The 72,089-nt window shown below is 39.4% G+C and overlaps 1 pseudogene; it reads right to left on the minus strand.

The window, feature by feature from the left end:
• Window positions 1–6,113: 6,113 nt before the first annotated feature.
• On the minus strand, window positions 6,114–42,269 carry LOC111164802 (nuclear receptor subfamily 2 group C member 2-like; annotated as a pseudogene).
• Between the last annotated feature and the right edge of the window lie 29,820 nt (window positions 42,270–72,089).

Below are 72,089 nucleotides of genomic sequence, written 5' to 3' on the forward strand. Positions count from 1 at the left end.
TGGAAACAACCTAAATGTTCATTGATAGATGAATGGATAAAGAAGATGTGGTACATATATGCAATGGAATACTACTCAGCCATAAAAGGACAAAATAATGCCATTTGCAGCAACATGGATGGACCTAGAGATTACCATACTAAGTGAAGTAAGTCAGAAAGAGAAAGACAAATACCATATGATATCACTTATAAGTGGAATCTAAAATACAACACAAATGAACATATCTATGAAACAGAAACAGACTCACAGACGCAGACTTGTTGCCAAGGGGAAGGGGGTGGTGGAGGAGGGAAGTACTGGGAGTTTGGGATTAGCAGATGCAAACTATTATATACAGAATGGATTAACAACAGGGTCCTACTGTATAGCACAGGGAACTATATTCAGTATCCTGTGATAAACCATAATGGGAAAGAATGTGAAGAAGAATATATATATGTATAACTGTCACTTTGCTGTCAATTAACAACATTGTAAATCAACTATACTTTAATAAAATTAAAAAAAAAACCGTATCATGTATCTCCTAGGAAAAAAAGACATTCTCTTACACAGCCTCAGCACAATGATTAAAATCAGAAAATTTTACATTGATACAATGCTATTACTTCATCTACAATTTATATTCAAATTTTGATTAGTACAATAATGTTTTTTATAGCTATATTTTTTCTCAGGTTCATAATCAATCTAGAATTACTCTGTTAGTTTGTTCCTCAGGATTCAGTTTGATTCTAATCCTTTGCTACTATAATGCCAGGGCAGGATGGCTGAGTTCACTTCACTGAGTTCACAAAGTGGCAAAAGACAAAGTTAACTTTTTTTTTTCCTTTTAAAATATAGCTTTATCTGTGTTATTCTGTCCACTTGCTATCAAGGCCTTCACACATTACAGAGGGCACAAATAAATTTTCTTTAACTTCTATTGCAGCCCACATTTCCTCCTGTAATGACTGTTTTGGGTTGCAGACATGACTCTTCAGCCAGTGCTGAAATAGACGGGTCTCACTTATTTGCTTCTCTAATAGCCCATCTAAAAAACAGATGCCAAAAGCATGATCCATAAAAGGAAATATTGATAAAGTGTACCTCATTGAAATAAAAAACTTTTGCCCTGTGAAAGATCCTGTTAAAAGGATAAAAAGACAAGCTACTGCCTGGGAGAAAAATGTTTGCAAACCACTCATGATAGGGTGAATAATGGCTGCTTAAAACTATCAAGTCCTGACCCCTGAAACTTGTAAATGTTATTTTATTTGGAAAAGGGGTCTTTGTAGATGTAATTAAGCTAAGGATTTTGAGATAAGATTATTTGAGGTTATCCAAGTGGGCCCTAAATGCTATCACAAGTGTCCTTGTAAGGAAGAGGCAGAGGGAAATTGGACAATTACACAGAGAAGAGAAGTCAGTGCGATGGAGGCAGAGACTGGAGTGATGCAGCCACCAGGCAAACAGACAGAGGAGAAGGTGATGTGAAGACAGAGAAGAGAGAGGGCAGTGGCCACAAGCCCAGGAATGCTGACAGCCACTGAAAGAGGCAAAGGACGGCTTTTCTTCCAGAGGAAGTGCAACCCTGCTGATACCTTTATTTTGAACTTCTAGTCTCTAGGATGGTGAGAGAATAAATTTCCATTGTTTGAAGACACACAGTTTGTGGTAATTTGTTCCAGCAGCGCTGGGAAAGTAATACAACACCTATCCAAAAAGGACTAGTATTTTAAACAAATAAAGAACATCACAAACTCAACAGTAAAATACAATCCAATTAGAAAATGATCAAAAAGCAGGCACAGACATTTCACTGATGAGGATAAACAGATGGCAGAGAAGCACAGGAAAAAACGTTTAACAGGACTAGCCATCAAGGAAATGCAAATTAAAACCACAATGAGATTTCACTACACACCTATCAGAATGACTAACACAATAAATACTAACACCAAATTCTGATGAGCATGTGGAAAAACTGGGTCACTCGTACATTGCTGGTGGGAATGTAAAATGATACAGCTACTCTGGAAAACAGGCAGTTTCTTAAAAAACTGTATACCAGATTACCATATAATCCAGCTACTGCCCTATTGGGCATTCCCCCACCACCACCCTGTCCCGCTCCACAGAGAAATAAAAACTTATTTTGATGCAAAAACTTGTACATGAATGTTCCTAGAAGCTTTATTTCTAACAGCCCCAAACAGGAACCATCCCAGATGTCTTTCATGAGGTGAATGGTTAAACAAATTATGGTGCATCCAAACCAAAGGTAACAAATGGAAAGAAACGAACTATTGATACATGCAACAATTTGGAGGAATCTCCAAGAAATTTTGTTGAGCAAAAAAAGTCAATCCCAAAAGGTTACACTGTGTGTGATTTCATTTATGTAACATTTTCTAAATAACAAACTATTAGAAATAGAGGGCAGATTAATAATTGCCACTGAATAGAAATAAGGATAGGAAGGGGTGGGGAAAGGTGGGTATGGTTATAAAAGCACAGCATGAAGGGCCCTCATGATTTGCCTTTGTTCTAACATTTAAAAAATAAATAATAACTTTATTGAGTTATAATTTACATACCACACAATTCACCCACTTGAAGTGTATACAAATCAATGGTTTTCAGTATAGTCACAAATATTTGCAACCATCCTCACACTCAGTTTTAGAGCATTTTCATCACTCTAAAAAGAACCCCCATAACTACTAGAAGTCATTCCCTACTTCTCTCCAACTCCCCCACCACAGCCCTAGGCAAACACTAATCGATTTTCTGTCTCTATAGATTTGCCAATTTTGTATATTTCATATAAACGAAATCATGAAATATGTGATTTTTTGTGACTAGCTTCTTCCACATAGTACAGTAATTTCAAGGCTCATCTATGATGTAGCATATGTATGCATAACTTATTTCTTTTTATTGCCAAATAATAATGTCATTGTATGGATATGCCACATTTTATTTATCCATTCATATGTTGGTAGACATATAGGTTCTTTCTGATTTTTGGCCATTATGAATAATTCTGCTATAAACATTTTTTTGTGTGTGAGCATATGTTTTCATTTCTCTTGGATATATCCCTAAGAGTAGAATTGCTAAGTCATATGGTAACTCCATGTGTAACCATTTGAGAACTGTCAGGATGCTTTTCAAAGCAGCTGCATGATTTTACATTCCTATTAGCAGAATGTGAGGGTTCAAATGTCTCTACATTTTCACCAACACTTACTATCCTTCTTTTTGATTCTAGCCATCCTATGGGTGTAAAGTGGTGTCTCACTATAGTTTTGATATGCATTTCTCTGATGTGCTAATGATACTGAGCAATTTTTCATGTTTTTGGGCCATTTGTATCTCTTCCTTGGAAAAATGTCTATTGAGATAATTTGCCCATTTTAAAAAATTGGTTTTTTTCTATTATTTAGTTATAAGAGTTCTTTAAGGTCTTTATATATTTTAGACAAAAAATTCTTATCATTGTTGGTGGGAATGTAAATTGATACAGCCACTACGGAGAACAGTATGGAGGTTCCTTAAAAAACTAAAAATAGAACTACTATACGACCCAGCAATCCCACTACTGGACATATATCCTGAGAAAACCATAATTCAAAAAGAGTCATGTACCACAATGTTCATTGCAGCACTATTTACGATAGCCAGGGCATGGAAGCAACCTAAGTGTCCATCGACAGATGAATGGATAAAGAAGATGTGGCACATATATACAATGGAATATTATTCAGCCATAAAAAGAAACGAAACTGAGTTATTTGTAGTGAGGTGGACGGACCTAGAGTCTGTCATACAGAATGAAGTTAAGTCAGAAAGAGAAAAACAAATACCGTACGCTAACACATATATGTGGAATCTAAAAAAAAAAAAGTTTGAAGAACATAGAGACAGAACAGGAATAAAGACACAGACGTAGAGAATCGACTTGAGGACAAAGAGAGGGGGAAGTGTAAGCTGGGACAAAGTGAGAGAGTGGCATGGACATATATACACTATCAAATGTAAAATAGCTAGTGGGAAGCAGCCGCATAGCACAGGGAGATCAACTCGGTGCTTTGTGACCACCTAGAGGGGTGGGGTAGGCAGGGTGGGTGGGAGATGCAAAAGGGAGGGGATATGGGGATACATGTATACGTATAGCTGACTCACTATGTTATACAGCAGAAACTAACACACCATTGCAAAGCAATTTTACTCCAATAAAGATGTTAAAAAAAAAACTATAAAAAATAAAATAAAATAACTCTTATCAGATATATGAGTTGTAAAAATTTTCTCCCATTCAGTAAGTTGTCTTTTCACTTTCTTAACACTGTACACTGAAGCACAGTAAGACTTTTATAAAGTCTTATTTATTTATTGCTATTGCTTGCACTTTTGGTGTCATATCTAAGAAACCATTGCCTAGTCCCAGGTCACAAAGATTTACACCTTTGTTTTCTTCTAAGAGTTCTATAGTTTTAGCTTTTATGATTTATCTTGAATGTGGTGGTGGATATGTAAACCTACACAGGTAATAATATAGAACTTCATACATACACACACTCAACAGATGAGTAGTACAAGAAAAATGAGGAAATCTTATTAAGATTGATGGATTGTATCAATGTCAATATCCTGGATGTGATATTATACTACAGTTTTGCAAAATGTTATCATTGGGATAAACTGGCCAAAGTGTACAAGGTATCTCCGTATAATTTCTTACGACTACATGTGAATCTAAAATTATCTCAATAAAATTTCAATTAAAAATAATCATAGGGCTTCCCGCCTGCCGATGCAGGGGATACAGGTTCGTGCCCCGGTCCAGGAAGATCCCACATGCTGCGGAGCGGCTGGGCCCGTGTGCCATGGCCACTGAGCCTGTGCGTCCGGAGCCTGTGCTCCGCAACGGGAGGGGCCACAACAGTGAGAGGCCCACGTACCGCAAAAACAAAAAACAAACAAACAAAAAATCATAGAAGTTGCTACTTTTTCATTTCTTGCCTAGTTAATGGTAGTCAACTTTTAATTTTCTTTTCTTTTTGCATCTAAAAGAAGGGCAACATAATAGCAATTATTGCCAGGTGAATTAACAGCATTTATGTGGGTATAGTTAATTCTTGTCTTTAAAAATAAGCAGTAGGCATGTAAGAGTTTTAGTGTAATTTTACATACATTCCTTATTTCAATATGTAGTGTTGATTTTGATTTCCACCAAATGCTTAATCATAAGGGCATAGGTAAGTGAAGAGTAGGAATAATTTTAGGGGGGCAATACTTTTAAAAATGTGTCTATCTACACGTTGGAATATAGTCTACTTAACACATAATAAGTAAATAAAAAGCACAGGTTATCTAACCACTTCTTGAAATTTTAAAATCAGATCTTGTCTAAACAATTTTATTTTTGCTAAGCTTCAATCTTTTTTCTTTTAAAAGGACAACTGTTGTTAATAGGCAATTAGCTGCTTTCTTGAATATAATGAGAAAACCTTCACAAACCATATTAATGCAAATTACTATAATAAGTACAAGGCAAAAGGGCATAGTAATCCTTTGTGGCTTTATTCTTCTTTGGAAGAGGTCAGGAGAATATTGGCTTGAATTCTGTCATCCTATCTACTTACTTTACTGTGTTCTTAAAAACACTATTCATAAAACTTCTTAGGTGACAAGTTAAGTTGAGCATTCAGTGGAATGTTAATAGCAAATTATTTGCAAGTGTCTAGCTTAAGGTTTTTTAAAATGAATTAGAATTTACCATGGAATATAAGGCTTCTTTGTTTTTCAAGAGTTTTCTCTTAGTTTTCTTTAATACTAGTCTCTGACATTATAAAACATTGTTTTTTGCATTTTGACAATTTCTAAATACAGATTGAGTTAAAAGATTGTTCCAAAATCTGCTGCTTCATCAAAAGGCATTAAAACATTTCTTATGGCAGGAAAAGAGCCTATTAGTCTTTTAGTTGCTTGTGTCTGATATTAACAGGTAAGAAGAAACCAGGTAGGAAATGACTAACATACTGGAAATATTTGCACATACCAAAATACCACGACTTCATTTTCTTTGTATCTGAGTGGTCCTGGGAGGACCCTTGTGCTTCTCAGCAGGTGTGTGGTGTGCTCCATAGATTGGCATCAGTGATCTGGCCATCATACTCTGCCATCTTCTTGAGGATGTAGGGGATTATGCTGTCTATGGAAACACTGCCAATGAGATCAGTAAAAAAAGTTCTTCGGTTATGTTAGAGCTCATCAGCCTGAGGGCCAGCAGGCGGTTGAGAACCTGGACCAATCAGTAGGTGTCTTCTGGGTAGGTTTTCTGAAAATAATCCTGCAACTCCATCTGTGCCTTTCTTGGAATTTTAAAATCTGGCTTGTGCTGGCCAAACCTGGATGATGGGGGGTAAAGAAAACTACAGCTTTAAGGTATGCAGACTCATAGATGTCTTCTATACCCAGCTTTGCCATACTTTTACACACCTCCTGAAGCTTCCAAATGTGCTCCACGACTTGCTTTATCTGCTTGCCAGAAAGTTTATCTTCCTGGATATCTTCTGCAGCCGATTGACTATGGCCACAAGGTAATGGAAAAACTCATGATCTGGGCCAGTCCAGGGGTGAAGAGCTCATTTCAGCAGGCTTGCAACAGGCTGGTTTTGCAGTCCTTCCCAAGTGCCTGAAGGGCTGGGGTTGACCTGGCCCAGTGCATGGAGAGGAAAAGCAGGCAGAACGTAGACTTGCAGAGGTAGTACACGTTGAGATACTCTAGAATTGGGCTCGTCATGTGAGGTGAGTGTTTAAAAGGAGGAGGGCTTGGACCTGAATGATGAGTGTGGACTGGTCTCTACTGATGACATAGATGTTCCCTCCTCCACTGGTGTCTATCCCACCTGCCAGGCTTGGAGGCAAGGAGCTGTGTCGTATTAAGTGCTTTAGCTAAGGTATTACATGCCCGAGTAATCTCACTTGCAGATTGGTCCTCCTACTGTATTTCTGAAGCATCACCACTGTTAAGGGATTCACTTAGGTTGACAAAGGAGGTTACTCCATTTGCCAGTGTGCCCAGAGCTGCTTGTTTCAGCCTCGGAATCCGTGGTCAGGAGAAGGGTACCATCCTCATATATGAAAGGCTGCATCCAGTTCACAAGCATTCCGGATCAAGACCTATTTGTCTTGATCTACTTTGTCTGCCACAAATGTGGGAGTGGCTATCAGAGGATTTCTGGATCCTTCTGGATAAAGATTTTTCTCAGTTGAAGCAACACAATTGCTTGGTTTTTCCCTTTGCACATCAAAGGGCTTCTGTTCACTAAACCCAAACTCCTAATTTATCCCTCCCCCCATCCTTCCCCTTTTGGCAAGTTTGTTTTCTATGTCTGTGGGTCTGGGAACTTTGATCTTGTACATCTGTGGAGGAGTGTTCACGGAGGATGCTTGTGGTTCATTACCTGTACGTGGGCAGACTGCTGAAGTGTGATTTCTTGCACGTGGCTTTCTTCTTCGTCAAATTTCACGTGTAGAACACAGTACTCAGTAATGTTGTCTACACAGTAGATTTGTGACAGAGTTTTTGGGGCACTTGGGCTGTTGGTAGGTACCTTCATTAAGTGGCTCTTAGTGTTTGAGGGCCGTTGCTCTGGGGAGACATGCCACAATGTTATTCAAGAACCTTATTTCAGGGGCTTCCCTGGTGGTGCAGTGGTTGAGAGTCCGCCTGCCGATGCAGGGGATGCGGGTTCGTGCCCTGGTCTGGGAAGATCCCACAGGCCGCGGAACGGCTGGGCCCGTGAGCCATGGCTGCTGAGCCTGCGCATCCGGAGCCTGTGCTCCGCAACGGGAGAGTCCCGCGTATGGCAAAAAAAAAAAAAAAAAAAAAGAACTTTTTTCAGAATTATATAAACCCTCATTATAACCTGTATTACACGCTAATGAAATACAAATACTCAAATAAAACATAATCTATGTTGATATGCATTTTGTGGTCTGTTTGTGTAATTAAAGTGATTGTGTATTAATCCTTCACATGCTATTCTGAAGTCAGTGCACAGTCCCCATCCCTCTGAATTTTGGGACAGCAGGCTTTCCTTTTCATGAGTCAGCTGGTCAAGAAAGGTCAGAAGAGCTGAAGTAAGGAGACAGCGAGGGATTATTCTATGACACTAATGACTCGACTGTATCATTTTTTTAAAATTTATTTTTTAGTTATTAATTTTTGGCTGCATTGGGTCTTTGTTGCTGTGCGCGTGCTTTCTCTAGTTGTGGCAAGCAGGGGCTACTCTTTGTTGCGGTGCAGGGGTTTCTCATTGCGGTGGCTTCTCTTGTTGAGGAGCACGAGCTCTAGGTGAGCAGGCTTCAGTAGTTGTGGCTCGCGGGCTCAGTAGTTGTGGCTTGTGGGCTCTAGAGCGCAGGCTCAGTAGTTGTGGCGCACGGGCTTAGCTGCTCCGCGGCATGTGGGATCTTCCCGGACCAGGGCTTGAACCAGTGTCCCCTGCATTAGCAGGCAGATTCTTAACCACTGCGCCACCAGGGAAGCCATCGAATGTATCAGTTTACCATTCTTTGGGGATCCGAAAGAGGAGGGGGTAGAGGGGAAGGTCTCAGGAAGAACAACTTTTTGCAGTTAAAACTATTACCACTTCCTCCTACATGATATTCCAAATCCTGACTACTCTGAGGATGTCACCCTAGTTTTTGAAACTAACAGGGAAGGGAGAACCAGAAATGTGGAAAAGGATTAGAACATGACTTTAAGTGTCTTATAGGAAAGCATTTCTATTTTATTTCTTGAGAAAATGTAAACATTATCTTAAATAAAATAATTTAAACCTTTCAAACAGTTGGAAATAGATGTTAAATGTATTTGTTAAATTGCTTATGATTCATTAATTCTCAAATATTAAATGTTAACCCATAAAAAGTTTTAAAACTTTTAAAAGTTTTAAATCTAATGTTTTAAGAGAGGGGTTGGTTTTATGATCTGGAAACTTAATTTAATTTTTTATGAATGAAAAGTTCATTGAAGGTTTTCCTCTGGAACAGTTTCATAAAGAAGAGGACAGGACAAATATCTACAAGTATTAATAGTCTTATATTGAAAAAGTTATTAGTATTTTAATAAAATCGATACATTGTTTTGTGCTAATAATAACTAGAATACTTTAAAACTAGTTAAAGTTATTAGTAATTTAATAAAATCAATACATTGTATTGTACTAATAATAACTGGAAACTTTAAAACTAGTTTCTATTTTTTGTGTCATCTTTTCAAAGGATTTTTTGTTCTGTTTGGTTTGTATTAAATTTTTAACCTTTCTTGCTTTGAAACAATTTCAGATTTACAGAAAATTCGCGAAAGTAGTGCAAAGATCTATAGAGCTCTGTATATCCTTCAGCCAGATTTTCAAAATGTTGATATTGTTCGTATTTGCATTCTTTTACTCTCTGTCTCTCTATATGCACACACACACACACATACACACACACAAATACATACACATACATTGACGGTGGGTTTTAGTTTTTCCTGAACTACTTGAAAATAAGTTGCATACATGATGCCCTGTAACCCTTAATATTTAGAGTGTATTTACAATGCAAAAATCAAAACTATGAAATTGACATTCATCTAACATGACCATATAATCCACACATCCCACTCAAAGTTTGCCTATTTTCTCCAAAATTTCCTTTATGAGTTCAAGATCCAACCCTGGATCATGCATTGCATTTAGTTGTCACTCCAACTTGGAACAGTTTCTAAATCTTTGTCTTTCATGACTATAACATTTAAAAAAAATTTTTAATTTTCTATTTTGTTATTATAAAAAGTATTTTTCAGGCTTCCCTGGTGGCACAGTGGTTAAGAATCTGCCTGCCAATGCAGGGGACACGGGTTCCAGCCCTGGTCTGGGAAGATCCCACATGCCACGGAGCAGCTAAGCCTGTGCACCACAACTACTGGGCCTGTGCTCTAGAGCCCGTGAGCCACAACTACTGAGCCTGCATGCTGCAACTAATGAAGTCCACACGTCTAGAGCCCGTGCTCCACAACAAGAGAAGCCACCACAATGAGAAGCCTGAGCACCGCAACAAAGAGTAGTCCCTGCTTAGCAACAAAGACCCAATGGCGGCCTGTGCCTCTGCGCCGACCCACCTCCCGCCTCTCCAGGAGACTCTCCTAGACCAGAAGTACTGTCTCTGGCCTGACGGGTTTTAATGCCACAACTAACCGCGTCTTCTGAGTGTGGATCCCTAAAGTGCCCTCCAAGGAAGGAGCCCCAGGAAGTCAGTCCTTGGGACCGTCTGGGAACAGACTGGAAACAACCGTCCAGCCTCTCCCGTCTCCATTCTCCTTGTGCTCAGCTTGAATTAGAAGCGTCGGTACCAGCCCCCAGTTTCAGATGCTGTTCTCCAATTGGTCAACCATGTGATCCGGTACAGTTTTCCTTTAAAAATGAGTCATGTCCTAATGACATTGAGAGCAGAAACACACAACAGATAAGACGGTTCAGTAAGAGACACTAAAATCAAATTAAGAAAATACCGCTGAAAAGAAGAAAGATGGCGGAAGAGTAAGACGCGGAGATCGCCTTCCTCCCCACGGATACACCAGAAATACATCTACACGTGGAACAACTCCTACAGAACACCTACTGAAGGCTGGCAGAAGACCTCAGACCTCCCAAAAGGCAAGAAACTCCCCACGTGCCTGGGTAGGGCAAAAGAAAAAACAGAGACAAAAGAATGAGGACGGACCCTGCACCAGTGGGAGGGAGCTGTGAAGGAGGAAAAGTATCCACACACTAGGAAGCCCCTCCGCGGGCGGAGACTGCGGGAGGCGGAGGGGGGAGCTTCGGGACCGCGGAGCAGTGCACAGCGACGGGTGCGGAGGGCAAAGCGGGGAGATTCCCGCACAGAGGATCGGTGCCGACCGGCACTCACCAGCCCGAGAGGCTTGTCTGCTCACCCGCCGGGGCGGGCGGGGCTGCGAGCTGAGGTTCGGGTTTCGGTTTTGGACGGAGCCCAGGGAGAGGACTGGGGTTGGCGGCTTGAACATAGCCTGAAGGGGTTAGTGCACCACGACTAGCCGGGAGGGAGTTCGGGGAAAAGCCTGCACCTGCCGAAGAGGCAAGAGACTTTTTCTTCCCTCTTTGTTTCCTGGTGCGCGAGGAGAGGGGTTTAAGAGCGCTGCTTAAAGGAACTCCAGAGACGGGCGCGAGCCGCGGCTAAAAGCGCGAACCCCAGAGATGGGCGCGAGCCGCGGCTAAAAGCGCGGACCCCAGAGACGGGCGGGAGACGCTAAAGCTGCTGCTGCCGCCACCAAGGGGCCTGTGTGCGAGCACAGGTCACTCTCCACACCCCTCTTCCGCGGAGCCTGTGCAGCCTGCCACTGCCAGGTTCCCAGGAACCAGGGACAACTTCCCCGGGAGAACGCACGGCGGGCCTCAGGCTGGTGCAACGTCACGCCGGCCTCTGCCGCAACGTCACGCCGCCTCTGACGCCGCAGGCCCGCCCCGCACACAGTGCCCCTCCTTCCGCCCCCCACCCCCGGCCTGAGTGAGCCTGAGCCCCCGAATCAGCGGCCCCTTTAACCCTTTCCTGTCTGAGCAAAAAACAGACGCCCTCCAGCGACCTACACGCAGAGGCAGGGCCAAATCCAAAGCTGAGCTCCTGTGAGCTGTGAGAACAAAGAAGAGAAAGGGAAATCTCTCCCAGCAGCCTCAGAAGCAGCGGATTAAAGCTCCACAATCAACTTGATATACCCTGCATCTATGGAATACCTGAATAGACAAGGAATGATCCCAAATTGAAGAGGTGGAATTTAGGAGCGAGATCTATGATTTTTTTCCCTTTTCCTCTTTTTGTGAATGTGTACGTGTATGCTTCTGTGTGAGATCTTGTCTGTATACTCTTGCTTCCACCATTTGTCCTAGGGCTCTATCCGTCCACGGTTTTTTAAAAAAATTTTTTTTCTCAATAATTAATTTTAATTGTAATAACTTTATTATACTTTACCTTCGTTCTTTCTTTCTTTCTTTCCTTCCTTCCTTCCCTCCTTTAGACAACGAATCACCCCAAATTGAGGAGGTGGTCTCTGAGAGCAAGATTTATGATTTTTCCCCCTTTACCTCTTTTTGTGAAGCTGTATATGTATGCTTCTGTGTAAGATTTTCTCTGTATAGCTTTACTTCCAACATTTGCCCTAAGGTTCTATCCGGCCCTTTTTTTTTTTTTTTCTAAATATTTTTTAATTCAATAACTATATTATACTTTATTTTATTTTTACTGTATCTTCTTTCTTTCTGTCTTTTTTCCTTCTTTCCCTCCCTCCTTCCTTCCTTCCTTCCTCCCTCCCTCCCTCCCTCCTTTCTTTCCTTCTTTGCTTCTTTCTTCCTTCCCTCCTTTCCTCCTTTCCTTCTTTCTTTCCTCATACTTCTACTAATTCTCTCTACTTTTTCTCCCTTTTATTCTGAGCCGTGTGGATGAAAGGCTCTTGGTGCTACAGCCAGGAGTCAGGGCTCTGCCTCTGAGGTAGGAGAGCCAACTTCAGGACACTGGTCAACAAGAGACCTCCCAGCTTCACATAATATTAAACGGCGGAAATCTCCCAGTGACCTCCATCTTAACACCAGCACCCAGCTTCACTCAACGACCAGCAAGCCACAGTGCTAGACAACCTATGCCAAACAACTAGCAAAACAGGAACACAACCCCACCCATTAGCAGAGAGGCTGCCTAAAATCATAATAAGGCCACAGACACCCCAAAACACACCACCAGACGTGAACCTGCCCACTAAAGAGACAAGATCCAGCCTCATCCACCACAACACAGGCACTAGTCCCCTCCACCAGGAAGCCTACACAACCCACTGAAACAACCTTAGCCACTGGAGACAGACATCAAAAACAACGGGAACTACGAACGTGCAGCCTGCAAAAAGGAGACCCCAAACACAGTAAGATAAGCAAAATGAGAAGACAGAAAAACACACAGCAGATGAAGGAGCAAGATAAAAATGCACCAGACCTAACAAATGAAGAGGAAATAGGCAGTCTACCTGAAAAAGAATTCAGAATAATGATAGTAAGGATGATCCGAAATCTTGGAAGTAGAATGGACAAAATGCAAGAAACAGTTAACAAGGACCTAGAAGAAATAAAGATGAAACAAGCAATGATGAACAACGCAATAAATGAAATTAAAAGTACTCTAGATGGGATCAATAACAGAATAACTGAGGCAGAAGAACGGATAAGTGACCTGGAAGATAAAATAGTGGAAATAACTACTGCAGAGCAGAATAAAGAAAAAAGAATGAAAAGAACTGAGGACAGTCTCAGAGACCTCTGGGACAACATTAAACGCACCAACATTCGAATTATAGGGGTTCCAGAAGAAGAAGAGAAAAAGAAAGGGACTGAGAAAATATTTGAAGAGATTATAGTTGAAAACTTCCCTAATATGGGAAAGGAAATAGTTAATCAAGTCCAGGAAGCACACAGAGTCCCATACAGGATAAATACAAGGAGAAATACGCCAAGACACATATTAATCAAACTGTCAAAAATTAAATACAAAGAAAGCATATTAAAAGCAGCAAGGGAAAAACAACAAATAACACACAAGGGAATCCCCATAAGGTTAACAGCTGATCTCTCAGCAGAAACCCTACAAGCCAGAAGGGAGTGGCAGGACATACTGAAAGTGATGAAGGAGAAAAACCTGCAACCAAGACTACTCTACCCAGCAAGGATCTCATTCAGATTTGATGGAGAAATTAAAACCTTTACAGACAAGCAAAAGCTGAGAGAGTTCAGCACCACCAAACCAGCTTTACAACAAATGCTAAAGGATCTTCTCTAGACAAGGAACACAAGAGAAGGAAAAGACCTATAATAACGAACCCAAAACAATATAGAAAATGGGAATAGGAACATACATATCGATAATTACCTTAAATGTAAATGGACTAAATGCTCCCACCAAAAGACACAGATTGGCTGAATGGATACAAAAACAAGACCCTTATATATGCTGTCTACAAGAGACCCACTTCAGATCTAGAGACACATACAGACTGAAAGTAAGGGGATGGAAAAAGATATTCCATGCAAATGGAAACCAAAAGAAAGCTGGAGTAGCAATTCTCATATCAGACAAAATAGACTTTAAAATAAGGACTATTACAAGAGACAAAGAAGGACACTACATAATGATCAAGGGATCGATCCAAGAAGAAGATATAACAATTGTAAATATTTATGCACCCAACATAGGAGCACCTCAATACATAAGGCAAATACTAACAGCCATAAAAGGGGAGATCGACAGTAACACATTCACAGTAGGGGACTTTAACACCCCACTTTCACCCATGGACAGATCATCCAGAATGAAAATAAATAAGGAAACACAAGCTTTAAATGATACATTAAACAAGATGGACTTAATTGATATCTATAGGACACTCCATCCAAAAACAACAGAATACACATTTTTCTCAAGTGCTCATGGAACATTCTCCAGGATAGATCATATCTTGGGTCACAAATCAAGCCTTGGTAAATTTAAGAAAATTGAAATTGTATCAAGTATCTTTTCTGACCACAACGCCATGAGACTAGATATCAATTACAGGAAAAGATCTGTAAAAAATACAAACACATGGAGGCTAAACAATACACTGCTTAATAATGAAGTGATCACTGAAGAAATCAAAGAGGAAATAAAAAAATACCTAGAAACAAATGACAATGGAGACACAACGACCCAAAACCTATGGGATGCAGCAAAAGCAGTTCTAAGGGGGAAGTTTATAGCAATACAAGCCCACCTTAAGAAGCAGGAAACATCTCGAATAAACAACCTAACCTTGCACCTCAAGCAATTAGAGAAAGAAGAACAAAAAAAAACCCAAAGCTAGCAGAAGGAAAGAAATCATAAAAATCAGATCAGAAATAAATGAAAAGGAAATGAAGGAAACGATAGCAAAGATCAATAAAACTAAAAGCTGGTTCTTTGAGAAGATAAACAAAATAGATAAACCACTAGCCAGACTCATCAAGAAAAAAAGGGAGAAGACTCAAATCAATAGAATTAGAAATGAAAAAGGAGAAGTAACAACTGACACTGCAGAAATAAAAAAAATCATGAGAGATTACTACAAGCAACTCTATGCCAATAAAATGGACAATCTGGAAGAAATGGACAAATTCTTAGAAATGCACAACCTGCCAAGACTGAATCAGGAAGAAATAGAAAATATGAACAGACCAATCACAAGTAATGAAATTGAAACTGTGATTAAAAATCTTCCAACAAACAAAAGCCCAGGACCAGATGGCTTCACAGGTGAATTCTATCAAACGTTTAGAGAAGAGCTAACACCTATCCTTCTCAAACTCTTCCAAAATATAGCAGAGGGAGGAACACTCCCAAATTCCTTCTACGAGGCCACCATCACCTTGATACCAAAACCAGACAAGGATGTCACAAAGAAAGAAAACTACAGGCCAATATCACTGATGAACATAGATGCAAAAATCCTCAACAAAATACTAGCAAACAGAATCCAACAGCACATTAAAAGGATCATACACCATGATCAAGTGGGGTTTATTCCAGGAATGCAAGGATTCTTCAATATACGCAAATCTATCAATGTGATAAACCATATTAACAAATTGAAGGAGAAAAACCATATGATCATCTCAATAGATGCAGAGAAAGCTTTCGACAAAATTCAACACCCATTTATGATAAAAACCCTGCAGAAAGTAGGCATAGAGGGAACTTTCCTCAACATAATAAAGGCCATATATGACAAGCCCACAGCAAACATCATCCTCAATGGTGAAAAACTGAAAGCATTTCCACTAAGATCAGGAACAAGACAAGGTTGCCCACTCTCACCACTCTTATTCAACATAGTTTTGGAAGTTTTAGCCACAGCAATCAGAGAAGAAAAGGAAATAAAAGGAATCCAAATCGGAAAAGAAGAAGTAAAGCTGTCACTGTTTGCAGATGACATGATACTATACATAGAGAATCCTAAAGATGCTACCAGAAAACTACTAGAGCTAATCAATGAATTTGGTAAAGTAGCAGGATACAAAGTTAATGCACAGAAATCTCTGGCATTCCTATGTACTAATGATGAAAAATCTGAAAGTGAAATCAAGAAAACACTCCCATTTACCATTGCAACAAAAAGAATAAAATATCTAGGAATAAACCTACCCAAGGAGATGAAAGACCTGTATGCAGAAAATTATAAGACACTGATGAAAGAAATTAAAGATGATACAAATAGATGGAGAGATATACCATGTTCTTGGATGGGAAGAATCAACATTGTGAAAATGACTCTACTACCCAAAGCAATCTACAGATTCAATGCAATCCCTATCAAACTACCACTGGCATTTTCCACAGAACTAGAACAAAAAATTTCGCAATTTTTATGGAAACACAAAAGACCCCGAATAGCCAAAGCAATCTTGAGAACGAAAAAAGGAGCTGGAGGAATCAGGCTCCCTGACTTCAGACTATACTACAAAGCTACAGTAATCAAGACAGTATGGTACTGGCACAAAAACAGAAAGATAGATCAATGGAACAGGATAGAAAGCCCAGAGATAAACCCACGCACATATGGACACCTTATCTTTGATAAAGGTGGCAGGAATGTACAGTGGAGAAAGGACAGCCTCTTCAATAAATGGTGCTGGGAAAACTGGACAGGTACATGTAAAAGTATGAGATTAGATCACTCCCTAACACCATACACAAAAATAAGCTCAAAATGGATTAAAGACCTAAATGTAAGGCCAGAAACTATCAAACTCTTACAGGAAAACATAGGCAGAACACTCTATGACATAAATCACAGCAAGATCCTTTCTGACCCACCTCCTAGAGTAATGGAAATAAGGACAAAAATAAACAAATGGGACCTAATGAAACTTCAAAGCTTTTGCACAGCAAAGGAAACCATAATCAAGACCAAAAGACAACCCTCAGAATGGGAGAAAATATTTGCAAATGCAGCAAATGACAAAGGGTTAATCTCCAAAATTTACAAGCAGCTCATGCAGCTCAATAACAAAAAAAAAACAACCCAATCCAAAAATAGGCAGAAGACCTAAATAGACATTTCTCCAAAGAAGATATACAGAATGCCAACAAACACATGAAAGAATGCTCAACATCATTAATCATTAGAGAAATGCAAATCAAAACTACAATGAGATATCATCTCACACCAGTCAGAATGGCCATCATCAAAAAATCTAGAAACAATAAATGCTGGAGAGGGTGTGGAGAAAAGGGAACACTCTTGCACTGCTGGTGGGAATGTGAATTGGTTCAGCCACTATGGAGAACAGTATGGAGGTTCCTTAAAAAACTACAAATAGAATTACCATATGACCCAGCAATCCCACTACTGGGCATATACCCTGAGAAAACCAAAATTCAAAAAGAGTCATGTACCAAAATGTTCATTGCAGCTCTATTTACAATAGCCCGGAGATGGAAACAACCTAAGCGCCCATCATCGGATGAATGGATAAAGAAGATGTGGCACATATATACAATGGAATATTACTCAGCCTTAAAAAGAAATGAAATTGAGCTATTTGTAATGAGATGGATAGACCTAGAGTCTGTCATACAGAGTGAAGTAAGTCAGAAAGAAAAAGACAAATACCGTATGCTAACACATATATATGGAATTTAAGGGGAAAAAAAATGTCATGAAGAACCTAGGGGTAAGACAGGAATAAAGACGCAGACCTACTGGAGAATGGACTTGAGGATATGGGGAGGGGGAAGGGTGAGCTTTGACAGGGCGAGAGAGAGTCATGGACATATACACACTAACAAACGTAGTAAGGTAGATAGCTAGGGGGAAGCAGCCGCAAGGCACAGGGATATTAGCTCGGTGCTTTGTGACAGCCTGGAGGGGTGGGATAGGGAGAGTGGGAGGGAGGGAGACGCAAGAGGGAAGACATATGGGAACATATGTATATGTATAACTAATTCACTTTGTTATAAAGCAGAAACTAACACACCATTGTAAAGAAATTATACCCCAATAAAGATGTTTAAAAAAAACAAAACAAAACAAAAAAAAAGAAAATACCGTAAACTATAATGAAATATATATAATCTGCAAAAATACTAAATCACTGTGCTCTACACCTAAAACTAACACAATAGTGTAAATCAACTATACTTCTGTAAAAAAAAGAAAATACGAAAATTTGCTGGATTTGTAGAACTTTACCAACAATTGTATACTCGGTCCTAGTGTCAAAGAGGGCATAGTAAGTGCAGAGACCCTTTCAAAGATTGGGGCTTACTCAGCCCTTTTTTTTGTTTAATAGAGTGACTTGTATATAAGTCCATATAATGTTCTTCTTAAATAAAAAATAACGTGCTCAAAAAAAAAAAAAAAAGACCCAATGGCAGCCAAAATAATAATAATAAATAAATTAATTAATTAAATAAAATTTTAAAAAAGTACTTTTCCCCATATTGTTTGTCCAAAATATATATTTTTTCACATCTTTATTGGAGTATAAATGCGTTACAATGGTGTGTTAGTTTCTGCTGTACAACAAAGTGAATCAGCTATACGTATACATATATCCCCATATCCCCTCACTCTTGTGTCTCCCTCCCACCCTCCCTATCCCACTCCTCTAGGTGGTCACAAAGCACCGAGCTGATCTCCCTGTGCTATGCGGCTGCTTCCCACTAGCTATCTATTTTACATTTGATAGTGTATATATATCAATGCTACTTTCTTACTTCATCCCAGCTTCCCCTTTCCCCCCACCCTCGTGCCCTCAAGTCTGTTCTCTACGTCTGTGTTTTTATTCCTGCCCTGCCACTAGGTTCATCAGTACTGCTTTTTAAAATTTCATACATATGCCTTAGTATATGGTATTTGTTTTTCTCTTTCTGACTTACTTCACTCTGTATGACAGACTCTAGGTCCATCAAACTCACTACAAATGACTCAATTTCGTTCCTTTTTATGGCTGAGTAATATTCCATTGCATATACATGGCACATTTTCTTTATCCAATCATCTGTTGATGGACATTTAGGTTGCTTCCATGTCTTGGCTATTGTAAATAGTGCTGCAATGAACATTGTGGTGCATGGCCCTTTTTGAATTATGGTTTTCTCAGGGTATATGCCCAGTAGTGGGATTGCTGGGTTGTATGGTAGTTCTATTTTCACTTTTTTAAGGAACCTCCATACTGTTCTCCATAGTGGCTGTATCAATTTACATTCCCACCAACAGTGTAAGAGGGTTCCCTTTTCTCCACACCCTCTCCAGCATTTATTGTTTCTAGATTTTTTGATGATGGCCATTCTGACTGGTGTGAGATGATATCTCATTGTAGTTTTGATTTGCATTTCTCTAATGATTAATGATGTTGAGCATTCTTTCATGTGTTTGTTGGCATTCTGTATATCTTCTTTGGAGAAATGTCTATTTAGGTCTTCTGCCCATTTTTGGATTGGGTTGTTTGTTTTTTTGTTATTGAGCTGCATGAGTTGCTTGTAAATTTCAGAGATTAATCCTTTGTCAGTTGCTTCATTTGCAAATATTTTCTCCCATTCTGAGGGTTGTCTTTTGGTCTTGTTTATGGTTTCCTTTGCTGTGCAAAAGCTTTGAAGTTTCATTAGGTCCCATTTGTTTATTTTCGTTTTTATTTCCATTTCTCTAGGAGGTGGGTCAGAAAGGATCTTGCTGTGATTTATGTCATAGAGTGTTCTGCCTATGTTTTCCTCTAAGAGTTTGATAGGGTCTGGCCTTACATTTAGGTCTTTAATCTATTTTGAGTTTATTTTTGTGTATGGTGTTAGGAAGTGTTCTAATTTCATTCTTTTACATGTAGCTGGACCATAACATTTTTGAAGAGTAAATACCAGTTACATTAGAGACTCTTTCTTCATTTGGAGTTGCCTGATGTTTCTTCATAATTTATGCATTTTGGGCAAGAATTGTCTTATCTGTTTAAATTTGTATTTTTGTATATGTTACATAAGATAGATAATTTGTCAGTAGTGTAGAACATGTGTATAATTTATAAACAAATAAAAGGAGCTACATGCTTAAACATTTTTTTACTGATGGTGATACATGGAGATAAAGGCTTGGAGGCTGCTATACTAAGTGTTAAGGAGGATAACCAGACACAGTCTAGGAGCTGGAGCCTAGAAAGAAGAGAATGGGCATTTCAACTGGGGAATTGTGGGAACCCAGGAGCTTTGAGCTGCTGAATTATCCTGGTTCTGAATATGTATGCAATTTAAGCCTTGCATCATTGCATGATCAGATACTTTAATTAAAAAACCTGGTTTAACATTTTGTGATGTAGAAATTCAAAAGTCTGTGTTTTTAATTTATTTAGATACTTGATTTTATTGGCTGTCATGGTTGAAAAAGTTCTTCCAACAATATGTTAATCCAAATGGAAAAAGCATATCTTTGACTATGCTTTCCAAATTGTAATTTTCATTGTTTAAAGCTAATTCAAAATTACTTAAATATTATTGTTAAAAAATAACTAGGAAATTTTTATCTACTGGAGGTTTATAATTTTAAAAGTTTTAACATTTAGGTCTTTTTTTCTTTTTTTAAAAAAATTGAAATGTATTTGCTGTACAATATTATATAAGTGTACAATATAGTGATTCACAATTTTTAAAGGTTATACTCTATTTACAGTTATTATAAAATATTGGCTATATTCTTTGTGTTTTACAATATGTCCTTGTAGCTTATTTTATACCTAATAGTTTGCACCTATTAATCTCCTACCCTTATATTTTCCCTCCCCCTTCCCTCTCCCCACTGATAACCACTGGTTTGGTCTCTATATCTGTGAGTCTGCTTCTTTTCTGTTATATTTACTAGTTTGTTGTATTTTTTAGATTCCACATATGTGTGATATCATACAGTATTTGTCTTTCTCTGTGTGACTTATTTCACTTAGCATAATGCCCTCCAAGTCCATCCATGTTGCTGCAAATGGCAAAAATTCATTCTTTTTTTATGGCTGAGTAGTATTCCACTATATATATATATATATATCACATTATCTTTATCCATTCATCTGTTGATGGACATTTAGGTTGCTTCCATACCTTGTCAACTGTAAATAATGCTGCTCTGAACACTGAGGTGCATGTATCTTTTTGAAAGAGTTTAACATCTAGGTTTAACATGCACTGAAACTATTGAAGCTTTTTCACAAGTTGAAACAATTTTCCAGGTTTCTTAAGTGTGCATGCATTAGAGATTTTTAGGCTACATAAGTTTTGGAAACAACATGTAAAAAAGAAATGGTTCAGATGAACCTAGGGTAGGACAGGAATAAAGACACAGACGTAGAGAATGGACTTGAGGACATGGGGAGGGGAAAGGGTAAGCTGGGACGAAGTGAGAGAGTAGCATTGATATATATACACTACCAAATGTAAAATAGATAACTAGTGGGAAGCAGCTGCATAGCACAGGGAGATCAGCTCGGTGCTTTGTGACCGCCTGGAGGGGTGGGATAGGGAGGGTGGGAGGGAGACACAAGAGGGAGGGGATATGGGGATATATGTATACGAATAGCTGATTCACTTTGTTATACAGCAGAAACTAACACACCATTGTAAAGCAATTATACTCCAATAAAGATGTTAAAAAAAAAGTAGTTATGTTTTCGTCTATTGTTAGACTGAATTTTTTGTGGTATGTCACATCCTTGTGTCTTCTAGTTGTCACTATAGCCAAGGTCAGCACATTTGGATCTCTTGATATCTTTGTAAGAGGCAAATGAAGAACTCGTCTTTCAGTTGGCCAGTTCTTTCAGGCATTTTGCCACAGTCTCTCCTTCAATCCTCTGCATGGTGGCTTTGGTGGACGCCGTGGGGCACTTCCCCCAGCCCTTCATGTCATGTTGGTGGCTGGCAGGTCATCCTCTAGGTACAGCTCTCAGTGGAAGAAAGATGCCTCACCCAAGGTCACGTCCCCTCCCAGAGGCAGCTCTCATTCAATAACTGGTCGGGTCTGGATTAAGGGCTGGGCCAGCCTGTGGCGAGATGGGACCACATTGAGGGGCCATCCCAGCTCCAGAGCTATGCAGGGGATTGGTTGAGGACCTTGTGGGAACTGCATCTCAGTTCAATTTCTCCTTCTGCCTAATCCTGCCTCCTTCACTTCCCCACAGTTGGTCCTAAGGGCATTCTCCAATAAAATTTCTATGTGATATTCTTTCTCAGAATCTGCTTCCCAGGGAACCTGATCTAAGAAAGTTACCCTCTCTACAAGAATGCAAAGGGTCCCCTACCTTTTAAAATGTCTTGTTTTTATAAGTCTAGCCTCACCACGACATCCTGTAGCACTTTGCTGTCTTATGGCTTCACCATCTTTGCTGCCAATAGCTTGCCTGTGAATGATAGATGGAATGCATTTCATGTGGGGTACTTTATCTGTACCTTTGCTTGGGAATTTCTAAAATTCCAATTCAAGTAGTTTCCTGCTCTTTTCCATGTATTGTAATCTTTCTAAAAGAAGTTATTTATAACTGAGGGAAAATATTATTTCGTCCTCTATTGTCGTGTCCCACAAAAAACAGTTCTTCATGTATTTTGTTATTGGAAACAGAATACAGAAAATACCATAAGCTGAAATGTGTTAGAAACATGAGTACTTCATCCAAATATATAGCAAACCTTCAACACTATGTAATTTGTTCCAACATTTGTTTCTTTACTCTTCTGTAATGCTTTCCATGTATCATCCAACAATATTTGGCTGACAAAGATATACATTTTGGGTTTCACCATATGCTTTTTTTGGTATTATTTCAGTCTTTAACTGTGACAGAACAAGTGTTTCCCCAATGAATGTGGCTCTGATTTGTAAAATACCTTTGCTTTAAAATGAGAAACCTCAAAAGAAACTTCTAAATATTTATTACCACATTTCATGACACTTTGTAAAATTCCATATGTAGTGTTGCATGATTTTATAAATCCCTGAAAAATCGTAATGGTTTTTCTTCAGGTTTGAGGTGCATCATTTTAACACAGCCTATTAATGTTTATGGCATCGTGCTACCACTTGCTATGTCTATTTCTGGCAATATGGCAAACCAGATTACCCAGAAAGCTTCCTGCTAGAAAACACTTGCACATGTTAGAGGAAATATAAAAAGATATCATTTTAAAATGTGTAACTGAGCCAGAAAACATGTAAGGACATTTCCAATGGGCTAAAAATGAAGTATAAACTGAACTCCAGAGCCAAACCACACTGTAAGCCTGGGAATGGGATCAGGAGAGGGTAACATGGAATCCTTGTCTCAGTCACATAGAGGTTCATCTGAGGACCTACACAAGCATAGGTGATAATGACTTGGGAATTCTATGAGTTTAAAGGCTGCATTTGAGATCCCCATAGAAAGCTGGGGCATTTTTATTTTTAAATAAATTTATTTATTTATTTTTTGGCTGTGTTGGGTCTTCTTTTCTGTGGGAGGGCTTTCTCTAGTTGCGGCAAGCGGGGGCCACTCTTCATCGCGGTGTGCGGGCCTCTCACTATCGCAGCCTCTCTTGTTGCGGAGCACAGGCTCCAGACGCGCAGGCTCAGTAGTTGTGGCTCACGGGCCTAGTTGCTCCGCGGCATGTGGGATCTTCCCAGACCAGGGCTCGAACCCGTGTCCCCTGCATTGGCAGGCAGATTCTCAACCACTGTGCCACCAGGGAAGCCCAGAAAGCTGGGGCCTTTGAAGATGCACACTAGAAAACTTATCCAGTGGTGCAGAATGGTGTCTGAAGGACATTTGTATGTCTTCATTTAGATTTTAGATAGAAAAAGTCTTTCCTGAAAATTCACAACTATATCCCTATCCTCACCCAGAGTTGGGATTGAAATCTTTCTAGCTGTGTGGTTCTGGAAACTTCAAGTCAATAAATTAACGTTAAAGAGCTCCGAGCCTGTGAAAGAGGTAGGCTTTTGGCAAAGTAAATGTAAAACCTCTCAGGAGGAGTACCCTCCATCCAGATAGCATGAGATACCCACCAAGAGAGTCCCAAAGAGTCCTGAAGAGCTCACAATACAAAATTACAAAGCACATAAGGAAACCCGGTACCACCATTGTGAGTCAGCATGGTCAATAAGCAGCAGTAATGTACTCTCAAGAGCTTCAGGTAAGAGAACTACTGAAGAGTAAGGATTAAATAAGGATGCCTAAAATAGTGAGCTTCAAGGACGGCTCCTAGAGCTTTAGGAAGGATGGAGCTGAGACTTACTGAGATGGGAAAGACTTAAGGAGGAAAGGAGATTTTTTTTGGTAGGGGTGGGGGTAGGAATCAGGAGTTTGGATTTTTACATCATAGTTTTGAGATATCTATTAGCTATTCAAGAAATGAGACTTTTACAGGCAGCTAGATCTATCTATCTATCTATCTATCTATCACTTTACCTATCTATCCATCCATCCATTTACCTATCAGCTATCTCTAACTCTTTCTATATCTATCTATGTATATATATCCAGACTTCCTAGTATGGAAATTTGGCATATAATTGGCATCTGTTGACTCCTCCCATTACATTTTCTTCCAGTTCCCCACAGGTACTGGGCCCTCTTTTGGCCCTTCGAATGCCAGGGACTCTCAATTGTTGTTGCATATAAAACTACCTGGGGGAGATTTAAAAAATCCTGATGCCTGGGTTGCATCCTATTATATTTATCAGCATGTCTGGGGGGTGGAGCCAGGCATCAATACTTTAAAAAAACTTGTTTTTTCTCCAGTTTTATTGAGAAATAATTGACACACATCACTGCATAAGTTTAAGGTGTACAGCATGATGGCTTGATTTACATATGCTGTAAAATGATTATTGCAATACGTTCATCTAACATCCATCATCTCATGTAGATACACTATAAAGAAAAGAAAGAAGAAAAGAAAAAGGGAAAAAAATTCTTGTGGTGAGAATTCCTAGGATTTACTCTCAACAAATATCATGTATATTATACAGCAGTGTTAACCAGAGTCATCATGTGGTACATTGCATCCTAGTACTTATTTATCTTATAACTGGAAATTTGTACATTTTGACCACCTTCCTCCAATACTTCCCCCTCTTCCCTCTGCCTCAGGTAACCACATGTCTGATTTTTTTCTATGAGTTTTTTTTTGTTGTTGTTTGTTTTGTTCTGTTTTTCTTTCTTTCATTTTTAGATTCCACATATAAATGAGATCATACAGTATTTGTCTTTCTCTGACTTATTTCACCTACCATAACGACTTCAAGTTTCATACATGTTGTTACAAATGATAGGATTTCCTCATTTTTTTTTATGGCTGAATAACATTCCATTACATATATACCACAACTTCTTTATCCATTCATCCATTGATGGACATCCATTGATGTCCATCCATTGATGGACATTTAGGTTGCTTCCTAAGTATTTTAGCTATTGTAAATAATGCTGCTGTGAATATGGGGGTGCGTATATCTTTTTGATTTAGTGGTTTCATTTCCTTTGGATATAGTCCCAGAAGTGAAACTGCCAGATCATATGGTTGTCCAATTTTTAATTTTTTGAGGAAACTCCATACTGTTTTCCACAGTGGCTGCACCAATTTACATTCCTACCAACAGTGTACAAGGGTTCCCTTTTCTCCACATCCACACCAGCATTTGTTATTTCTTGTCTTTTTGATGATATCTCATTGTGGTTTTAATTTGCATTTCCCAAATGACTAGTGATGTTAAGCGTCTTTTTATGTACCTGTTGGCCTTTTATATACCTTTGGAAAAATGTCTGTTTAGGTTCTTTGCCCATTTTTAATTTTTTTTTTTTAAACTATTGAGTTGTATGAGTTCTTTATATATTTTGGATATTAACCCCTTATCAGATATATCTTTTCCTTCTTTTTCTAATTGTGAAACCAGTACACAAAGAAACATAATTGGAGGAAGGTGGTCAAAAGGTACAGACTTCCAGTTATAAGATAAATAAGCACTAGGATGTCATGTACAGCATGATGACTATGGTTAACACTGCTATATAATATACAGTTAACCCTTGAACAATGCAGGGGTTAGGGGCGCCTACCCCCCCACACACAGTGGAAAATCTAAATGTAACTTTTGACTCCTTAAAAACTTAATTACAGGACTTCCCTGGTGGTGCAGTGGTTAAGAATCCGCCTGCCAATGCAGCGGACATGGGTTCGATCCCTGGTCTGGGAAGATCCCACATGCTGCGGAGCAACTAAGCTCGTGCACCACAGCTGCAGAGCCTGTGCTCTAGAGCCTGCACACCACAACTACTGAGGCTGCATGCCACAACTACTGAAGCCCGCACACTTAGAGCCTGTGTTTCACAACAAGAGAAGCCATCACAATGAGAAGCCTGCGCACCACAACGAAGAGTAGCCCCCACTCTCCACAGCTAGAGAAAGCCCATGAGCAACGAAGACCCAACACAGCCCAAAATAAGTAAATAAATTAAAAAATTAACTACTAATACACTACTATTCACCTGAAGCTTAACCAATCCCATAAGCAGTTGATTAACACATATTCTGTATGTTATATGTATTATATCCTGTATTCTTATAACAAGGTAAGCTAGAGAAAAGAAAATGTTATTAAGAAAATCATAAGGTAGAGAAAATACATTTACAGTACTGCACTGTATTTATCGATACTGTTAGGTTTGTGTCTGTCTACAAGATAGATCACCTGTGTGTCAGTACCTACAGCAATATTGTCTTATGTGATGCAATACACTGTAGACTTTATGCTTATGACTAACACTAAACTTCAAAGTGAAAAGGTAATGTGAAAAATAAATTTATGTTTATTTAGAGGTATATCAATTCATGCATTGATATTGAAGCAGTAGCAACATGATTGCTTTATGGTAGCCTAGTGTAATCAATTGTTTCACAGTAGCCTCGCCTGTACACTGATGAATGAATCATTGTAAAATTTTTATGGCATACGGTATTATAGTCATATTCATAATATAGTAATGGAAACATTGTTACATTTAAAAAAACCACTTACCTGTGATGATAGGCGGATAATGCAATTTCTCCAATTACAAGAGAGAGACATACTGTACGGTAATGTAATTCTTTTTTTTTTTTTTTTTTTTTGTGGTACGCGGGCCTCTCACTGTTGTGGCCTCTCCCGTTGCAGAGCGCAGGCTCCAGATGCGCAGGCTCAGCGGCCATGGCTCACGGGCTTAGCCACTCCGCGGCATGTGGGACCTTCCTGGACCCGGGCATGAACCCGTGTCCCCTGCATCGGCAGGTGGACTCTCAACCACTGCACCACCAGGGAAGCCCCCTAATTCTTTGAAAGCAAAGTTATAAAACAGTAAGAAAACGAACACATTATTCATTTTATATTAAATACCACTCACCTTATGCCTATGTAAAACAGGCTATTCACTTCAAGTCTTGCACATGATATTCTACATGTTTATTTTTGTATATTTATGGAAAAATATCTGCTTATAAGTGGATCATACAGTTCAAACCCATGTCGGTCACAGGTCAACTGTCCAGGGAAGTTAAATGAGTAGATCCTAAGAGTTCTCATCACAAGGAAAAAATCTTTCTTGTCTTTTTTTGCTTTCCCTTAAAATAATGTGTTTTTTATTGGAGTATAGCTTGTTTACAATGTTCTGTTAGTTTCTGCTGTACAGCAAAGTGAATCAGTTATACATGTAGATGTATCCACTCTTATTTAGATTCTTTTCCCATATAGGTCATTACAGAGTATTGAGTAGAGTGCCCTGTGCTATACAGTAGGTATCTATTAGTTATCTGTCTTATATACAGTAGCATGTATATGTCAATACCACTGGGCATATTCTGGAGAAAACCATAATTCAAAAAGATACATGCACCCCAATGGTCATAGCAGCATTATTTACAATAGCCAGGACATGGAAGCAACCTAAATGTCTGTTGACAGAGGAATGGATAAAGAAGATGTGGTACATATATACTGTGGAATACTACTCAGCCATAAAAAAGAATGAAATAATGCCATTTGCAGCAACATGGATGAACCTAGAGATTATCACACTAAGTGAAGTAAGTCAGACAGAGAAAGACAAATATCATATTATATTGCTTATTTGTGGAATCTAAAAAAAATAGTACAAATGAATTTATTTGCTTTCCCTTTTTATTGTATCAGTATGAGATGATGGATGCTAACTAAACTTGTTGTGGTAATTATTTTACAATATGTGTAAGTCAAACCATTATGCTGTACACCTTAAACTTATACAGTGATGTATATCAATTATATTTCGATATAGCTGGAAAGCAAAGTACGTAGAAAGCATGAAGTATTTGTCATCCTGTCACTCAGAAAAAAAAATCAACCTTTTTGGCTTACACTTTTCTAGTGTTTATACGGAAATAATACTACTACACAGTGTCTTATAAAACTCCCAGGATCTGCCCTCCTCATCCATTTCTGACATGTTTTCTGCTCTTTGTTCTTCCAGCATGAGCGCCCCCTGGCCCCATTGCTGTCACTTGTGCGCTCCAGGCACACTGTATCTTCAGGCCCTTGTCCTGGCTCTTTCCCAAGTGCGACTGATTCCCGAGAGACACCAGTGAGCAGCAGCTGGAAGCGAGACCTTAGTTCCCTGACCCGGAATTGAACCCTGGTCGTGGCAGCGACGGTGCCGAATCCTAACCACGGGACAACGAGGGCCAGTGGCTAGTCTGAGCTCCTGTCCTTGTCTGCCTTGAAAAAAAGAATTCTGACAAGGAGACGGAAGGTAGAGAGGAACGAAAGGTGTTTATTACAAAAGCAGAGTACCTGCCAACAGATGCACAGGTGAGCTCGGAGAAAAGTCGCGCCTTTGGGAAGTTTAAATCATTTATAGAGGGGTAGTCTTCCCGGTCTTTGTTTCCATCTGGCTAATCGTCTTGCTTTGTTCTTTGACTCAGCCCCCCCCCCCTTTGGACCCCCGAGGAGCCTTTCTGTGCATGTGCAGTCAAGGCCTCCCTGGCCCCAAGGATGAGAAATACATGATGTCTTGATCTTTTACCCAAGCAGGGTTTAGCTCCTCTCTGCCCCTGCCATGATTGTTATTTTAAAGTGTTCACTGGAGACAAAGTCCAGCTATTTACCTTGTTCCTGTTGTTATTTCTATCTTGAAGTGTAAACAGGGGGCTGGTTGTAAACGTCTAGCCTGGAGCCCATCTATCTCCTGCCTTAGGACTATCTCCCTAAATACCCCTCACCTTCTAGTCTTTGCTCAGATCTAACATTCTCAAAATAGCCCAGCCTGACAGCCCTATTTAGATCCAAAACCCACTCCACACTTCCTTAAACCCACCACTTCTGGGCCTCCTTAGTCTGCCCCACTCTGCTTTCCTTCACAGAATTCAGGATTTTCTAACATACTGGAGAACATACTTATTTAATTCCATCTATTGTTTATTGCCAGGTTGCTTCCCCCAGACCCCCTTCTAGAATGTAACTATTTAAGGCCAAAGGATCTTTGTGAGTATAACAGTGATTGGCAGCTGGTAGATGGGCAATACACATTTGTTGAAGGGATGAATGAATAGATAACTCTAACTAAAAGTCACACACTGTGACATGCTGTTTTGTAGCCTTAGTGATAGACTTAGTTTTAAACTTAGCCATATATTGCATCCATCTCGTCCCATAAATCAGTATTCTTTGACATGGCTATATCCCCGAAAGGTTTCATGATTTATTTCAAACTGTTTGTTTGCTTTGTTAAGTACAAACATCAGTAAAGATTTGAAGCAAGGCTAGGGAAGAGCTGACCACGCCCCATTCATTACATGTATTCATATTTATTTGTTGAATAAATGAATATATATTTTATTGTATAAATATGAAATATTTTAATAAATATTATACTTTATATGCTTCAAATCATAGGCCATACCTATTCATTATTATATATATTGGTATATATACATCTTATGAAAAACTGGTAGTGGAGAAGCTGAGGGAATAAAGAATTGAATTATATATTGAAATAATATTCTTGCAGGTAGGAGACATATGGGACTTAACTTTTTTCTCACCAGTCATTGGCTATAGCAGAAGCTCTCTCCAGCTCTGATTGGGGTTATCCCTTTCTCACTGAAGTGGAGGTGTCTGTGACAGCAGCTGCCCCTCTCCCGTAGGAGAGCAAAGCCAGCAGCTTCCCTTCCCCCTGCCTCTGCCCCCGTTTCCATGGGTGGCCGGTCCTCTGGTGGAAGACAAAATGACTCCAGACTAAAGTGCACATTTTATTCTTAGATATCATTTTCAGATTTGGGGGGAAATGGTGTGTCACGGGGAAGAAAGAAGCAAAGACTCTTGTGATTAATGGAGGGAATTCCATTTTGCCTGTGGTCCTTTCCTTTGTTCCTGGGTTAGGCTTATTCTCCCCTCTCCATTGTTCTGCTGCTGACTGTTGTGACTGTGTGACCTCCTATGGCTTTTTCATCTATTTGCCAGTGTGGTTCACTCATTCCAAACAACAGCAGAGACATAAGGAACTGTAACTCAGACTGGAAAAATGGCCAGCCTTTCTTATTGTTCTTCTTTGGCATTTGTGTTGTTTTTAATTACTCTTTCTTGCTAATTATCCTGGTGACATTCCTCCGAAGCTACAAAAACTTGCCATGGGGCCCCAAACCCCTCTCAACCTTCTGCTGCTTCTTCTTTTTTTTTTTTTTGGCCGCACCGTGTGGTTTGTGGGATCTTAGTTCCCTGACCAGGGATCAAACCCGTGCCTCCTGCAGTGGAAGCGCAGAGTCCTAACCACTGGACTATCAGGGAAGTCCCTCAACCTTCTTATTGACAGTGATAGTATGCTCTCAAAGGGAGAGCAGGCAGGCTCAAGTGAGTAGCTGCGCTGAGTTTCTTTGGCAAGCTGGTTATGTGGGGGGCAGAAATGAAGGGACAGAACATTCATTGGGGAGGGAGGAGTTTGGGGGTCGTATTCCCTGATTTTCATGCCAGTTCCACCTTCCCGAGGGGAGGAGGGATTTGTGTCCTCATTTAGCCTTGATGGGAAGTGTCACAGCAGTGGTGCATGATGGGAACTTCTTATCTGCAAGGCTAATTTTATTGTAATGAGGGCATAGTGAGCAAAAGGTTACATTCAGACGCTGGAGATTCCTGCCTTTTCCCACCTTCCTTTGCCTCCAGGACACTTATCACCCCCAAATGTGTGGTTTCCTGTCAGTCTGGAGGTTCCTGCTTTCCTCTGTCTGCCCAAGGACCCCTGTTGTTGACAAGATATGTGGTTTCCTGACACCTGGCCCATTCCCCCCTTTCTCTGCTTGTATCTAGCTGCCTGCCTGCTGTAACATTCCGCACACCTCCCCTCCCCCGCCACCAAGGAGTCTGGACCCTTAAAATATTTTAAGGGCAGGGGTAAGACGGGAATAAAGACACAGACCTACTAGAGAATGGACTTGAGGATATGGGGAGGGGGAAGGGTAAGCTGTGACAAAGTGAGAGAGTGGCATGGACATATATACACTACCAAACGTAAAATAGATAGCTAGTGGGAAGCAGCCGCATAGCACAGGGAGATCAGCTAGGTGGTTTGTGACCACCTAGAGGGGTGGGATAGGGAGGGTGGGAGGGAGACACAAGAGGGAGGGGATATGGGGATATATGTATACATATAGCTGATTCACTTTGTTATACAGCAGAAACTAACACACCATTGTAAAGCAATTATACTCCAATAAAGATGTTAAAAAATATATTTTAAGGGTCAATAGTCCCTCTTCTGTAAGTGCTTCCAGCTGAGCATGGGCATTGTCCTTACCTGAGGGTCCAGATCTCTTTGCTTTTCTGTCAGAGAGAGGGGTCTCGGGGTTGTTTATAGTGGCGGAGGTGGTTAGTGGGGAGTAGAAGGAAGCAGCAACCTTGTCCAGTGGGTGTTGATGGTCCCCATCCTCAGGTGGGATGTGTTGAAATCCTGATGCATCGTCATTTAAAGATGGAGATTTTTGAAGCCGTGGTGTTTTTTTTCTCCCTTGGCACCTCAAGTTTTGATACAGCAGCTGTAACAGGGAGGAACTGGAGTACATCTGAATATAGTTATTAGTTATATTAAACATTAGTTTGGAATATTGTCTACTCCCTGTGTTGGCTTTCTCTTTGTATTGTTAACCATTATCATGTTTTTATTGTGAGTTTTAGTTTTGTTTATTCCAGTCACTAGATTCTTCCACCAGATAGTGACATTCCCCGCTGTTGGATATTGGAAGTCTGGTTGGTGTCTGTCACCCACCTGTGATTACTAAAAATTAGACTGTGATTGTAGTATGTTTCATTAAGCCATCTTAATTTTTGTCCCTGGATGTTAATACCAGAAAAACAGAGGCTAGCTTTGCCTAAAAGCTGAAATACTCTTTCCTCTGATTTGGAGGCGGGTGTCTGTTCCAGAGAATTTGGCCCCCAGTTGGTTCCTGCCCCAGTCCTTCCTTCCTTACTGGGTGGTAAATGAGAACCCAGCATATTTTGCTGTTACCCCATCAGGTCGCCCAAGGAAGCGGGGAGTCCTAAAAGATGTAGGTCCTCTGGGGAGGTGCGGTTGCCAGGGCAGATCCAACAGTCAGATGAGTTAGTAACTTTAGCAATGGCATTCATGGAGTTGGACAGAGCAGCGGTCCCTAACCCTTTTGACACCAGGGACCGGCTTCGTGGAAGACAGGTTTTTCACGGACTGGGAGGTGGGGGGATGGTTTCGGGATGATTCAAGCGCATTACATTTATTGTGCAGTTTATTTCTATTATTATTACATTGTACTATATAATGAAATAATTATACAACTCACCATAATGCTGACAGGAGGCGGAGCTCAAGCGGTACTGCGAGCGATGGGGAGCGGCTGTAAATACAGATGAAGCTTCACTCGCTCACCTGCCGCTCACCTCCTGCTGTTGGGGACCCCTGGCATAGTGGATGTTTGTCAACTGGAGCTGTGCTGATGTGAACAACAAGGAGGACCCTTAGTATGGGTGTGGTTAAAGGAGACGTGACTTCATGAGAAGCAGAAGAGCAGAGAAATGGAGAGTTTACTGGAAATAGAGGGTATTGATGCCTGGAAGGGAGATTATTAGCCTCCTTTAAGTGATTTTTATAGGGGTGACAAATTTTGTTTTCCTGGGATTCCCTGACCCCAGACCTGTGGATCTATAAGTTTTTTAATTTCTGGGGGAATATTTTGTGTCCTGTATAATACATAGAGCAGACAAAAATATTCCCTGGTTTTGGTTTTCAGGGAGAGTAAGAGTTGCCCCCCAAGGCTGGGAGAAAATCTCTTTCCAATAATGGGCTGGGGCATTAGGCATGACAAGAAACTCGTGAGTTATAAGTGTCTTTCCCCAGGTGCAGGTTAGAGGGGTGGTGAAATGTTTTACCTTTGGTTTTCCTTCTACCCCAACAATAGAGCAGATTTCAGGGGCCCAGCATGAGAAGGCAGGACAGAGTAAGTGGCTCCCATGTCCACTAGAAACTGGACAAGTTTACCTGCCACGTCAATGGTCACCCGTGGTTTCTCCTACGTGATGATGACTGTCTTCTCGGGAGCCTTGGGAGGTCTCAGGTCCCCCAGTCAACCATTGCCATGACTGGCGTCGGGGACCTTCCTCACTCCCTTCGGAGCTGGGGGCATTCCCTCCTTCAGTGGCCCATCTTCTTGCAGAGTGTGCATGGCTTCTTGGGTGTAGGCTTGTTGCAGGAAGGGGGACCCTTCCAGGGACCGAGAGCGGGCTCTTCTCTAACACTTGGAAATGAATTGTCTGAGGAGACACATGTGCTGACAAAGCAGGAGATGTTATTGGGAAGGGGGACCCAAGCAGAGAGCAGTAGGGTAAGGGAACGCAGGAGAACTGCTCTGCCACGTGGCTCACAGTCTCGGGTTTTATGGTGATGGGGTTAGTTTCTGGGTTGTCTCTGGCCAATCATTCAGACTCAGGGTCCTTCCTGGTGACGTGCGCATTGCCCAGCCAAGATGGATTCCAGCAAGGAGGATTCTGGGAGGTTGGTAGGACATATGGACTTATGGACTGGTGTCTCCTCTCTCCTTTTGACCTTTGCCAAGTTCTTCCGGTTGGTGGTGGCTTGTTAGTTCCGTGTTCCTTACCAGGATTTCCTGTCGTAAAATAACATGCAGACGATTACTGTGGTGCCTGGCCAGGGTGGACGGTTTCAGTCAGTGGTTTCCCTAACAGGCTGGGACCTGCGTCCTGAGCATTCCTTGCTCCAGTGTTTGGGGCTCCCACAGCTAAAACAGCTCCCTTTCCTGGCGGGGGTCTTCAGAGAGTACTTTTGGGGTGACCGGGAGGTGAATTTTTTTTTTTTAAACATCTTTATTGGAGTATAATTACTTTACGATGGTGTGTTAGTTTCTGCTTTATAACAAAGTGAATCAGTTATACATATATCCGCATATCTCTTCCCTCTTGCGTCTCCCTCCCTATACCACCCCTCTAGGTGGTCACAAAGCATCGAGCTGATCTCCCTGTGCTATGTGGCTGCTTCCCATTAGCTATCTATTTTACATATGGAAGTGTATATATGTCCGTGCCACTCTCTCACTTTGTCCCAGCTTACCCTTACCCCTCCTCTTATCCTCAAGTCCATTCTCTAGTAGGTCTGCATCTTTATTCCTGTCTTGCCCAGGTTCTTCATGACAATTTTTTTCTTTTTTTTAGATTCCATATATAAGTGTTAGCATACAATATTTGTTTTTCTCTTTCTGACTTACTTCACTCTGTATGACAGACTCTAGGCCCATCCACCTCACTACAAATAACTCAATTTTGTTTCTTTTTATGGCTGAATAATATTCCATTGTATATATGTGCCACATCTTCTTTATCCATTCATCTGTTGATGGACACTTAGGTTGCTTCCATGTCCTGGCTATTGTAAATAGCACTGCAATGAACATTGTGTTAGATGGCTTTTTTTTTTTTTTTTGCGGAATGCGGGCCTCTCACTGTTGTGGCCTCTCCCATTGCGGAGCACAGGCTCCAGACGCACAGGCTCAGCGGCCATGGCTCACAGGCCCAGCCGCTCCGTGGTGGGATCTTCCCGGACCAGGGCATGAACCCGTGTCCCCTGCATCGGCAGGTGGACTCTCAACCACTGCACCACCAGGGAAGCCCATGACTGTTTTTGAATTATGGTTTTCTCAGGGTATATGCCCAGTAGTGGGATTGCTGGGTCATATGGTAGTTCTATTTTTAGTTTTTTAAGGCACCTTCATACTGTTCTCCATAGTGTCTGTATCAATTTACATTCCCACCAACAGTGTAAGAGGGTTCCCTTTTCTCCACACCCTCTCCAGCATTTACTGCTTGTAGATTTTTTGATGATGGCCATTCTGAGTGGTGTGAGATGCTATCTCATGGTAGTTTTGCTTTGCATTTCTCTAATGATTAATGATGTTGAGCATTCTTTCATGTGTTTGTTGGCAAGCTGTATATCTTCTTTGGGGAAATGTCTATTTAGGTCTTCTGCCCATTTTTGGATTGGGTTGTTTGTTTTCTTGATATTGAGCTGCATGAGCTGCTTGTAAATTTTGGAGATTAATCTTTTGTCAGTTGCTTCATTTGCAAATATTTTCTCCCATTCTGAGGGTTGTCTTTTTGTCTTGTTTATGGTTTCCTTTGCTGTGCAAAAGCTTTGAAGTTTCATTAGGTCCCATGTGTTTAATTTTTTTATTTCCATTCCTCTAGGAGGTGGGTCAAAAAGGATCTTGCTGTGATTTATGTCATAGAGTGTCCTGCCTATGTTTTCCTCTAAGATTTTGAGAGTGTCTGGCCTTAAATTTAGGTCTTTAATCCATATCGAGTTTATTTTTGTATATGGTGTTAGGAAGTGTTGTAATTTCACTCTTTACATGTAGCTATTCAGTTTTCCCAGCACCACTTATTGAAGAGGCTGTCTTTTCTCCACTGTATATTTTTGCCTCCTTTATCAAAGATAAGGAGACCATATGTGTGTGCATTTATCTCTGGGCTTTCTATCCTGTTCCATTGATCTATATTTCTGTTTTTCTGCAAGTACCATACTGTCTTGATTACTGTTGCTTTGTAGTATAGTCTGAAGTCAGGGAGCCTGATTCCTCCAGCTCCGTTTTTCTCTCTCGATTGCTTTGGCTCTTCGGGGTCTTTTGTGTTTCCATACAAATTGTGAAATTTTTTTTCTAGTTCTGTGAAAAATGCCAGTGGTAGTTTGATAGGGATTTCATTGAATCTGTAGATTGCTTTGGGTACTATAGCCTTTTTCACAATGTTAATTCTTCCAATCCAAGAACACGGTGTATCTCTCCATCTATTTGTATCATCTTTAATTTCTTTCATCAGTGTCTTATAATTTTCTGCATACAGGTCTTTTGTCGCCTTAGGTAGGTTTATTCCTAGATATTTTATTCTTTTCGTTGCAATGGTAAATGGGAGTGTTTTCTTAATTTCACTTTCAGATTTTTCATCATTAGTGTATAGGAATGCAAGAGATTTCTGTGCATTAATTTTGTATCCTGCTACTTTACCAAATTCATTGATTTGCTCTAGTAGTTTTCTGGTAGCATCTTTAGGATTCTCTGTGTATAGTATCATGTCATTTGCAAACAGTGAAAGCTTTCCTCCTTCTTTTCCAATTTGGATTCCTTTTAATTCTTTTTCTTCTGTGATTGCTGTGGCTAAAACTTCCAATACTATGTTGAATAATGGTGGTGAGAGTGGGCAACCTTGTCTTGTTCCTGAGCTTAGTGGAAATGGTTTCAGTTTTTCACCATTGAGGATGATGTTGGCTGTGGGTTTGTCATGTATGGCCTTTATTACGTCGAGGTAAGTTCCCTCTGTGCCTGCTCTCTGGAGGGTTTTTATCATAAATGGGTGTTGAATTTTGTCAAAAGCTTTCTCTGCATCTATTGAGATGATCATATGGTTTTCCTTCTTCAATTTGTTAATATGGTCTATCACATTGATTGATATACGTATACTGAAGAATTCTTGCATTCCTGGGATGAACCCCACTTGATTATGGCGTATGATCCTTTTAATGTGCTGTTGGATTCTGTTTGCTAGTATTTTGTTGAAGATTTTTGCATCTATGTTCGTCAGTGATATTGGCCTGTAGTTTTCTTTCTTTGTGACATCCTTGTCTGGTTTTGGTATCAGGGTGATGGTGACCTCGTACAATGAGTTTGGGAGTGTTCTTTCCTCTGCTATATTTTGGAGGAGTGTGAGAAGGGTAGGTGCTAGCTCTTCTCTAAATGTCTGATAGAATTTGCCTGTGAAGCCATCTGGTCCTGGGCTTTTGTTTGTTCGAAGATTTTTAATCACTGTTTAAATTTCAGTGCTTGTGATTGGTCTGTTCATATTTTGTTTCTCTGCCTGGTTCAGTCTTGGAAGGTTGTGCATTTCTACGAATTTGTCCATTTCTTCCAGGTTGTCCATTTTACTCGCATATAATTGCTTGTAGTAATCTCTCATGATCCTTTGTATTTCTGCAGTGTCAGTTGTTACTTCTCCTTTTTCGTTTCTAATTCTATTGATTTGAGTCTTCTCCCTTTTTTTCTTGATGAGTCTGGCTAATGGTTTATCAATTTTGTTTATATTCTCAAAGAACCAGCTTTTAGTTTTATTGATCTCTGCTATCATTTCCTTCATTTCTTTTTCATTTATTTCTGATCTGATCTTTATGATTTCTTTCCTTCTGCTAACTTTGTGGTTTTTTGTTCTTCATCCTCTAACTGCTTTAGGTATAAGTTTAGGCTGTTTATTTGAGATGTTTCTTGTTTCTTAAGGTAGGATTGTATTGCTGTAAACTTCCCTCTTAGGACTACTTTTGCTTCATCCCATAGATTGTGGGTCGTCGTGTTTTCATTGTCATTTTTTTCTAGGTATTTTTTGATTTCCTCTTTGATTTATTCAGTGATCTCTTGCTTATTAAGTAGTGTATTGTTTAGCCTCCATTTGTTTGTATTTTTTACAGGTTTTTTCCTGTAATTGATATCTAGCCTCATAGTTTTGTGGTCGGAAAATATACTTGATATGATTTCAATTTTCTTAAATTTACCAAGGCTTGATTTGTGACCCATGATATGATCTGTCCTGGAGAATGTTCCATGAGCACTTGAGAAGAAAGTGTATTGTGTTGTTTTTGGATGGAATGTCCTGTAAATATCAATTAAGTCCATCTTGTTTAATGTATCATTTAAAGCTTGTGTTTCCTTATTTATTTTCATTTTGGGTGATCTGTCCATTGGTGAAAGTGGGGTGTTAAAGTCCCCTACTATGATTGTGTTACTGTCGATTTCCCCTTTTATGGCTGTTAGTATTTGCCTTATGTATTGAGGTGCTCCTATTTTGGGTGCATAAATATTTACAATTATTATATCTTCTTCTTGGTTTGATCCCTTGATCAATATGTAGTGACCTTCTTTGTCTCTTGTTTTAAAGTCTATTTTGTCTGATATAAGAATTGCTACTCCAGCTTTCCTTTGATTTCCATTTGCATGGAATATCTTTTTCCATCCCCTCACTTTCAGTCTGTATGTGTCCCTAGGTCTGAGGTGGGTGTCTTGTAGACAGCATATATACAGGTCTTGTTTTTGTATCCATTCAGCCAGTCTATGTTTTTTGGTTGGAGCATTTAATCCATTTACATTTAAGGTAATTATCGATATGTATGTTCCTGTTCCCATTTTCTTAAGTGCTTTGGGTTTGTTATTGTACGTCTTTTCCTTCTCTTGTGTTTCCTGCCTAGAGAAGTTCCTGTGGCATTTGTTGTAAAGCTGGTTTGGTGGTGCTGAATTCTCTCAGCTTTTGCTTGTCTGTAAAGATTTTACTTTCTCCATCAAATCTGAATGAGATCTTCGCTGGGTAGAGTAACCTTGGTTATAAGTTTTCCCCCTTCATCACGTTAAATGTGTCCTGGCACTCCCTTCTGGCTTGCAGAGTTTCTGCTGAAAGATCAGCTGTTAACATTATGGGGATTCCCTTGTATATTATTTGTTGTTTTTCCCGTGCCACTTTTAATATTTTTTCTATGTAATTATTATTTTTTAAATTAATTAATTAATTAATTTATTTTTTGCTATGTTGGGTCTGCATTTCTGTGTGAGGGCTTTCTCCATTTGTGGCAAGCGGGAGCCACTATTCATTGTGGTGTGTGTGCCTCTCACTGTTGCGGCCTCTCCCATTGTGGAGCACAGGCTCCAGATGTGCAGGCTCAGTAGTTGTGGCTCACGGGCTTAGCTGCTCCGCAGCATGTGGGATCTTCCCATACCATGGCTCAAACCTATGTCCCCTGCATTGGCAGGCAGATTCTTAACCACTGCACCACCAGGGAAGCTCTGTAATTAATTTTTGATAGTTTGATTAATATGTGTCTTGGCGTGTTTCTCCTTGGATTTATCCTGTATGGGACTCTCTGTGCTTCCTGGACTTAATTATTTCCTTTCCCATATTTGGGGAGTTTTCAACTATAATCTCTTCAAATATTTTCTCAGTCCCTTTCTTTTTCTCTTCTTCTTCTGGAATCCCTATAATTCGAATGTTGGTATGTTTAATGTTGTCCCAGAGGTCTCTGAGCCTGTCCTCAATTCTTTCATTCTATTTTCTTTATTCTGCTCTGCAGTAGTCATTTCCACTATTTTATCTTCCAGGTCGCTTATCCGTTCTTCTGTCTCAGTTATTCTGCTATTGATCCCTTCTAGAGAATTTTAAATTTCATTTATTGTGTGTTCATCACTGTTTGTTTGCTCTTTAGTTCTTCTAGGTCCTTGTTCAACATTTCTTGTATTTTCTCCATTCTATTTCCAAGATTTTTGTTCATGTTTACTATAATTATTCTGAATTCTTTTTCAGGTAGACTGCCTATTTCCTCCTAATTTGTTAGGTCTGGTGGGTTTTTATCTTGCTCCTTCATCTACTGTGTGTTTCTCTGTCTTCTCATTTTGCTTAACTTACTGTGTTTGGGTTCTCCTTTTCTCAGGCTGCAGGGTCGTAGGTCCCGTTGTTTTTGGTGTCTGCCCCCAGTGGTTAAGTTTGGTTCAGTGGGTTGTGTAGGCTGCCTAGTGAAGGGGACTAGTGCCTGTGTTCTGGTGAATGAGGCTGGATGTTGTCTTTGTGGTGGGCAGGTCCATGTCTGGTGGTGTGTTTTGGAGTGTCAGTCGCCTTATTATGATTTTAGGCAGGCTCTCTGCTAATGGGTGGGGTTGTGTTCCTGTCTTGCTAGTTGTTTGGCGTAGGGTATCCAGCACTGTAGCTTGCTGGTCGTTGAGTGGAGCTGGGTGTTGGTTTTGAGATGGAAGTCTCTGGGAGATTTTCGCCATTTGATATTATGTGGACCTGGGATTTCTCTTGTGGAATAATGTCCTGAACTTGTCTCTCCCACCTCAGAGGCACAGCCCTGACACCTGTCTGGAGCACCAAGAGCCTGTCCTCCACACAGCTCTGAATAAAAGGGATAAAAAAAAGGAAAGAAAGAAGATAAAATAAAGTAAAATTAAATTAAATAGTTATTAAAATAAAAGTAAAAAATCATTATTAAAAAAAGTTTTTTTAAAGTAATAAAAAAGAAAGAAAGAAAGAAGAGAGCAACCAAACCGAATAAGAACTCCACCAATGATAGGAAGCGCTATAAATCATACTAAACAAACAAACAACAAAACAAACGGACAGACAGAACCCTAGGACAAATGGTATCAGCAAAGCTATACAGACAAAATTAAACACAGAAGCATACACATACACATTCACAAAAAGAGAAAAAGGGAAAAATATATGTATATCGTTGTTCCCAAAGTCCGCCTCCTCAATTTGGGATGATTCGTTGTCTATTCAGGTATTCCACAGATGCAGGGTACATCAAGTTGATTGTGGAGCTTTAATCCGCTGCTCCTGAGGCTGCTGGGAGAAATTTCCCTTTCTCTTTGTTCGCACAGCTCCCGAGGCTCAGCTTTGGATTGGGCCCCGCCTCTGCGTGTAGATCGCCGGAGGGCATCTGTTCTTCGCTCAGACAGGACGGGGTTAAAGGAGCAGCTGATTCGGGGGCTCTGCCTCACTCAGGCTGGGGGGAGGGAGGGGCACGGAGTGCGGGGTGAGCCTGCGGCGGCAGAGGCCAGTGTGACGTTGCACCAGCCTGAGGCGCGCCATGCATTCTCTCAGGGAAGTTGTCCCTGGATCACGGGGCCCTGGCAGTGACAGGCTGCACAGGCACCCCGGAAGGGAGGTGTGGATAGTGACCTGTGCTCGCACACAGGTTTCTTCGTGGCTGCAGCAGCGGCCTTAGCGTCTCATGCCCGTCTCCGAGGTCCGCGCTTTTAGCCGCGGCTCACGCCCGTCTCTGGAGCTCCTTTAAGCAGCGCTCTTAATCCCCTCTCCTCACGCACCAGGAAACAAAGAGGGAAGAAAAAGTCTCTCGCCTCTTCGGCAGCTCCAGACTTTACCCCGGACTCCCTCCCGTCTAGCCGTGGTGCACTAGCCCCCTGCAGGGTGTGTTCACGCCGCCAACCCCAGTCCTCTCCCTGCGCTCCGACCGAAGCCCGAGCCTCAGCTCCCAGCCCCGCCCGACCCGGCGGTGAGCAGACAAGCCTCTCGGGCTGGTGAGTGCCGGTCGGCCCTGAACCTCTGTGCGGGAATCTCCCCCCTTTGCCCACCGCACCCCTGTGGTTGCGCTCTCCTCCACGGCTCCAAAGCTTCCCCCCTCCGCCACCCGCAGTCTCTGCCCGCGAAGGGGCTTCTAGTGTGTGGCAACCTTTCCTCCTTCACAGCTCCCTCCCACTGGTGCAGGTCCATCCCTATTCTTTTGTCTCTGTTTATTCTTTTTCCTTTTGCCGTACCCAGGTACGTGGGGAGTTTCTTGCCTTTTGGGACGTCTGAGGTCTTCTGCCAGCGTTCAGTAGGTGTTCTGTAGGAGTTGTTCCACGTGTAGCTGTATTTCTGGTGTATCTGTGGGGAGGAAGGTGAGCTCAGCATCTTACTCTTCCGCCGTCTTAAAGCTCCTCCCAGGAGCTGTTTTAGGTCTTGTCATGATGGCTGCCAGAAGCCTGGCTTTCCGTCTTTGCTTTCTTAAGTCACGATGTTCCTTCCTCTCCTCTTCAGCCTGGTCTCTATTGTTAAAGACTGTATCAGTAAGAAGGTTGAGGGGGTCTTGCAGCCCCATGACAAGATTTGAAGCTTCCAGTGATGTCAGGGGCAGACTGGTTAATGAAGTGAGTTACAAATACAGTGTGTCCCTCTAAAATGTTTAGGTCTACATTCATATACTTTCTGAGGGCATCCACCATGAGCCTGAATAGGGCTGGATTTTCATTTTGGCCTTGGGTGATCTCTTTATCCTTATTATTGTTAACAGGTTTAATTATGCATCATTTCATCCCTTCAATGAGGCAAAGGATCATGTGATCCCTACTAGTGATATCTGGTTGGCTTGGCTGTTAGTGCCAGTTGGGATCCATTAGAGGCACTGGGGTAAGGTTCACAGGGTATTGATGAGGTTGGGCAATGTATAATCCATCAGCATATGTTTGAGCCCAAATAAGGGTCTTTTCCTCAGTGGTGCAGCAGTGGGAAAGAACAATACTTAGGTCCTTCCAGGTAAGGTCAAAGGAGAGAGTCAGTGCCTGGAATTCTTCGGGGAACCAGCTAGGGTCCTCTGAGAAACTGCCTAAGCAAATGCAGCAGTGGTTGAGGTTAGACAAAGAAAAAGGGGTGTGGACTTTGGCCTGAGGCCCACCTACTACTTCCTGAAGTGGGCAACGAAGCTCTGGCTGCACTTCTGGTACCGAAAAGGGAGAGGCTAAAGATGGGGCTTGGGTTCCTCTAGGGATGCCACTAGAGAGGGCATTTGTGGAGCCTGAATGGGTCCCAGCCAGCAAGTTTCCCTAATATAGGACTTGCATAGCTCTGGTTCTTTCTTAGGGCCATAAGAGCCTGAACATAAGGAACTTCTGTCCATTTTCCCTGCCTTTTGCAAAAGAGGATGGTATTTTATAACTGTAGGATGGTATTTTCTTTCTTTTTTTTTTTTTTGTGACCGTGCTGCACAGCATGTGGGATCTTAGTCCTCTGACCAGAGATCCAACCCACTCCAGCCCCCTGCATCGGAAACGCAGAGTCTTAACCACTGGACCACCAGGGGAGTCCCTGTAGGATGGTGTTATAGTTGAGGCAGACGCAGGGCAGGTCACCCCTTGGGCATGTATACCCAGAGAGTGGCCATGTGCACCCCGCTCTCTGCGGTGAGTTGCCCCACCCCGCAGGGCGAGGCGGGGGTGGAGATGAGGGCGGGGACAGATGCCCACTGCCTGGTGGTCCACGGACTGCGGCCCAGTGCTGGGGGATGAAGAGTGGCACCCTCACGGTCCCACCACCCTGAGTCCCAACTGTGCGGCAGGGGACCGTCCCCCTTCCCAATGCCTGGGGGTACATGCACAGATCTCCTGCAGTGCCAGGGAGCTCCTGAAGGGACTGAAGTGGCACAACCACAGGACAAACTCTAAGTAAGGTTGCATTTTATATTCCTACACAATTGGACCTGATGACAGTTAATTAATGGTGGATAAGGCAAACCCAGAGGTCAAAGCTCCTATGATTCAGATCCCTAGCTGCCTGTGAAGATGGCTGGAAACTTTTCCTGATGTGCCCTGTACAGTGAGACGTGCAAAACCTAGGGCGAGGTTGGAAAATGCCTGGCAGATTTCTTTTCTCCCGTTTCCAGCAGAGTTAGGCACGAAAGTAAGAGTGAGGTAGGGGTGCAGTGAGGAGAGAAGGATAGGCATAGGTAGACCAATAATAAGCCTATAAGGGTAGCCCTGGGGAGGAGGCGGTGTTATGCTTTTAACTGTGTGCCTAAAACGTCGTGTGGAACTTGCCTTGAGGTAGGCAGACAGACTTATCCTCTCTCTAGTCCCTTCCATGACCCCACTCATCTGGTGGGAGATTTCTTGTGACAAGCGCCCTAGTGGATTTTATGGCCTTACCTGTGGCCACGTAGTTGCAGTAGGTCCCAAAATGCGACAGAGAATAGGGGGGAGAGAGAGAGAGAAGTGGGAAGTCAGGCAGTGCCTCAAGCACAAGAGAGGCGAGAGGCTGAGGTTCATGGAGTTCTCCTGGCTGCCCCTGCCAAGATGTTCCTGGTGAAAAGTTCCTGTCTCGTTGGAGAAAGTATCTGGAGATGAGACAGGAGGAGGTCAAGAAAGCAAAGTGAGGGTTTATTTAAGCCATAATACGCTTTCAAGGGGAGAGTGGGCAGGCTCATGTGAGTAGCTGCCCAGAGTGTCTTTGGCAAGCCGGTTATGTGGAGCACAGGTAGTGTGGGAGGTCGTATTCCCTGATTTTCAGCCCAGCTCCACCTTCCCGAGGGGAGGAGGGATGTGTGTCCTTATTTAGCCTTGAAGGGAAGTGTCATTGCAGTGGTGCATGATGGGAACTTCTTATCTGCAAGGCTAATTTTATTGTAATGAAGTCATAGTGAGCAAAAAGTTAAGTTCGAATGCCAGAGATTCCTGCCTTTTCTCTCCTTTCTTTGTCTGCCTGCAGGACAGCTATCACCCCAGAATATGTGGTTTCCTATCAGTCTGGAGGTTCCCGCTTTTCTTTGTCTGCCCAAGGACCCCCACTGTTTACAAGATGCATGGTGGTTTCCGGCCATTCGGCCTGTGTCCCCACCCCCTTCTCTGCTCCTGCCTAGGTAACTGCCTGCTTTAACACTGGAAGACAGCGAATATTAAGGGCCTTCCATCCGACTACATATGAAGTCAGAGAAGGCTGGCATCTTCTCTTTTCAGAAGTGAATTAAAAAAAAAAAATGAACCCTTCTAAAGTGTACATTACTCATTTTACTAGAGGAGGAAAAGTTTCTAGAAGGCATGCCTGCTGAATGACTTAAAGAAGAACTTCAATTGAGATGCCGGATGAAAGTGTAACAAGAATTTCTTATAGATTAAATAACTGAAGAATAAGAGGCATCTATTGTCACTATCATGTCCATTTTTCTCTTTATCTTTTCTATATTGTGTATTTGTCATAGTTCTTTTGAAAACTGTATTGTGTCTTTCAGCCCCAAAAAGATTTCTGAGAAGTCCTGTTTGTGACAGAAAGGTGGAGTTACCTAATAAAATGTAAAGATATTTTATATCTATATATATAAAGATATATAAAGATAACTTGAGCATAAAGTAGACTACAAGGTTATCTTTTCTAGAGTTGGAAGATGAATTTGGTAAGTCTGACATGTATGCATAAAAATTATCTAACACATTTGTGTGAAATGAGAGTGGATATCAGTGTTCTTTCTGAGTAGCCCAGATAATGAGAAAAGAAGTAAAGGGGGTAAAACCCACTAGAAGTAAGAACATTTAATTTCATATGTAATCAGAAGAGCTATGCCAAGTAATTCATCACTAATTCAAACAGTCAAGAAAAATCTAGGAAAAGCCCTAGGAAACATAATTAGCTCTGCAGAGGTTGAAACATTTGCAAAATGTCACAGTTATAAATGATCATTTCCCCCCCCCCAACCCCATGAGACCTGAGCAATGCTTAGCTCTCATGAACAAATCCCAAAAGAATTTTCAGCAAGTCTCAACAGGAAATACTTGCACTTGATGCAGGACTTTTCACCTAGAGAGAGGAGAGTCTGATTTTGGAAGGTTCGCTTCTCATTTTTTGAAAACCTTTCTGGAAGTCCGCCACTTATACTTTCTGGGCTTTATCTCCTCTTCATGAAAAACGGGGGAACTGTGACTGTTACCCATTTGTCTCCCATGGGCGCTGTAGAGCGTCTGCAGGAAGTCCATTTACCCACTGTCCTGTGCTGTGAAGGACAGGCCAGTGGGCCTCTCTGGCCCAATAATGTGTTCTTGGTTTCGTCTGCATCAGCGAAGGGAATACCTTATTATCCTCTAACCTCCTATTGATAATATTTATTTGCTACAGTTCAGATAGCTCTTGATTGAATACAGAGCTCAAAAACTTACCTTAGACAGGAACCTTGACCTGACGACTCATCTCCAGGCCTCGTTGCCAGAAGTCCTCTTCACGAAGCAAGCTGGTGTAACAAAGTGGGGTCCAGCTGCTTGCTGCTCAAAAACCAATAAAGAGGCAAGGTTGGTGGAAAGGAAAGTTTGCTTTATTTCAGAGGCCACAACTTGGGGGCGGTGGCGGACTCCTGTCCTAAGGCTCACTCCCCCCGCTGACAATAAGGGGGCAAGAGCTTTTATAGACAGAGGGAGGGGGCTACATGCAGAAACAGCACAGGCAGCTCTGATGGTCATCTTGAAACTGGTCATCGGTGGTCTGATTAGTGTCATCTTGAGTGTTTTAAGTACAGTTAGTCTTTAGTTCCAAGGTTGGTTTGTTCCCATTTTTTGAGGCCAGCTCTCAGAATTGTGGCAGCTTATGTCGTGGCTACAGCCTGGACACCGTGTAGTTAATTTCTTCCACCTCATGCGAGTTTCACTATCTATAAGACAGCTCACAGGACAGGGCTCAGAATATTATCTATAGCCCTTGAGGAGGAACTAAAGGTCCTTGACTTTGCTTAATGACTAAACTATTATTATTTGGTCTTGTTTGCCTGTTTTCCTTTGTTTCTGCATTTTCTCATTTATCTGATTAAACTTATTGTTTGGCGAGTTTTTCCACAGACGAAAGGCAGGCAGAGGACATGGTAGGGAAGGACCATAGGGTCCTGCTCCATTTCACTGGGACTGGACCAAAAGTTCTGATCCTGGAGGCATCCGGGTGTGCTTGGGACTCTTCCTGGCTGCCACTGGTTACGGTGAGACTGTCTAGCTGGAGATTTTGTTGGGGTAAGAGGGTGGGGAGGTCTAGGATTGGGGGATGCTTTTTTATTTCCTAATTTTTCTTCCTGATGCTTATGGAACCACTGGAATCTCCCCCGCTGTGGCTTTGGGTAGCAGGTGGGGACAATTTACCTTCCCACTCCTAGGTGTACATCAAGAGGAAACTAGCACTATGGTGTTTGGGGTAGAAGTTGGCCTTGGTTTTCCTTGAGGAACAATACTGTCAATGACGGTTGGGTTCTTTGGGCCTATTAGTAATGATATAATTCATCTATGATATGAGTTAAGTGGACTTCTGTGGGCTGTTCTACCCTGTCTATAACATTGTTTTTATGAAAATAATATATCCTGAGTTCCAAAAAAAAATGGACTTAAAAATGTTTGGAAGGCAGACCATTTCTCGCTGGGGGACTGATGTGAGACAGCCATAATGGAGAGTTGAGGAAATGCGGTCCCAATTGGCATTCACTTTGCTTGCAAATTTCAGTCTTGTTGCTCTAAGTGTCTTGATAGCTCCCCATTTTTCTGCTTGCCTTAGGAGTTTGAATGTATGCAATTCTCTACTCAGGTGAAAAAGTTTATTTTCCATTTATCCCCCATCTGTGGTTGCCCTAAAACTTTCTTTTTGAATGCCATGATATTTTATTTTTGTAGTTCGGTGAAAGGTTTTTCTTTTTTTTTAAATTTAAATGATTAAATAATGAATAAATGCTGCGTTTTCTTAGTTGCACAGATCAAACTTTTGGAATTCCCCTTGACTCTTCTTTCTCTTAGACCCCATAAACAATCTGTCAGCAAAGAATATTGTCTCTACATTCAAAATATATTCAGAATTCACTGACCTCTCAGTGTTCTCATCCTGGTTTAAGCCACTATCATCTCTTGCCAGGATTATTGCAGTAGCATCTTCACTAGTCACCCTGATTCATCCTTCCCACCTACAATCTATTCTGATATGGTTATTTGAGTGATCCTGGTCGTTTGAGTGATCCAGTTAAAGGATAATAACATCTTGTCCCTTTTTTTTTTTTTTTTTGCTTAAACTCCTTCAGTGGCATCCTATCTCCATGGCAGCAAAAGCCAAAGTCCTTACAAGGCTCTATGCAATCTGATCTCATTTCCGACTCTCTGATGTATGCTCTATCAACTCCTTCAAATGTCCCTCACTCTGCCCAGACACGAAGTTCTTCAGGTCCTTCAGGCACCCTCCTGTCCAGAGCCATTGCCCTGGCTGGGCCTTCTGTCAGAATTCTCAGACCCCCACGTATCTCTGGGGCATAGTCTGTCACCTCCTTCAGGTTTTCTCAGATGTAACCTTTTCAGTGAGGCTTTACCTGACAATCTTATATAAAATTTCAAGATCCTGCCCCTTTTGGGCATCCTACAATGCTCTCCCTTGCTTAATTTTTCTCCATCTGCTGTATCTCATTGTATTTTCATTGAAATACAGATTTCATGGAGGCAGGGATTTTTTTCCAGCCGCTGGAACAGTGCCTGGTACATAGTAAGCACTAATAAATACTTAAGTGAATGAATGAATGAAATACCTTTTGTGATTCTATTGAGATAATCATATGCCCTTTCCTCCTTCAATGTCAATATAGTGAATTGTATTAATAGGTTTTCTAATGTGAAACCAACCTTATTTCTTGGGAGGAAACACAGCCTAGTCATGTGGTGTTATCTTTTTTTTTTTTTTAAGAAGATGTTGGGGGTAGGAGTTTATTAATTAATTTATTTATTTTTGCTGTGTTGGGTCTTCGTTTCTGTGTGAGGGCTTTCTCTAGTTGTGGCAAGCGGGGTCCACTCTTCATTGCGGTGCGCGGGCCTCCCACTATCGCGGCCTCTCTTGTTGTGGAGCACAGGCTCCAGACGCGCAAGCTCAGCAGTTGTGGCTCACGGGCCCAGTTGCTCTGTGGCATGTGGGATCTTCCCAGACCAGGTCTCGAACCCATGTCCCCTGCATTAGCAGGCAGATTCTCAACCACTGCGCCACCAGGGAAGCCCTGTGTTATCTTTTAAATTAGTTAGTTGCGGGATTCAGGTTGCTAATGTTTTATTTAGGATATTTTTATTTATGTTCACTAGTGATATTGTCTTTTCTTCTATACTATCTTTGGTATCAAAGTTGTACTAGCCTCATAAAATGAGAGTATACCTTGTTTTTCTAGTCTCTGTAAGAATTTATGTGAGATTGGACCAGAAAATTCTTAAATTTTTGGTTAAAACTCACCTGTTATAATGTATAGGTGTGTGTGTGTGTGTGCGTGTTGTGTGTGTGTGTGTAAATATTTTGGATTATTGACTCCATTCCTTTAATTAACTAGTTTGATTAGTTAGTTAAAAAAAATTCCTCCTTGACTCAGTTTGGGTAAAGTGTGTGATTGTGTGTGTGTGTGTGTGTGTGTATGTGTGTATATGCATATATAAATATATATGTATGTATGGAATTTGTGCACTTCACCTAAGTGTTTACATTTATTGGAATAAAGTTATTCATAATAGTCTCTTTTTAATCTCTATAATGGTGCATCTGTAATAATTTCCACTTTTTTATTTTTAACATTTTTAGAGAAGGGTTATCTATTTTATTCTTGATCAATCTTGCTAGAAGTTTGTCAATTTTGTCAGCATTTTCCAAGAGCCAACTTTTAGTTCATTGATCCTCTTTCTCAGATTTTTTTAACCTATTAAATTAATTTCTGTTTATTTTATTTCTATCTTTTTAACCTTTTTATTTTGTTCTTTTTCTAGCATCTTAAGTTAAAGCTCAATGAATTAATTTTAAGTTTTTCTTCTTTTCTAACAAGCTAAATAATAACATTTTAATAGATACTATTTTACTTAAAATTCAATTCTATTCTCTAATTTTCGCATTGATGCTTTCTTTTAGTCTGAATTATTTAGAAAATTTCTTAACTTCCAAATACATTAAAAAATTCTTTGTAATATTTTAAAATTGCATTATGATTCACATGAAAACAATTATTAAAAATTATTGAATTTTGCCTTATTAATAACAAATGGTCAATTTTATATACATTATTATGTTCTCAAAAACATGTTCTTTCATTTTTGGGTTTAGTATTCTTTATATGTCTTTTAAACATGCTTATTTATTATGTTGTTACAATTTTCTATATTCTTACTACTTTTTGGTAAGTATATAAGAATCTAATATAACAATAGCTAAAACTGTGTAAAACTTCCATATATAACATATATTTTATATAATGTAAAATTCCTAATATAAAAACTCTTTATATAATGTCAACATATTTTAGTTCTGGCAATTTTTGCTTTTATTTTAGAACTATGCTTTAGGTGTGTACACATTTAAAATCTTTATATCATCCTGGTGAAATGACCCTTTTACTCATGAAGTGGTAATTCTTTTTTTCTAATAATGCTTTTTGCTTTAAAGATTATTTTTGATGTTAAAAATATCAAATATTATTTTTGATATTTTGATATTTTTGATATTACTCTGCAAAGTCGTATATTTACAGCTGTCTGTTATAGGGAAAAGTTGGCAGCAACAAAAATGTTTAATGAGACATTGATATACAAAGGTTAATATATTTCATATTTGGAAGACTGTGCATTTATATAAAATAATGTTGTACATTATAACCTCCATAAAGAAAAAAGAAAACTAGAAAATTACTTGTACTATATTGATACTATTTTTGTACCCCCCAGATACATGTGTGAATGTATGTATAACAAATAGCCTGATATTATCTACCAAGAATGTGATATTGGCTACTTTTGGCTGGAGGAATTATAAATAGTTTCTAATTTTTTTCTCTTTTAAAAATATGTTTCCATGTCAGGAGTTAATTACTTCTTTTGAATAATGAACATATTACTTTTTATTAATAGAAATACAATATAGCTTTTTATTTGACAAAAAAGTCCTCTCCCATTATTCTGTAGTTTTTGAGCTAGAGAAACAGGAATTTTGAGCTAGAGAAACACTTGCTTTTCAAAAACTATATTTTAAAAATGTCCATGATGCTTTCTTACATGGGGATAGTTTTTTTAAGAATAAGATGACTACTCTATGTTATATAAACTTTAATTTCTAAAACACAAATATCTGGGGAAATAAGAAACTTGCATTCATTTTTTTTCCTCAACAAAAGTAATGATAAACTCACAATGGAAAGTGAAATAATGAATTTCAGAAATCCTTTTATTATATGATTATGTATTTCAAGCTGATATATTGATATTTTAGAAAGGCAGAGTGAAGGATAGAATTTCAGAAGTTCAAATGCAAGAGTTTTTTCAAACCATGAAAGAATAGAGAAAAATACCCTCAAGTTTGATCAGCTGGATGAATATGTTTTATGTAGAAAGTATTATTTTGTTAGCATCCTCTTCAGAGGTTATCAGATGAGCAGCAACACAGCAACAAGGCGAAACTGTCACTTGGTGGAGCTAGAATACTATGAAATTCCAATATGCTCTTTCAGCTGATTTCTTGGGAAAAATGGCTTAATGGCAAAATTTAAGACTAATGCCCCCAGTTGCCAAATATTGGGATACATAGCCTTTGGGGAAGCCTGTTTTTATGGTTCTTTATTATTGTGCCAGAGTTTAAGTAAACGTCAACTTTATTGGGCAGAAAAGTCTTTTACTTATTGTAGTCAATACATTAGTCTTTTGTTTTTTTTAATAACCATTAAAAAAAATGGACGTATAGTTAATTTACAATGTTGTGTTAGCTTCAGGTGTACAGAAAAGTGATTCAGTTATATTGGGTTGGCCAAAAGGTTTGTTTGTTTGTTTTCCATAAGATGGCTCTAGTAGCACTTAGTCATCTTTAACTTCATTAGAAACAGTTTTGTTAGATTGTATGTGACAGCTGTCATATCAGTGTCCATTTCAAAAAAGACTTATCAAAATTGGTGAATTTTTGTGTAACCATTTAAATATTGAAGATAGAAGAATAAAAGCAACATTTTTGGCATATTATGCTTTATTATTTCAAGAAAGGTAAAAAATGCAACTGAAATGCAAAATAAGATTTGTGCAGTGTATGGAGAAGGTGCTGTGACTGATGGAACATGTCAAAAGTACTTTGCAAACTTTCATGCTGGAGATTTCTCTCTGGACCATGCTCCATGGCCAGGTAGACGCATTGAAGTTGATAGCGATCAAATCGAAAGAATAATTGAGAACAATCAACGTTATACCACGCGGGAGATAGCCGACATACTCAAAATACCCAAATCGAGTGCTGAAAATCATTTGCACCAGTTTGGTTATGTGAATCGCTTTGACATTTGAGTTCCACATAAGTTAAGCGAAAAAAACCTTCTTGACTGTATTTCCACATGCGATTCTCTACTCAAACGTAATGAAAACATTCCATTTTTAAAACAAATTGTGACGGATCATGAAAAGTGGATACTGCACAATAATGTGGAACGGAAGAGGTCGTGGGGCAAGTGAAATGAACCACCACGAACCACACCAAAGGCTGGTCTTCATCCAAAGAAGGTGATGTTGTGTATATAGTGGGATTGGAAGGGAGTCCTCTATTATGAGTTCCTTCTGGAAAATGAAACAATTAATTGCAACAAGTGCTGCTCCCGGTTAGACCAACTGAAGGCAGCACTCGACGAAGTGTCCAGAATTAGTCAACAGAAAATGCATAATCTTCCATCAGGATACCGCAAGACCTCATGTTTTTTGATGACCAGGCAAAAACGGATACAGCTTGGCTGGGAAGTTCTGATTCATCCACCCTATTCGTCAGACATCGCACCTTTGGATTTCCATTTGTTTAGGTCTTTACAAAATTCTCTTAATGGAAAAAATTTCAATTCCCTGGAAGACTGTAAAATGCACTTGGAACAGATCTTTGCTCAAAAAGATAAAAAGTTTTGGGAAGTTGGAATTATGAAGTTGCCTGAGAAATGGCAGAAGGTAGTGGAACAAATGTGTGAATGTGTTGTTCAATAAAGTTCTTGGTGAAAATGAAAGATGTGTCTTTTATTTTTACTTAAAAACTGAAGACACTTTTTGGCCAACCCAATGCATACATGGATACATACATATATATATTCTTTTTCAGATAAATAAAAAACAAGGACCTACTGTATAGCGCAGGGAACTATATTCACTATAGTCTTTTTTTTTTTTTTGAAACAGAAGTTTGCTTTTTAAACTTTATTTATTTATTTATTTTTGGCTGTGTTGGGTCCTCGTTTCTGTGCGAGGGTTTACTCTAGTTGTGGCAAGCGGGGGCCACTCTTCATTGCGGTGCGTGGGCCTCTCACTATCGCGTCCTCTCTTGTTGCGGAGCACAGGCTCCAGATGCGCAGTCTCAGTAGTTGTGGCTAACGGGCCTAGTTTGCTCAGCGGCATGTGAGATCCCCCCAGACCAGGGCTCGAACCCGTGTCCCCCGCATTAGCAGGCAGACTCTCAACCACTGTGCCACCAGGGAAGCCCTCACTATAGTCTTTTTACCAAGCTGAATTCAACAGTATAATTCCTCCCACCCCAGGAGTCTGATAAATGGGTATAATATCTACTGATTGGATGATATCTTAGCACATTTCATATGGCACCTAAAAGTCCATGATTATTTCACTTGCCATGTCAATTACTGTAAGATCAAGATAGACTTTTAGGTAGCTTATTATGCTAAGAACAAAATGCCTGGTAGATGTTACACAAGTGTTTGTTGATAGATACCAGCCTTGGGGATTCTCTGGGAAGGTTGGAGATTTTAGGGCTACTTCAAATATTGACCAACACCTTTAAGATAACATTTTCAGGTTGCCACTAAATAAAGACTACTATAGACTTGGGAGCTCCTTGCCAGGAACGAACTGAACTCTTTTGGAAAATTCTGGATCACAGCCTTTCTTACTTTGATCTTCCTTAAATTGAAAAATCAAAGACAGATTTTTATATTTATAGTATTGTGTGGGTAGGTCAGTTTTGTGCTTTTATCAAGGTTACATTTTGCCAACCTTTCCTCTCAGGTAGTGGATGTATTCCAAAGATTGATTCTAAAATAACATCAGTAACTTCCATACTTAAGATGTCTTAGCTAAGATAAAATCATTGCATACTTTGTATGAATGGAATAATGAAATTAATGTAGATGTGGATGATTATAATGACATGTGAAAAAGAATAATTGAGGGTTTTTGAAGATTTCTTAATTTGCCTTGGTTCTGCTACTCTCATACCTGTATTTTTTCTTTTTAATAGAAGACTTGTTTTCTTTTTTCTTTTTTTTTTTTTTGCCATGAGAAAGATTTCATTTGACCCTGTAGGTGACCCTCTCTGGGAGAAGTGTGGAAATAGGATAATTACCCTTCTATTATTCTCAGGGTAGGTCCAGGTTTTGTGGGATTTGACCTTGAAGCCCTATACAGTTTAGAGCTCTTTTTTATAAAAGGACACACAATTATAAATGCTAAATTGGGCACAGAAGTCCACATTTATTTAAAATTCAGAAAAAGTAAATTGAAAATGTAGAAAAGCTGAAAAAAACCCTAAAACATCACAAGCTCTAGAGACATAATATTTTTGCTCATTAACTGCCAGTACATCTGTATAATAATTTTCCACAGATGATCTTCTGGCTCCAAGTATTTACAATCTTGCTTTTCCTCTGCTGTGCAGTCCTGGATACCATAGCCGTGTTCATATCCCTATATGACTTCTGTCTCTCATCTTAGCAAAATGATGCTGGATAATTCACTACAGTGGGCCGTAGGAGTATTTTGGAATCCATTTATACATCAGGAGCGCCAATTATAACTGTGCAGGGAGGTGACTGCAAACCACGTAAATAACTCCCACTAAACTCAAACTAAATGTATCTCCAACTCAACATCCCAGAGGTTCTGTGAGGGCCCCAGACAAACAAGGAACCTGTAATGTAAACTTCATTAGCTCCATAGTAATCCTACCTTTAAAATATCATCCTATCATAATGCACCTCACATGGTTAAAATTGTCATTGTCTTTAGGGTGATTAAAAATCTGGAAACCACTGTTGCTAACAACACTCACAAATCAAGGGATAGTAAGTTTGGGTAAAAATATTCTTTAAAATATTGTATAAATGAGAACATACACATAAGGATGTTAATTTCAATATATTGTTTTCTAAGAATTGTTTGTTGGCTTTAATAAAGAGTGCTGAAGTAAATAAAGGCAGTAGGACTTTAATTCTTACTTATTTTTGTGATGCACTGTCATTATTTCGATATACCATTAGAAAATTTCATTTAAAAAATTTGGCTTACATAAAGAGAAACGAAATTGAGGTATTTGTAGTGAGGTGGATGGACCTAGAGTCTATTATACAGAGTGAAGTAAGTCAGAAAGAGAAAAACAAATACCGTATGCTAACACATATATATATAGAATCTAAAAAAAAAAATGTCCTGAAGAACCTAGGGGCAGGACAGGAATAAAGATGCAGATGTAGAGAATGGACTTGAGGACATGGGGAAGGGAAAGGATAAGCTGAGACGAAGTGAGAGAGTGACATGGACATATATACACTACCAAATGTAAAATAGATAGCTAGTGGGAAGCAGCCACATAGCACAGGGAGATCAACTCGGTGCTTTGTGACCACCTAGAGGGGTGGGATAGGGAGGGTGGGAGGGAGATGCAAGAGGGAGGAGATATGGGGATATTTGTGTACGTATAGCTGATTCACTTTGTTATACAGCAGAAACTAACACAACATTGTGAAGCAATTATACTCCAATAAAGATGTTGAAAAAATAAATAAAAATGGAAAAAAAATTGGCTTAAAAAGCACAGATACTTTCCTATTGTTCAATTGGTATTCTTTACCTATCAGAAAGATCTGCAACTCCAACAGGAAGATCATAGGTTATTTCACGGAGTTTACGCACGTTATTGAAAGACCCTCCCTTTTAGTGAGCAAATTTAAAAAAACCCAAACCAAAGCCAACGCAGCTTTGTGTCAAATATGAAATTGTGTTTGGTTTGATGATGTAGGAAAATCTCTAACCTCTTTAACAGAGGACCCTATGCATGACCCCCCTTTGTTGAACATAAAGCCATGGTAATCGTAACAGTCAATGTTTATCAGGTGTTTGCTATCAGTCAGGCACTTAGTGAAGTGCTTTACATGTGTTCCATGTTTTATCCTCCAGACAGTTCTATGAAGTAGCTACTGCTTTACAGGTAAGGAGACTGAGGCTTAGAGAGTTTAAAAGGCAAGCTTAGATCCATGAAATGTAAGTGGCAGGGGCTTCCCTGGTGGCACAGTGGTTGAGAGTTCGTCTGCCGATGCAGGGGACACGGGTTCGTGCCCCGGTCCGGGAAGATCCCACATACCACGGAGTGGCTGGGCCCGTGAGCCATGGCCTCCGAGCCTGCACGTCCGGAGCCTGTGCTCCGCAACGGGAGAGGCCACAACAGTGAGAGGCCCGCGTACCGCAAAAAAAAAAAAGGTAAGTGGCTTGGTGTCTGAATATAGACTTAAAAAAATCTACCTTGCAATATTGTCCCAGAAGCAGGGAGTGAGTAGCAGGGGCGTTCGAAACTTGTAGATAGCACGTGAATGACCACAACTTTGAAAAGGGAGAAGCCCTAAATTTAAGTGAGAGAATAGCAAGGAAAAGCCAGTAGAAGTCCAGCACTAGAGTCAAACTGTGTGGGTTTGTACCTTGGCCCCATCATTTACTGGCTGGTTGACTCTTGGCACATTACTTAACCTTTCTGGGCCCTAGTTTCCCCTTCTGTTAAAAGAGGATAATATGAATAAGGTGTGAGGAGTTAATGAGGCAATGCTAAGATTTTAAACCAGTGTCTGGTACGGTAAACCTTAAAAAAGCTGTATAAGTCATTATTGTCCATTAATATTTAAGCGTATTTGTCTTTTGAAATAGAGTATGTAGCATGAGCAATGCTAAGCAAATAGTATAAAATGATTTCTTTATCTTTCTTACTTTTACAATATGTATATTATTTGGTAAAGGACCCTGTACGTATATTGGAGAGTGCATTTATATAATATTTATAGCAATATTATAATATCAGTATAAAAATGTATTCTAGTTTACAAAAATGAAAACACTTCCCGGGAAAATAAAATTTTAAAAGTTTGTACCTTATTTATATTTTACTTTGATTTAAAGGATATTGCCACTGGGTGAAAGAGTTTCCAGTCCAGGTATGCTCCAGTAGATGTTATGACTTTTCAAAGCTTAATGTACTATTTATGTTATAAAATTATTAATATCTTGTATCTCAGCAGAAACAGTAAGACAACATAATGAGAAAAGTTGCATCTCCGCTCCTGATACTTTTAATAAACACATTATTCATTTTTTCTTCAATTTAACTGCAAATAGCTATATCGAAAACATTGCTGCAGGGTACATTTCTATTTTAGGGTGACAGGAGAATAACTCCTGAAGAGTCTCAGAAGTGAGAAACAAAATATAAATTGTATAGTAGATAGAAAAGCATGAAAGATTCTGATACCTATGAATAACTATTTCCCAGAAGGGTAAACGTTAATGACTTTAATTAGGTTATAATTGCTCATGAGAGCAAGCTCTTGCATGAGATAAAAATACCTGACAAAGCATTACGACTGAGCTTTCCTGTCAGAAACATAGGATGGATTAATGCACATGCCATTTAAAGGAGGGGCATTCCCTAAATGTAAACTAAGCCCTTAATCAGTGCCAACATGATGAAAAGCCACTCTTGTAATTAGGTCAAATTCGATTCCATCCTGACAGTTTTGCATCACATTGAGGTTTAAGACAGGATTGTTTTTATGGAGGACTCCAGAAGCTTACTTCTTATGAATATTTCTTATTTCACAAATGCTATAAAAATAAACAAATGAGAATATTTTTCTTTTTTGGAAATTTCTTTTTAGTATATTGTACTTCTCATTTGTTTGGAGAAACTCTCCGGACATAACCTGGTTTGCAATGAGATTTAGAGAGTTTTTTTTAAATTTCTTGGGCACAGCATTGGGGTCTGTATTTACTCCATCAGTCACCCTTGGTCCAGGGGACTCTGTTAAGAATAGATGCATTTTGCAGTTTCCTTAGGTATTAAAATGGCTCAGTCGTAGGCTAAAAAGTTTAGTCTAGGATTTTCAGGTCTTGCTGGAAAAAGAGGTGATATTTATTGACATGCTAAGTAACTAAGCTCTCTATGATTTCTTGATGTAACTAAATTCTCTACGATTTCTTAATTTATCTTGTTTTTGACACTTTTAAAGAGGAAAAGCATCTTGGGTTGGGCAAATCTTGTCCTTACAAGACTTTCATGAATTATGATGTTTTTAGATCCATCTCGTAGTGTGGGCCCTGGCTAAACATTTTGCATAATGGATCTTATTGTGATTTTGTAATGAGTCCGTCTGTCATCAGACTCACCATATTTCACTGTGTTGAGTCAAATTTTCTGTGATACCTTTCAGAGCTCATTAAGTTCTTCTGAAGCCATACATTTCATCTTCGACACAAATCAGTCAGGCAATATAAATCAGTGAAGCAGGTGAGGCGGATGGTGGTAAACTGGAGGTACAGCCTCTGTCCAGTGGGAACAGATAGCCATGTGGGGTGTGGTGCCCACTGTAACCAGACCTGATGATTGAAATGATGCTGCAAATCTGTTTGTTTGTTGATTGGTTGTTTTCTTGACTGTGCCTTCGATTTCTCTCTTTTTTTAAAATTTTTATTGAAATATAGTTGACTTAAAAGTTGTTTTAGTTTCAGGTGCACAGCAAAGCGATTCAGTTATATATATATATATGTATATATTCTTTTTAGATTGTTTTCCAAATCTGTCTTTTTATGTAAACTCTGGTAGTTAAATGTAAGCAACGAATTAAAAGAAAAACATAGGAAACCAATTATGCCAATGCCTGCTAGCCTCTTATGACATCTGTGTAAGGAATTTGAAAAAAAAGTCTGTCAGTCTCTACAGTACAGACTAGCTAGCCAAACCAATATCTTGTTCCAGCCTCATATTCTGCTATGCATTTCACTTCTAGGTATTTTCTAAAATTAATGCAGTTGTATTTTAGCTGCATATGACTAACAGGACAGTACAGCAGTGATAAGGTGCCATATTCATAGAGGAAGGATAAGTGAGAAATTTACCCCATTGATGACGATCTGCCTCTCCTGTTTATTTAAACCTTTGAGCATCTGTGCTACTGCATGGATTAAGGAAGAGATGGAGGAGTTGTGATTGAATGGCACAGAGTTTCAGTGCCAGTTGTGCCTCTAACTCCAGGTGCCCCTTGTCAAAGGAAATCATCCTGTGCTATAGTGTTTGGTTTTGAAAAGCCACTCAACACAATTAAGATACTCTGCAAATATAAAATGGTACCTCAACGTTTTTAAATTGTAGGTGATGTAGTTCTGGATGAAACAATTTTTTGTTTCATAAAAAGAATTTTATATACAGCTAATACTGATGTGTTATAGAGAAAGGCAGGCACATAGTCATAATACGTGTGAAAATCTATCTCTATTGGAATGAAATTCTGCGTTACTGCACCATGAATGCCTGATGCAGACTTAAGAGTGCAAAAAGAAAAGAATATAGAGGTCATGGCGAAGCACAAACTGAAAATGAATCAGCAAGCAATAGAATTAAATGAAGAATAAATGGACAGGATAAAAGTGGAAGATACTGGCCAATTGTTAGTAAGATACATTCTAGTTATTTCTAGCGTTAAGGGATAAATTGTTTATCAAAAGCAAGGATCTCCTTTTAAATCAATAATGTCTACCTGGAGGTTGCTGATAGATTAATATTAATTTTGCAACATGTGACCATGGAATAAAGTTTTTTTCTCACCTCCTGTGAGATCAAATACAAATTAAACACAAGACCCAACTTAATTAGCTTGGCAGTAGATAAGCATGGCCTTTAAACGTTTGCCTGACAGCTCTGGGCATGAATCTCAGTTCTGCTTCGTACAAGGTATGTTGGGAAAATACTTCACTTTTCCAACCCTCAGTTTCCTTATCCACACCTGGAGGCAATAATGTTATTTACATCATGGGGTCATTGCAATGTTTATAGAAAAGAGTCTATGTTTCCATGTATACAACAACACCAGACACACAGCAAATGCTCAGTAAGTGGTGACTGCAATTACTGTTACAAAATGAGTGACCCTGACAGTCCAGATCTGTTCTAAGAAGTACAATGGGAGGAATCTGATCTTAACCGATTCCCTCAATAAGCACTCAATAAAGAATAATAGAAGCAAGGTAAAGAACGGACACACCATTGGAAAACACTCTCAGTGGGGTATCTATTATTTAGCAAGGAAAAGAAAGCCTCATGTGTGTCCTAGTTTTTTAAATGATATTGAAGAGGATTTGAAGAATCACTAAAAGGACACTTCTATTTATTTGCAGTGATTGAAAAGAAAAAATTGACATGCACTTAGATTGCATTAGGAGATATCTGGAATGAAATTGGAACCTGATGTGACGCACTGAAATGAAATTATGTGATAATTTTGAGAATCTCTTTTTCTGGAGATTTTGTAGTTTATATCTCTTAGGTAGGTTGTAGACCCTGAGGGTTGGAACTGTTAACATCAGGTTAATAATTCCACCAATATTTTATTTTTATCTAATGGTGAAAATGTAATGTTTTCAATATAAAATCTGAATAAGAATAGAGATGCTATTAAAAAATAACTTGCAGATTGAAATTAGCAATTAGCAGTGGCACTTTTCACTTCAAATAATGTGAACAGTTCTGGCCTTCTACAAACTTTTAAAGTTTAGTCTTTATGGGAACATAAAAAGGAAACAAAGGCCACTTGATAGTGAGGTTATAAATTCACAGCATGTGGTTTGTATAACTAAATGCTTTCAACCTGGGGTTTGAAAAAGTAGCCTCTGGGACAAAGATTAGAAGTTTCTATAAGTGGGTCTGGCTAACAATTTACTATAGAAATATGTAGTAACAGAACACAGAATCTGTAATATATCTTGGAAACAAATTCCAGGTACAAAGCAATTTGAAATTCACAGCTGAACATTTGTGAAATCACTAAAGAGTCTACTTTAGGCATGCTTTGTGCAAATGGTGTATATATTATTATTCAGAATAGCTATGGGAGAAATGGAGGACACTGGATACAAAGGACATCTTAAACACACAAAAGATATGTTAGATATGGCAACACAGTTGCACTCAAGAGCATTTTGGCAAACTGAAAGTGGCAGACAAATTATAGGCCCAGCAACGTCTGTAAAAATCTACAAAACAAAATGGATAGAGTTCAATCATGCAACCAGTTGCAGAAAACTTGAAAAAACAACATCAGGTCGTCAACATTTACTGAGTACCCTTTACTAGGTATTGAGGGGAAGGAAAACAAAAGAGTTGGCATGAGGTGGAATAAAGAGGTCAGTATAATCCATGGGTGGGAGTGAAATCACCACACACGGGCATCCGAGGGGCCGTCAGTTGGAATAAGGCTGAAGTTGCCAAACTAGTTGTAAAGAATGACTGTGAACCAGGTGAGGTACCCATTCAGACTGGAGACACTGTTCTTACTGTCATGGAAATGTTAAAAAATATTAAAACTATAGAACTGAATCTGTATGTGTTTAAAAATGAACACCTTTTTTTTTTTTTTGGCCCTTTTTGGTCCCTGTTATATGTGGTCCAAGGACCACCTCCATGTACCACACAATATTTATACAATAAATCTTTTCAAAATTGACTCATTTTTCACTAAAGAAGGCTTATGTCATTTTCATAAATGGAAAGCTAGTGTCACTAGTCCTAAATACGTGTTAACTTTACTTAAGAGTAAAAACAATGGAAACAAAAGAAATGTCCTTAAAGTCTAGCTAACTTCGGTGGCTTGTTGAAAGCTCTCATTCTCAGGCATATTCTCTGTTAATATAACTGTAAAAAAATGCTATATCCCTTTGCCTAGCAAATATATGTACTTCTGTGTGTCTATATTAGAAATCTGTTTATGCTGAGCCAATGACTTATGTTCCAGGTTACTTACTGAAGCATTGTTTGACCTAGCAAAAGATTAGAATAAAATAAATGCTCATTGATAGTGATTAATGAAAAGTTATGGTGCATCCTACAATAGAATATAATGCAGCTATTAAAATGCTGTGAAAGATTTCTGTGTAAAGTAGATTATGTTGTGAAAAAAGATTCATTGGTAATTTACACCCATACACATTGGTTTATATATATATATTTATTATTATTAGTTTTTATAACCACAATATTTTACACTCATTCCATGCCGTCTTCATTTATCTGTTCCTGCTTCTCCTTCCTCCCCTACCCAAACTTGGAATGCATGTTTAAATGTTACAACTTTTTCACAGTTGATTTTTTTTTTTTTTTTTGACTGCGTTGGGTCTTCGTTGCTGGGTGCAGGCTTTCTCTAGTTGTGGTGTGGGGGCTTCTCATTGCGGTGGCTTCTCTTGTTGTGGAGCATGGCTTCTAGAAGTGCCGGGTTCAGTAGTTGCAGCGCGTGGGCTCAGTAGTTGCGGCTTGCGGGCTTCGTTGCTCCGCAGCATATGGGATCTGCCCGGACCAGGGATCGAACCCATGTCCCCTGCATTGACAGGCAAATTCTTAACTGCTGCGCCACCAGGGAAGTCCCGTTCTTATATATTTGTTTATTACAGGTATAGAAATCTCTGGAAGGGTTTACAAAAATATAATGGCAGTAGTTATATCTTGTTGGGGGGGGAGATGGCTGGAGCAGAGCAGAAGGGAGACTTACTTTTCACTGTGTGTCCTTTTGGAGCCTTTCAATCATAGAATAGCAGTTAACAGAACAGGTTAGCTTGTCTGGGTTTTAATTCTTGCTGTGCCAGTTACCAGGTGTGTGACCTTGAGCAAGTTAATTTCTTTCTGTCTTAGTTCTCTAACCTGTAGAATGGAGATATGAATTGTATTTACCTCATAGAATCGTAATACAGGTGAAATAAAGCATGTGAAAAGTATTTAGAACCGTGCCTGGCACATAGAAAAGCTATATAAATATTTGCAATTATTTTCATCATTGTTCCACGTGCTTATTTGATCAATTGAAAAAACAAATACTTTAAAAGATTTTTTTATTGAAGTATAGTTGATATACAATGTTTCAAGTGTACAGCAAAGTGATCCAGTTATATATATATAGTCTTTTCCATATTCCTTTCTACTATGCTTTATTATAGGATATTGAATATAGTTCCCTGTGCTATATAGTAGGTCCTTGTTGTTTATCTATTTTATACATAGTAGTCTGTATCTGTTAGTCCCCAATTCCAAATTTATCCTCCCCCTCCTTTCCCCTAAACAAATACTTTTTAAAAAGAGCTTTTACTGGCAAAAATTGACAACTGTAGCTTTCTATACGTGATAATCGGAAGGAATGAAATACAGTCAGCCCTGCACAGGATGCCAAACCCTCGAAACCAAGAGCCGGATGTATTCATCGTAGGACTGTATTCATTGTAGGATTGTATTCATCGTAGGACTGTGTTGATTGTACTCTGGCATTTTATATAAGGGACTTGAGCATCCGTGGATTTCGGTATCCGCAGCGGGGCTCCTGGAACCAAGTCCCCGGCAGACAGCGGAGGAGGACTGGAGAACCAAAAGGAGAATTGCTGCCTCACTTTAATATTCAATGTTATGTAATGTTAGGTCTGTATAGGACCTAAAACCATCTGTGCTTTTCTTTTTTTAATCCCTACTTCTAGAAGCTCTGCATAGAAGAGTCAATACTGAATAATACCCCATTCTGCATAGCTTTGTCCTTTGCTCCGTTTCTGAACACCTGACTGAGCATTTTTGTCGCTGGCTTGCTTTTTTTTTGTCAGCTAGCAACCTCCATATTTTCTGGTCCAGTGTTTTTTACCCTTAGGATCAGAACCCATTGGAAGCGCATGAAATCAATTTAGTGGGTTAAAAAACAAAGAAGCAGAACAGAATAGAAGAGAAGAGAATAGAAAATATCAGAGTATTTACCACAGTAAAGCTAAGTATTGTTTCATGAAACTTTGCCTCTTCCTACTCCACCAAAAAAAAAAAAAAAAAAGTCTGAAAACTGTCAAATATTTCTGAAAAACCAGTAACAGTTCCTCAGCCTTCAGGGAATGATGGTGCAGGCCTCTAATGTGTGTTTGAGGAGAAAGTCACACTGAACTAGGTATTCTCTGGAGCAAGTTGGAATCTCCAGTAATCCTGGAACTGACACAGCCATCTAAGGCCCAGAATAATCTCTAGACCATGTGTCCCAGCAGCCTCAGGAAATAATAGAGGAACCAGAAGAGGGATCAGAATTTATCAACCAGAGGTTTGGGTCTATGACTGGGAAATAGGAAACTAAAGACCTAGAGACGATACACAATTGATTGGTTTCCTTCTGAAATGAGGATGTGCCAGATAGCCCAGCACGTTTTCTTATTTTAATATGTTTTCAGGTTTAATATGGCAGGTCTATTTTATTGTCTTTTGTGGAATATCAGAACATCAGTCAGCATCAGAATTTCTTATATATTTTGAATGCTTAAAAATCTAGATGTATTTAAGCATTTCTTATATTCCTCTATGTTTTAGATTCAGTTTCCTCTGTGTAAAAACTTGCATTTCTCTCCTAATTATAGAAACTTTAGAGAACAGAGAAAAATACAAAGCAAATAAAAAATTATATAATAGATGCTACCAGAGAGATTAGGAAATTTAAAGAACTAAAAGAAAAGTAAAATTTACACATAATGTCACCACTGAGAAATAAATACTGTTCATTTTTCCTGTATCTCCTTCTAGTTCCATTCTTTTTGTTATTGTTAACAACAATTTGACAGGTATGTAAATCTTCACCAATATATTTGACAAAAGGAAATGACCATTCTACAGCCTCGTTTATTACATTGCCAAATCTCTTTCCAGGAAGCTTGCATAATTTACATGGTCATCAATGGTGCCACCAGTGGAGTCTATTCCAACAGATTCTTGTCAGTACTGGTTATTACTACCTGTTTGAATATTTGCTAATATAACGTCAAAAAACTTATATTATTAATCTTTTACTTTTTGGCCACTAGAAAGGTTGAATTTCAAAGTGTATTCATTAGCCAGTCTTATTTCTCTTGGGATTGTTGGTTCATGTTCTTTGCCCTGGTTCCTGTTAGAGTATTAATGATTCCTTATTAATTTTTCTAACCTAATTAAATCAATGAAGAAAGGCCTTAACCTCTTATCTCTTATATTTGTGGCAAATAATTTTCCTGATGTTCTTTTAACCTTTCAATTATTTTGGAGTTTTTAGACAGAATTTCCAAAATTTTCTCCAAAGTTTTTTTTTAATAGTTCTTTATAGTTTGTTCCATGGTTTTTATGTTTAGAAGTTCCTCTTCTGTCCTGTGATCAGAGAAGTATTTACTTATATTCTTGTTTGGTTTTGGAAGAAAATGGTTTATTTTATTAAAAATATTTTTTTCTTTAGAGTTGTTTGTTTATTTATTTATTTATTGACTGTGCCACACAACATGTGGGATCTTAGTTCCCTGACCAGGGATCAAATTAGGGCCCTCGGCAGTGAAATGGCTCTCGGAGTCTTAACCACTGGACTGCCAGGGAATTCCCCAAAATGGTTTATTTTAAATATTTAATTGTATACTCCAGTTAGAATTTATTTTGCTTTGTTGCTTTAGATAAGAATCTAAACTTGATTTCTCATCACTAACATAATTAACTTACTGATTAGCTCCATTTGGTGAATAATTTTTCTTCAGTGATTGTGATACCAAATTCATCTCTTTCGTTCTGTTTAATTTCTTCATCTACTAGTGTTTTCCCCTACTGTTTGGATGATTGTAGCTTTACTATATGTTTTTTTTAAAAAATAAATTTATTTGTTTTATTTATTTATTTTTGGCAGCGTTCAGTCTTCATTGTTGCATGCAGGCTTTCTCTAGTTGTGGTGAGCAGGGGCTACTCTTCATTGCAGTGCGTGGGCTTCTCATTGTGGTGGCTTCTCTTGGCACGTGGGCTTCAGTAGCTGTGGCTCACGGGTTCTAGAGTGCAGGCTCAGTAGTTGTGGTACATGGGTTTAGTTGTTCTGCAGCATGTGGGACCTTCCTGGCCCAGGGCTCAAACACACGTCCCCTGCATTGGCAGGAGGATTCTTAACCACTGTGCCACCAGGGAAGTCCCTTTACTGTATGTTTGATATCTGTTTGGAAAGTTCCCTACTCTTTATTTTAATTATTTATTTATACTTTTTATTTTGAAATAAGCTTAGATTTACAGAAGATTTACAGAGAAAATACAGAGAGTTCCCTGATGTTCTTCACTCAACTTCCCTCAATATTAACCTCTTTCATAACCATAGGACAATTATTGGAACTAAGAAATTAACACTGGTACATTATTAACTGAACTTCAGACTTTATTTAAATTTCCTCAGTTCTTCCTCTGATCCTCTCTTGTCTTGCTTGTCACAGCTTTTTGGTAAACTTGAGAATGGTGTTAACACTTTGTAGAAAATGTCTTACTGAGATTTTGGATGGAATTTTATTAAGCATATAGATGAATCTGTTAAAACTGACATCTCTATGATACTTAGGTTTCTAATCCAGGACCACAGTATCTAGTTCTGTAACTAAAGGCTTCAGAAGCCATCTCCAGCCTTTCTGTAAGCTATTCACTTCCTATTTAAGCTTCTGCAATTATGTCTTCTGATTTTGTCATCTTTCATATTTCTCACTAGCAGTTTGTGGTTCTCTTCACTTAGGAACTACATGTTTTATGTTAAAGTTATTTACCGGTAATTAAAATTTTAGGCATATAATCCTCTATTTGTTATAATAATTTTGTTTTCTTCATTTAGGTATTTTAACCTCTTATTTCTTTATTACGTTTTATTGTCTTGCCTAGAAGTTTTGAGATAATAGAAAATAACAGAAATAATAGAAAATAGTGATCTTATAATGCCCTTATTGAACTATCCTTGCACTCCTGGGATATAAGAGGAGAACCAGAAAATATGATTTTTATTTTAGGTCAAGTGAAGGAAGAGTTTCTAGAAGAAAGGAGGGATAGACAGTCTGCAATGCTGCTTATAGTTCAAATAAGAAGATAAAAACAAATTAGTCTTTGGATTTATCTATGTGGAGGTCAAAAATAAATTTTGTTGGCGTGATTGAAATGATGGCCTGATAGGAGTGCTCTAAAAGAAAATGAGAGAACTGGGGGACACCAACTGGGGGACAAGCATTTTCAGGAATTTTGCTTAAAGGGACAAGAGAAATAGGGTTGTAGCTGGAGAAGAATATAAGGACAAATAGATTATATTTTTAGGGTGGGAGAAAAATATGAAAATGGGAGTTATCATAGCAAGTATGTATGCTGATAGGAATAACCAAGAAGAGAGAAAAGTAGATGCAGGAAAGAGGGGGAAGGATTGCTAGAGAAGTATCATTTTAGGGGGAGTGAATGTAGTATACAAGTGTAGGGGTTGGCCACTGATAGAATTTGGACAATTCATCTGGGAAGGGCAGGGTTCATGAACACAGATGCCGGCAGGTGGATAAATGTGGTAGAAGCAGTTCATGGAAGTTCTCTTCTGATTCCTTCTATTTTTTCATTCAGCTAAGAATGAGGATGGGGCAGGAGATGGTACAAATTGAAGACAGGACAGAAGACATGAAGTAGTTGGCTGGGAAAGTAGGAGAGTGGATGAACTATGGACATGAGTCATTATTAGTGGACTTCATTAAGGGTGTTAGTGGAAGGAATTTAAGTTGAGCCTGGTCAGCCTGGTTGACTGATTTTCTCCATCAACTTTCAGTTGCATAAGACAGTAGCAACATCTGTGCATTTAATCAAGATTGGGAATATGGCAGGCAGTAAAATAAAAGGACAAAGGAGTGGTTATAGCGATTGACAATGTAATTTAAGGTGAGTAAGGGGAGATGTAAGTATTGAGAGTGAAAAGGAATGATGAAGATTCTCAGTTGATCAACTGATCAACTACATCTTTGATTTTTGTTCTGTTTGCAATATATGTTGATATATGAGGGCAAACACAGTTCTCAGGCTACTGCTTAGAGAAAATATCAGTCACACAGTAAAGGATGTCTGTCCAGTTCTCTGTTTGATCAGAACTTGGATCCATAAGGAAGGCTCAGGCAAGGTAGTCCCCAGTTTTAACATCCCAACCTGTAGAATTAATAACTCATAAAAGAAATAAATCTAGACTTTCATCCTTCAATGATAAACTCTTAAAAAGGTTTCAGGATAATTTATTAAGAAACAATTTTCAGACTTGATAACAAATTGTGCAGACATTTCAGCTGTCCAAGATAAAAGTGAGATTTTGAATGCAGAGAGTCAGAAACAGAAAGAAGTGTAGAAAATTAGAGAGAAAAGAAAGATCAGACTGTGGAAAATAAGAAACAGAGGTAAGAATATCACATATATTTGTATTTGGATCTTTATCTCCTTGTTTTATGTAAAAAGAGATTGAACAAGGGTGTGTGCTGGGAAGGTAAAAGGATCAGTCAAGGCAAACAGAGTGGGCAGAAAATGCATCTTACAGGGAAACTTAAGAAATTGGGAAGGCTACCTTGTTACTGAACTAGATTTACCCCTGGCAGGAATGGAGGTAACAAAGTGAAAAAGGGTGACAAGTTTCAGCAGGGTGTTACCCAATACATTGTGTGTATCTCTCATTGTCTCGCAAAAAAAGAGTTGGCATTTGGAAGCTAGCCTGCGGATGGAATTTTATCTTTTTTCTTTAGCTTCCTAGCTTTGCCAGGTTTCCTGGAATTTTAATTTAGATCCAGACATCCCAGGCATAATTTTTAGACAGCTTCTGTTAAAAATATCAATCTGTATGTTTAGCTCTGTGTAATCAGCCCTTTCTTTTAAAGTCATGCCTGTTTATTCCAAGCATTTATGTTTTATAAAACACACACAGACATGATCAATAATTATTGTAAAATAGTTTAATTTTGAATGTCACTGGCTCCACTGAATAATAGAAAAGTTATCTAATTGTAATTACTTCCAAGGAGTACCCCCCAACCCCTGTTTTCCTTAGTATTTGTATTCTGTTGAACTTTCGAGGACACATGCAAAACATGCTGCTAGTTATTTCTGTCTTTAAATCTTGACCTGTGAATTTTTTGGTATTGTATATATGGAATCTAACTAGCACACTGTAGGCTATTTTATGGCTTTTATATTGAACTTTTTTTGCTTAACGTAGTTTTTTTGTGTAATTTTAAGTGGAAAATTATTTTAAAAAACCCCTCAATTATCTATACATGCTTAAACAGTTTAAGGGGAAAATTGATGTATAAAACAAAATGGATGGCATATTTTTCCAGGGAAAGTTGTACATCTTCCATGGTTTAGATTCGGAAAAGTACATCAGGTTAAAATAATAAAAAATTACACTTGAATAATGAAAAATTACACTTAAAATATAGATGCATTTTTCTAGGTGTGATTGCAATTTTAGGTAAAGGCCAAATGTTATTAAAAAAAAAGTCCCCTCCCTGAAGGGTTTTATAATATGCTTACTTGAAATCTTATTCAACTGTCTTCAACACAAGAAGAAAAATATAACTCAAGTGTATGACACTGCAGTAACAACAAATACACTTCTAGAAACATGCCAATAGATAAATTATTGTCACACAGTTCCAGGAGAAACATGTGAGCAGGGAAGTTTTGGGAAGAATTTAAAAATGCAGTAGATGTTCCTGGGCAATCACATTGCCAAGTATTGCTGAGTCAAATACATTTCCTAGTATACTTTTTAAAAAAGTTAATTAACTATTTTTATTTTGGGCTGTGTTGGGTCTTCGTTGCTGTGCATGGGCTTTCTCTAGTTACGGCGAGTGGGGGCTACTCTTCATTGTGGTGCGTGGGCTTCTCATTTTCCTGCCTTCTCGTGTTGTGGAGCACGTGCTCTAGGCCCGTGGGCTTCAGTAGTTGTAGCACTCGGGCTCTGTAGTTGTGGCTCATGGGCTCTAGAGTGCAGGCTCAGTAGTTGTGGCCCACAGGCTTAGTTGCTTCACGGCATGTGGGATCTTCCCGGGCCAGGGATCGAACTCGTGTCCCTTTCATTGGCAGGCAGATTCTTAACCACTGTGCCACCAGGGAAGCCCTCCAAGTACACTTTTATTTCTGTTTATTCCCTTCTCTTCAATTCATAAAATCATTAGAATGAGACATAAATGCTATAAGAATGCCTTTTAAACTAGATATTGTTATGATATTGTCTAAAATAAATGGAAATTGAATTCCCTCATTTTCTATGTTGAATGATGCTAAATTTGACTAGGGCAAAACCTGGGAATTTGGGGCTTCCTCAAGCTGGGTATAATGGTTTATGATTGTTCAAATGTTGCCACGACTTATATGGCTCTGATTTCAGTGGAAAATTTCCAAAATCTAGGCTCATCTAGGCTGATTTTGTTTAAATAATCTCTCAAATATTTATTAAGTCAGTCATCATTATACATCCCAAAGAAATTCCAGAGTTTTACACCAAAGGTCATTTTCAGGATAAATTACCTTGGAAGTTTCTATGTTCATGTTTGTGTTGCTCAAATTATTTTTAGAATTGCATGTATGCATATGTGTGTGTAATTATCTTTTGAGAAGTTTCAGTGTAGATTCAGGCAAATATTTATTCTGAGGGTAGACTTTTTTTTTTTTCAGTATAACTTTTCCTCTGATTATAAAAGTAGTAAAAGTTTATCAGAAAAATGTTGAAAAGTCATAACCTTTTATATAGTGGGAAAGAATCTTTGGAATCACATTGTAATTAAAATGTCAAAAGTTAAAGATAAGAAGAGAATATTAAAAGAAAAAGAAAAACAACTTATTACATACAAGGGAATCCTCATAAGAGGTTTCAGTAGTTTTTTCAGCAGAATCTCCACAGGCCAGATAAGAGTGTACTTATATTCAAAGTACTGAAAGAAAAAACAACCAGTGGGTGGAGGATCATGAATTCCAGGAAAAGAGAACTTTTCCATCGTGATGGAGAAATCACGGGTGTCAAGTGCATCAATGAGGTCCAGCGAGATAAGAATGGAAAACTACAATGTTCATCAACACAGCGGTTCTATTACTTTTGTGAGACTAGGGTCAGTAGGGATGTGTTGGGCAGAGAAATTGGGCAAGATGAATGGCGGAGAGGAGACTGGGTGGGAGATGCACATGTGGAAATCAGAGTTGGAAAAACCTCTCTCAAAAGGCTTGGCTTTGAAAGGAAGGGAAAAGGAAAGAAATTCCAGAGAAGGTCAACATAGAGTTTTCCTTTGAATCGAGAGCTACTTCAGCCTGTTTAAACAGGAGGGGATCTATAGACTGGGAACAGATGAGGACATCGGAAAGAGGGATGAAGACAATTGATGAATGGAGATAGCTGAGAAAGCCAGGAATGGTATCAGATTTATCTCAGAGACAGGGAAGGATACCTCTCCTGCTTTGAGAGGGGGAAAGAAGCCAAGTTGGCTGGATATTTTGAATTGAGGAAGGAGATAACATTTGAGTGTGTTCTCAAGTGATGACTCCTCTTTTTTCTGTGATGTAGGAGATGATCTCATGACACTTGGGTTAGGGTTAGGCTTAGGGTTAGGGTTAGGGTTAATCTTGATTAAGGAGGGAGGTGGAGGGCGAGGAGCTTGCAGTGAGTGGAGTGTTTTGAAAGAGACATACTGGGGAATAGGGGAGAGAATTGTCTAGGAACACACAGGATTTTTGGATAGAGCTGAAAACCCTTCTCCTGGGAACTGTGAATTTGTAGTGACACCAAACTATGAAAAATGAGCCAACTAAGCAAGCTGTGAGGGCTGGAACCTTGACTATCTTGTTCACCACTATACCTTCCAAATCTACCAGAGAATCTGGCACATAGTAGGTACTCTAAAATATTTTGTAATTTTCTCTGAAGATACTCAACAACCTGATACAGGAGATGAGATAGCAGGATATTACCATGATCTAGAGGGGTTTTTTTCCCCTAAAATCTGCGTACTTTATTTATTTATTTTTTCTGGGGGGAGGGTACATGAGCCTCTCACTGTTGTGGCCTCTCCCGTTGCGGAGCACAGGCTCTGGACGTGCAGGCTCAGTGGCCATGGCTCACAGG

The sequence above is a fragment of the Delphinapterus leucas genome, chromosome 4, assembly GCF_059928025.1.
Source record: "Delphinapterus leucas isolate spDelLeu-1000000601 "Yukka" chromosome 4, BTC_Dleu_Yukka2, whole genome shotgun sequence".
NCBI classification, from domain to species: Eukaryota; Metazoa; Chordata; class Mammalia; order Artiodactyla; family Monodontidae; genus Delphinapterus; species Delphinapterus leucas.